This window comes from Ornithorhynchus anatinus, chromosome X3 (assembly GCF_004115215.2).
Source record: "Ornithorhynchus anatinus isolate Pmale09 chromosome X3, mOrnAna1.pri.v4, whole genome shotgun sequence".
NCBI classification, from domain to species: domain Eukaryota; kingdom Metazoa; phylum Chordata; class Mammalia; order Monotremata; family Ornithorhynchidae; genus Ornithorhynchus; species Ornithorhynchus anatinus.
Window position 1 is genome coordinate 18,517,333 of NC_041751.1, and position 72,089 is coordinate 18,589,421.

A 72,089-nucleotide genomic window follows, 5' to 3' on the forward strand; every position below is an offset into this window, starting at 1 on the left:
TTTGCTCTTAATAATAATGATGCCTTTTATTACACTTATAAATGTGCCCCAAGGTTATTACTCAAAGGGGTGCAGCCAATAAATATGAGAAATAATAATGATCTTGTTTCATATGATGGAATATGAATAATTGTTGCATGGGGTCAAAAAGTGTCTAGTTTACTCAGGATTTTCCTGGCAGCTTCATAGTAATCTCTATGAAGAGGAGAAAGATTCAGAAATATTTTAAGTGGGATTGGTGAGAGAAACTTCTTCCTTGTCTCTTCTTCCCCTAGAACAGTGACAGCACCCTCATACTGGTCTAGGGTTGCAGTGGGCTTCAATTTCTAAATTTCAATCTTCTATCTGGCATGTTGTGCCCTTTTATGGGGATTCTTTAGCTCAGGTATTTTAGATATTTGGTCCAGGGTGGAATTTTTGAATTTTTTTGTGAAACGGCATGGCTCTCAATGAATAGAGTCCAGGCCCGGGAGTCAGAGGACTTGGGTTCTAATTCTGGCTCTGTCACTTGCGTGCTATGAAAACTTGGGCAAGTCATTCAACTTCTCTTTGCCTCAGTTTCTTCAACTGGAAAATGGGGATTAAGTAAATTCCTCTTCTCCCCTCTAGACTGTAAACTCATTGTGGGCAGGAAACGGGTCTGTTTACTGTTGTATGTTCCTCTCCCAAGCGCTTAGTACAGTGCGCTGCACACAGTAAGCACTCAATAAATGCTCCTGAATGAATGAATGAGTTCTTCCTCCTACTCAGATTGTGAGCCTTATGTGGGACAGGGACTATGTCCTATCTGATTAACTTCTTAAGTACATAGAATCATGCTTTCATTCAATAGTATTTATTGAGCGCTTACTATGTGCAGAGCACTGTACTAAGCGCTTGGAATGTACAAATCGGTAACAGATAGGGACAGTCCCTGCCCTTTGACGGGCTTACAGTCTAATCGGGGGAGACAGACAGACAAGAATGATGGCAATAAATAGAATCAAGATGCTTGACACATACTGCTTAGCAAGTACCTTAAAAAAAAGTTTGACCACGTCCTCTGGAGTACAGTGTGCTAGGCTCTACCCAGTTACTCAAACAGAGAGATTTGGAAAGCATTGTTAATTTTTGGCTTTTCTTTCTCTCACCTAAACATGGCCTCATCTCCCAGCCCTCTGTCTTAAATGTGTTCAGCATAAACCCTGGCCACACATTTTTGGGAGGGCAGATGTGTTGTTTAGCACATGGTTGGGAGCAAAACTACTGACTAGAGGGAGCAAAGGAGCAACTGTTTAGAAATCTGGAAAGATGGAAGATTTATACAGCTGCCGAAAAGAGGAACTGGGGTAACCACGGAGAGGGGAAAGCCACGCTGGCCCGTCTTCTCTTCTGCAACATTTTTCCCAATGAGTTTAAGGTCTCCTGCCTCTGTACCACTCCCTCTGCACCCCCTGCCCCTATTAAGGAGAGAAAGAGAAGGAGGGTGGTTATCTGGAATATTTTTCCTGGGCCTGAATTCAAATGTCCTTGCCTTAGCTGGCCCTGATTCAAATATAAAATAATGAGTTCAATTTTCCCCCGACTTGGGTGGGGGCGGGTTGAGAGCAGCTAACCTAAGCATGTGCAGGCACGGTAGTGCTTGTTTAAATGGGGAGAATCACAGAAGAAGAGGGAGCAGAGGAGGCTCCCAGCTTTCCTGGCACGAAGGGGAGAAATGTATACAATAATACTATCCTTCCAATAATGAAGTTCAATATCAACCTGCTTAATGAAATCAAGGTTTCTTAAAGAAAGGTTCCTGTCTTCTATCTAGATTTCAGATGTTTTCTTGAAAAACTCCTCAGCATGAGTGCTGTGACCAGTGGTACTGATATGCAGGATATATTTCTATATTTTCAAGGTAGTTTGGGGAGTCATTCCATAGAGGAGGTAGCAGAAGCCATAGGTGCTGATGAACTTCCAAAAGGAGTAAATTCTATGGGCCCAGAAGAGAGCATGGAGGGACACGGATGGTTATAGGATGAGACAGAAGAAGAACTGACCAAAAAAAAAAAAATTGAGGAGTGACTGAATAAGTAGGAGAAAAGCCCAGGAGAGAACTGTGTCAGTAAAGCCCAGGTTAGATGGTGTTTCCAGGAGAAGAGAATGGTCCAGTTGTCTAGAGATCTAAAGATTCCACTCAGCTAGATTTGGCAAAGAGAAGATCCTCGGTGACTTTGAAAAGAGCAGTTTCAGGGGAATGAAGAGGGGAAAGACCAGAATGTAGAAAGCCAAGAAGGGAATTGGAGGTGGCCCATTCCAGGAGTTTGGAAAAGAATGGGAAAAAGGGGATTGGGGCAATAGCTGAGGGGAGCAGTGGAATGCAGGAAAGACTTTTTTAGTATAGGGGAGAAATTTTTTAGTATAGTTGAGATATGAGCAGAGAAACAGTGAGGCCTAATGGATAGAGAATGGTCCGGGGAGTCAGAGGATCTGGGTTCTAATCCTGGCTCCATCACTTGCCTGCTCTGTGATCTTGGGGAAGTCACTTCACTTTACTGGGCTTCAGTTACCTCATCTGTAAATAAAATGGGGATAAGACTTGTGAGTCTCGGGTGCCTGATTACCTTGTATCTACCCCAGCGTTCGGTACAGTGCCTGGCACATAGTTTGTGCTTAACAAACGCCATTTTGAAAATGAGCATATGTAAAGGAAAAGGGGAAGGAGTCATCAGAGAGTGAGCTGTTAGAGGTGATGGTCAGGTAGGGAAGAAGAGGAAGAGTAGGCATAAATGTTTTTAGAAGGTGAGAGTAATATTTTCAACCTCTTTATCACAGGGATGTGTGTGGATTGAATGAATCCTAGAACAAACCTGAGGGAAAACGCTTCCTATGGATATAAAGATTCATTAAGGTGCTCACTACCAGTGATTTTTTTGAAACACAAATATAGATGGTTGGACCCAAGCTGAACTTGGAGAACAGGGCTAAGGAGGAAGATTCCTCAGTGTTGGTCCTGGTTTGAGGACTGGAAGCTCCTCTATTTCCAGCTTTTGCTTATTAATGATGCTTTAGGGACCATCAGCTTTAGGGACCATCAGATTTCAATGCAAACCGGAGGCCACAAACATGGTTTACCCCCTCTCAGATAAAGCTTTCCCCAGAGGTGCTGGGTTTTCAGATCCTGCTCCAGGGGCTTTTGTCACATGGGGTTTATGGCTAAATCAGACTTAACTGGAATCAATTAGACCTTCATCTCAGAGATTGAGGCTGGAGACCTGGACAAGTGGAAGAGGTTTAGTCTGGGAGCCGGAGGACCTGGGTTCAAGTTTCAAGTCACTTAACCTCTCTGTACTTCTGTTTCCTCATCCACATAATGGGGACAATGAAACCTACCTTTCTAACTACCTCATAGGGTTGCTGTGAGGACAACAGTAAGATAAATGAGTGCTTTGGGAATAATAACAATAACATTGGTATTTGTTAAGCACTTATTATGTGCCAGACACCGTTCTAAGCACTGGGGTGGATACAGGCAAATCGGATTGGACACAGTCTTTGTCCCACGTGGCACTCAGTTTCAATCCCCATTTTACAGATGAGGTAACTGAGGCCCAGAGGAGTGAAGTGAATGGCCCAAGGTCAAACAGCAGGCAGGCGGTGGAGCCGGGATTAGAATCCATGCATGACTTTCTGAATGACTCTATTCACTGCACCACTTTGCTTCTCCAGCATAATAAAAGCATTAAGCAAAAATCAAGATGTTATTAATAAGAGTTTAGTGCAGGCAGGGGCAGGCCATTTACTTCATGTTAGCCTAAATGTTTCCTTCCTGTTCTTCACTGTAGCTATTAGCTGAGTACCCACTGTGGGTTTGTCATTACTAGAAATTATTCTCCTGTAATTCCTAAAGGAAAAAAAGCTCTGATTTCATCCTTGTAGTCCAGATTGACACACACACACACACACACACACACACACACACAAACACACAGAGATTGCAGGTCTTTGTGTGCCTATGAATACACTTGAATATGTTTGTGAGGTAGCCAGTTGATCCAAAATTGGTTCATTAGTAAATCTTTAGTTATTTGTCTAATGCTGTCTTTCCACAGTCAATCAATCAGTGGAATTTACTGAGCATTTACTGTGTGTAGGGTACTGTACTAAGTGCTTGGGTGAGTACAATAAAATGGAATAGGGCACAACTCCTGCCCACAGAGATCTTACAGACTAGAGGGGGAGACAGACAATTAAAATAAATTACAAATGGATATGTACTTAAGTGATGTGGGGGTAGGGTAGAAATCAGTGTTAAAGGAACATTTGACATGATTTGGGACTTACTTTACATGTATCAATGAATTTCAGGTGGTGTTACTTATATGAAGATGCCTTCCAGATTTTGGTCAATTGAAAAGAAACCTCACTTTAATGTGTTTAATTTTTTTCTCTCATTTATTTTAAAGACTGAAAAGTAAATTCTTGGGGTCCACATAACCATTCGGATCGAATACCTACTTATTTTGGTCTCCAACCATAGGCAATTCTAAAATGGGGTTATCAGAAATTTTTCTAGGTTAAACTTTTCTTGGAAAGACACTGCGAAGACCAAAGAGTGTTAAAGGAAATCAGGGATTATGTTTACATTTGATGTTTGGCTTGAGTTCACCCAAAATAACGGCTGATTCATTTCCCCTTCATATACATGTGTGAGCTGTCAGTTGATTTTCCTTTGACAGGAGCAAATGTGATCCTATCCATCTTAGCAAATGTAATACCTATCCATTTTAGCAAAGGTGAATGTAAATAGATGGGAAAGTAACACCTAATGGCCAAATTTGAGTGACATCTGGACCTTGGTCGATTGGAGAGGTTAATGCAAATACAGGAGGAATTGCCTTTCGGATTCCTTGGAATATGGTTGTCATTTTTTAATTCTTAGGTTTCTTGCGAACGGTCTGACATAAATATCTCCATGAACAAACTGAAAATCCAGAGTGCCACACAGGTTAATTGTAAACTCTATTGCTTAACCGGGAAACAACATAATATTTGGAAGTAGGAAATCATCAAGGAAATATTGTTTAGGATTTAGCTTCGAGGATTTTGGCTCAGCTTAGTGACAAAGGGTTTCGGCGATTCTGTAAACATGGATTGTTGAGCCAATGTTAACCTGGAATAGCAAACGAATCAGTGTTCTCACATCAGTAAAGAAATAACTACTTTAGAAAAGGAGTCAGTGCTGGGGGTGGGTACACTAAAGAAGGTTTTTTTTTTTATTTTTTTAAAAAAGAAACAATCACATAAGTAGTTTCACCTCCCTACCAAACTGGGAAAAAAACATGAAGGCATTGTAAAACTAGACTGCACAATTGAAGCCCCATTCTCCTCTTGCCTCCTCTCCCCACTTTCCTTCAGAGGTACTGTCATCAGAGGAGCAACACCCTCTGTCTGACATTCACTTTGGTCCCAACAAAGATCTCTGGACTCCAGAGCCAGCCCTGCGGACAGTAAATCAGGAGCTCTGAGAAGCAGCAGGTGAAACACTCACACAGCCTTGATGCAGATCCTGGTGAAACTCCTAGTTAATCTGAGGCTCCAACAAGTGAGTAACCCATAATCTCTGATCTCACTTTTGTCAGTGTCTAGAATTTTGCCACGAGGCTTGCCCTCTCTCAGAGTCTGTAGTGGACTTGTCAATGGCAAGCAAAAGAATGTCTTCCTTCTCCCGCATTTTCTTGTAAATGGAAGGGAGGAGAGGAGGGGGGAAGGAAGCCGACCGGAAGGAGTTTTGGTACAGACACTTTGGGTTTATTGCTCCAGGTACGTAGGGGAAGCAGCGTGGCTCAATGGAAAGAGCCTGGGAGTTCGATTTCCGGCTCTCCCACTTGTCAGCTGTGTGACTGTGGTCAAGTCACTTCACTTCTCTGTGCCTCAGTTACCTCATCTGTAAAATAGAGATTAACTGTGAGCCTCACGTGGGACAACCTGATTACCGTGTATCTCCCCCAGCGCTTAGAACAGTGCTCTGCACATAGTAAGCGCTTAACAAATACCAACATTATTATTAGACTGGGATCTGAAGATGTCTGAGCATCTCCAACTCACTGGGGCTTTCTAACTCATCCCTTACCTCCCTAAACTCCCTACTGCCAAGTGCTGTAGACCTCTAATCATTTGGCATAGGAAACACAGTGAGGGCCATTGTCACCAAGGTCCCCTCCCTCCCGCCTCTTTACAGTGATCTAATTGGTAGCTGGCTAAAGAGCTGTGGGAAAGGGGTCATGGAGCAGGATGGACGAGCCGGCTGGGTAGGATTTGGCAGGGGTTCACAGCAGAAGGATTCAGCAGCTTGTGCCCAGGGCCTGGGGCAAACCAGCAGAGGCTACGAGCAGAGGGAGGCTACTCCCGCGGACGTTTTCCCTGGGACTCTCGGGATCGGTTCTGTAGGCAGCCTTGGTTATAGCCTGACTCGCCTGAGAGCCCACTCGTCCGCTCGGAGCCCTCAGAGTGGCAAACCGCCACAAGGTTCTAATCCCGGCTCCCCCACTTGTCTGCTGGGTGACCTTGGAAAAGTCACTTCTCTTCTCTGGGCCTCAGATACCTCATCTGTAAAAAGGGGATTGCGACTACGAGCCCCATGTGGGACAGGGTCTGTATCCAACCCGATTTGCTTTGTATTCAGCCCAGCGCTTAGAACAGTGGCTGGCACAAAGTAAACGCTTGACAGCGAAAAGAGCCCCGGTTTGGGAGTCAGAGGTCATGGGTTCTAATCCCGGCTCTGCCACTTGTCAGATGTGTGACTGTGGGCAAGTCACTTAACTTCTCTGTGCCTCAGTTACCTCATCTGGAAAATGGCGATTAACTGTGAGCCTCACGTGGGACAACCTGATTACCCTGTATCTACCTCAGCGCTTAGAACAGTGCTCGGCACATAGTAAGCGCTTAACAAATACCAACATTATTCTAATCGCGACTCCGCCGCTTGTCAGCTGTGTGACTTTGGGCAAGTCGCTTAACTTCTCTGTGCCTCAGTGACCTGATCTGGAAAACGGGGATTGAGACCGTGAGCCCCACGTGGGACAACCTGATCACCTTCTATCCCCATCAGCGCTTAGAACAGTGCTCGGCACATAGTAAACGCTTAAATACCATCGTTATTATTATTATTAATAGCATAATTATTATTATTTAAGGGGCGTCGGACCTTGGGGGCGGGGCGTCGGGTTCGTTGCGGAGGTGGGCGGAGGTCGGGGGGCACCCGGAGGAGGAAGGAGAGGAGGCTCTCGCTCCGGGACGTGCAGAGCAAACTCGGTCCGGTTGAAGCGGTTCTCTCCGGGGGCCTGGCGGAGGGCGGCCGTTCGTATCGCTGCAGCTCCGGAGGTGCCGGATAAATCTTCTAGTCCAAGTCCCTGGTTCCGTCACCCCTCTCGTATGCGAGTCTTCCCCTCCCCGCTCCCCCAGCGTATAAAATACAACCGCTCATTCTTAATGAAAAACAGAGGGAAGAGGACAAAAAAAAAAAAAAGGAGGGGCGTTGGGGGGGACGCGTTCGGGTTTTTGCGGGGAGCAATATAAGAGAATTTAGGATGGGCACTTAGAATTTAGGATGTGTGTCATAGCTCTGAGCAGGAGCCTTATTCGGCTGTCCTGGAAAGAGCCGGGGGTAGGGTTAGGGGAGTCGCCCCGGGGGTGGGAGAGCAGCTCCGACGCCTCCCTGTGCCTCTCACGACCTGCCCAGGCGCCTTCGAAGGTCACTTTGGGTCCTTTTTTTAAGAAGCCTTGGTTGAAAGAGCGATTCGAGCGTTTAGCGGGGAAAGGCGCGCAGAGGAACCTCGAGAATGGACTGCGAATCTGCCCGGTCCTTCTGGCCAGGGCCCTCCTCTGCACCCCGACACCTCCAACGTCCCCGGGGAAATTTCATGGGGACTCAAAGTAGCAAGGGCTTTTTTTTTTTTTTAAGAAACAGCTGTGCTTTTTAAAGATCACCTACTTTGAAAGAAATTCAAGCCTATTGAATCTCAGGGTACAAATTATTTTGCGCGCCTTCGAAGTAATTCTACACGTGTGCCAAATGAATAAGAAAACGGTGGCTTTGCAACGGATGATTTAGCATAGGCAAATTTCCCCTCGAGGCGAAATATAAAGAGAGATGGCATGGTCCTTATTCGACGTGAAATTACAAGCCATTTCTTAAATAAACGATAAGCCAACTTTTCAGTAAGATTTCAGGCCAGTGTGGACGAATCTAAAGATAGTTTGTATTCGATGTATTACACTGATTCGAATCAAGTTTATATTAGCTTGCTCTTCGGGAGGTCTCGCCAATCCAACGGTATTATTCCATTTGGGCTCACCTCCCCGCTTTGGGTCTGTTTGGGGAATTTTTAGTTATTCGATAACAGGAAAAAATTAATTATTGACGAAACTCTGGAGTTAAGCTGCTCGAAATCATTAGCTATAGCTGTAAAAGACACGCTTCTTGGCTTACAAAAAGACACTATCCTGTAATAACTCTATTTTTTTCTATTAAAAGATTCCCAGGAACTCGCGTGCATTTGCATACAAGTTTTCGACCTTTTTTAAACCAAAAATGTTCAATATTTAGAATCGTACCACGGTATTTCAATCTTTTAAAATGGAGTCTCTAAGTACCAGCCCGGCTAGGAATTGATTCGTTTGAAAGGAATAACTGCTGCATTTCCAGGACGTTGTTGTCATATGAAAGGCTAAGAAACAGAGGAATTGTGAAAAAACAGACTCAGTTGACTTGTGTATGTGAATATATGCATATATCTTCCTATACGAATCATTTGAATATCTCACCTCATTTAATCTTCTTTCTTTATGGGAATAGTGATGATTTATTGTTACTTTGGGAGAATGACTTCCTTACATTTCCTTACATTGTTTTGTTAGTAGCAAGTGAGCATTAATCAGAAAACAATCAAACATGCTTCACCAGAATGTCGCTTTTAAATCTCTGTCTCTGTCTCTCTCTGTCTCTGTCTCTCTCTGTCTCTCACACACACACACATTCACAAGTCACAAGAAGGAGGGAAAGGAAAGTCACGCTAAGTACACACCCGGTTGAGTTACTGCATTCCTGAAAACGCAAACATTTTTGTTTTAGCAAAAGCACTGACACTCGACTTGTACTGACAGCCGTCTTTGAGGAGTTCTTCGTGTGTGCCGGGAATCTGCCACACTGGAGTGAAGTCTCAAGGTCTCTGCCCCAAAAGTCTGGCTCTGCCTTCCGCGGAAAAAGTTTTACCTGGTTACTAGCTTATCTATTCGAGTGGATGAATTGGTACTGGGAATGGGTAGAGGGCTTAGAACATCTCGTCTGTATTGTAGGAGACTCGTTTAGGTAAGGAGGTCGAGGAAGGGAAAGGAAGATTGGTTTAAAACTTATAAAATCAAGTCGATTCCCATCTCACCTGACAATACTGTTTCTTTCTGAGTCTCACCAGCCTACACACCCGTCGGGAAGAAGGGTGGTACTAAACCTAGGAACGCAGCATGCTTGTCTTCTGAGAAAAATGGGACTGAGACCAGTAACGAGTCCTTCAAAATTAGGGACATTTCCGAGTCCACATTCTACTGGTTTCTTTAACCAGCCTCCTCTTTCTCCTTTATATACACCATACTCGGGCTTGTAGTTTTGCGACTTTTATTCGAAAATAAGCACTCTGCCTGAGTTTCATAAAATCTAGACATGTACGCACATCGACACACAAATAATATAAGATTTAAAAAAAAACACCTGCTTTCCAGTGGCTGTGATCCTAGCACCCCACATGCATAATGCCATTTTTATAAGAAATCTACTCGGCTAGCTCCATCTAGCTCTGTCCCAAAGAACCTCAATGGAGAAGATCACTGAACAACAAATAAAGCCCGTCGCCTGCAACATTTGTTTTTACTCCAAAGGTTTGTTTTTAATAAATAATAGAACTACAAAAACCCAACAACAAACGACATTATAGCTACACAGTTTTTTTTGTTTGTTTTTTGTTTGTTTTTTTTTTTTGGCACAGTGATGCATTGGTTCGGAGCAGAGAAATCCTGAGAAAATCTCTGACCTTTCTCACCTTCAAACACCAGACAGACGCGCCAGCTCACTCACTCTCACAGACGCACACACACGCACGGCACACAGTGGGGCCAATGCACCCCATAGAGTAGTCGTTGAATTCATCTCATGAAATAGGTCCCTGATAAGCAAATCGCTCTTGGTGAATGGGGAGATTAAAAGGGAGAAGGGAAGGGGTGGGAAGAGAGGGAGGGGATCGGGGCAAAGGAAGGGGGCCAGTCGGAAGGTCGTAAAGGGGAGAGAGAAGGAGGTTTTAATCCTTTTTTTTTTTTAAAGTGAAGACCCGAGGGAAAACTGGCTTGGTCAAGTAGTTACATCTATTATTAAGAGACGCTTTGGTCCACTGAAAAGTCCCATTAAAAACAAAACCAACCCCCTTTCTGGCTGCTTAAAACACCTGCTGGACACCACTCGGCTTTAAGGCACGTCGCGTCTTGCGTTAAGGGTCTCTTTCCCCGTAGGTAGAAAGTGCAGAACTCGGAGCCCCGATGTTTCCTGCCCCCGGGCCGGCCGTGGCCGCCGCTCCGTCCGTCCTCGTCCCTCCTCCGTCCCCGTCGGGCCGTCGGTGCCCGCTTAAGCGAGGAGCGTCTCGACGGGGTAGGGCAGGTAGGCGCTGGGGCCGCAGCCGGAGGCCGCCTGCAAGGCCCCGGGCAGCCGCAGGGGGCAGTACAGCGGCGACCCGCCGCCAGCCTGCGGCCCGCCGAAAGCCTTGGCGGCGGCGGCCAGAGAAGCGGAGAGGAAGAGATGCTGCTGCTGCTGCTGCTGCTGCTGCTGCTGCTGCTGCTGCTGCTGCAGCAGATGCGGCCCCGGAGCGTCGTCCCGTCCCGGAGGATGCCCTTGGCCCGGCCGATGCTCCGAGCGGGGGTCGGCGGCGGGGGACGGAGGGCCCCCCCGCCTCCGAGCCTCCGGGAACCGCGGCTCGCCCAGGCTGTAGGCGTACAGCTGCAGGAGGGACCCGCCCCGCGCCGCCGCCGCCGCCGCCGCCGCCGCCACGCTCCCTCCTCCTCCTCCGAAGAGAGCGGCGGGGGGCTGAGGCCGCGGGGCCACGGCGTAGGGGCCGAGCGCCGGGTAGCCGGCGGCCCACAGCAGCCGCGCGGCCGGGGGATGGCCCCGGGGCTCGGCGCTCGGCTCCCCGCGGCGGCGGAAGGGCTTGCTGAGGATGCTGTCGATGGCGAAGGAGCTGGAGAACTTGCCCGCCGCGCCCGGACCCGCGCCCTCCTCCTTGCAGCGCGGCGGGCAGGGCGAGGGGGACGAGGGGGCGGCCGGCGGGGGAGCCGAGGCCGGCGGGGGCGGGAGGAGGAGGGCGGGGCCGGTCCCCGCGGCCGCCGGCTCCTCCTCGGGCGGCCGGGCCGCGGGATCCTCCGCCGCCGCCGCCGCCGCCGCCACGGCCGCCGCCGCCGCCACGGCCGCCTTGTGGCCCAGCCTCTTGCGGCGGCGGCGGAAGACCCCGTCGGCGAAGGTGTACTCGCTGTTGGGGTTGAGCATCCAGTAGTTGTCCTTGCCCCAGGGCCGCGAGGGGTCGCGCAACACCTTGACGAAGCAGTCGTTGAGCGACAGGTTGTGGCGCACCGAGTTGCGCCAGCCCGTGTAGCTGCCGCGGAAGAAGGGGAACTTGGCCATGAGGTACTCGTTGATCTCGGCCAGCGTCAGGCGGCCCCCGGCCGAGTCGCGGATGGCCATGGCGATCAGCGCGATGTAGGAGTAGGGGGGCTTCGGCCGCCGGGTGTACGGCTTGGTCCGCCCGCCCCCGGCCCCGGCCGCGGCGTCTCCCCCGACCGCGGCCCCGGAGCCGCCGCCCGAGCCGTGGGCGGCGCAGTCCCCGTCCGAGCCCGGCTCGTCCTCTCCGGGGCCCGACACCGGAGACAACGGGCCGCCGCCGCCTGCTCTTGCTCCTGCTCCGCCCGCCCCCTCCAGGTGGCCGCCCGTTTCGGCGTCGCCATTGGCGCGGAGGGCGAAGACGTCCAACTTCATCCCCCCGCTGGGCTCAGCCCGGGCGCCCCCCGCGCCCTCCCGGAGCGGAGCCCCGCCGACCCGCTCCTCGCCGCCTCCTTCTGTCCCGGGGCGGTGGCCCGAGCTAGTGGAGGGGCCGGGGCCGTCCGGCTCCCCTCCTGGCCCTCGGGAGCGTCCCGTCCCGTCCCGTGCGATCCCGTCCCGTCCCGTGCGGTCCCGTCCGGTCCCCGCCCCCCGGGCCGTCGGCCTGCGCGGACCCTCGGGTCCCGGCGGAGTCAGGGGAGGCTGGCGAAGAGCTTAGGCGGCGGGACGCGGGACACTCGGAAGGAAGGAGGCAACCAACCCCAAGGACCGGCTCCCGAGGCCGCCCCGGCCGGGGCCAGACCCCACCCCAAGCCTTAATCACCGCGAGACGGTCATGGTGGGGCGCCCGGCCGGTGGGGGGACGGACCCAGCGCGGAGCGCTTGGCCGAGGGCTCGTCGCCCCGTCGGGTTGCCGGCCTTCCTCGCCCCGGCTCTTCCTCGTCGGAGTGGCCGGCGCTCCGGGCGGGGCGGGGAGGGGAGAGGAGGGGAGGGGAAGAGAAGGGAAAGGAAAGGAAGGGAGGGCTCCTGCCGACCGTGGTCCGGGCGGGGCGGGGCGGGCCGGGGAGGGCTCCTGCCGACGGCGCCGCACTCACTGCTCGACGGCTCCGCCGCGGCCCCGCTGCCGGCCCGGGGGCCGCGGCCTCAGCGCTATTCGGACGGTCCTCATCGTCCGGCTCGGCTCTTCTCCTGTCACCCGTCGCCCGCCGGCCTCTGGCTCCGTCTCTCCCCCCCACCTTCGGACCGGCCCAATATAACGCTCTGCCTGCTCGGCGGAGGCGGGGCTACCCCGCTTAATCTGAAAGGAAGGTGGGTGGGGAAACCAAGGTAGCAAAGGTGGGCAGCGGTTTATGGGCCAGATCAGAGCCGTAATTACCCGGCTGACATGGAGATCGGGGTGGAAAGTGGTTTCGGGCAGGTTGGTTGTTTTCCATCTGCCGGGATCCGCCCTCCCGCTGCCTCCAATAAAGGGAGCGAGGCTGCGGACCTCGGGCTCGTGCGTGTGTGTGTGTGTGTGTGTGTGTGTGTGTGTTGCAGCGCGTCCCCTCCCAAGTATAAAGTGCAGGGATAGCTTCCAGGTGGTAGAGCGAGTGGCTCAGGAGCGCTGGGTTTGAGGTTTATTAGCTATTTTGAACAGTAACGATGTTGACGGTATTTGTGAAGCGCTTACGATGTGCCAAGCGCTGTTCCAAGCGCCGGGGCTGGGGTAGGTACAGGTAAAGCAAATTGTCCCACGTGGGACTCACAGTCTTAATCCCCGTTTTACCGATGAGGTAACTGAGGCACAGAGAAGTTAAGCGGCTCGCCCCAGCTCACACAGCGGACAAGCGGCCGAGCCGCGATTGGAACCCACGTCCTCTGACTCCCAAGCCCCTGCGCTTTCCACTAGGCCACGCTGCTTCTCCGATGCCGCGTAGATTATAGATACCGGGCTGCTTTGGAGAAACGAGTACAGCAACTAGCATACCTTCCGAGAAAGCACATGAGAGTCTGCCGGGGATATGCCCAGATGAGGTGCGGGAGAAATCCGCGGCCCGTTCTAAGCGTTCATCGTGCAACATGTTATTGCTTGTGCGGTTTCAAAGTTCTACTAATCGAAAAAAAAAAAAAAGCAACCACCAAAACACCCCACCCTGCGGAAAATCGAGCAGAAACCGGAATACGTAAAGATGGGAAGAAAATGCCCATGTACCAATCAATGCCTATAACTCGTGTCCTCTTTTTGACCCGTTTTTACAGGTCTCGCTCTGTAACCCCCCCTTCGAAGATTCCTTGCACAGTTTTAAAATTCAGCAAGACGGGCTGATCCCAATACTCGTATGATGTTTCCGGTCTGCGAATGGCTTGGTAGAAGGTATGCCCCCTTGTCAAACCTCTTTTACAGGTTGTTTTTTTTCCCCTTCCTCTTCCTCTTTCACCCCAGGATGGCTAGAAACTAGCAGATTGGCATTTCCTCTTTATTCCACGGGGGAAGGGGTGGACGCTTTGCGGTGAGATTCGTCTATTCTTGTGCACCTGCGGATCGCTTCAGCCATGGGACAGAGATGAGCTGGTCCTCACAGGGGTTTTGGAAACCTCACGGTGATGGTAAAAGATGGGTGTCGGGTTAGAGCGAAGGAGGGAGTCCGCTTCACCTCCGCCCTCTAGAAAACATCTTAGCTCCCTTTTCATTTTAATAAACCAGCACCCCGTTTTCCATATTTCCGCTGCCCCCGAGAGCAGGAAAAAGAAAATGCTTCCTTCCCCCTCGTCTCTCAGGCTCTTCTCTGACTTCTCTGCAGTTTTACCCGAAAACGTCAACCAAACTGCATATCGGATCCCGAATGATCAGTTTGGGTGTGAATGTTTTGGACAGAGAGAAGTATTTCTTCTAGAGAGTGAGTCTCTACTAAGTACAGGCCTTTAGTCAGGGCAGGTTTCCTCCTTTTTTCCTGCCTTTGTTGTAAACAGCCGGGGAGAAGCGAGTTGGGGGGAGCGGCATACCTTTGATGTTTATTTTGCTACCTTTCCACCATTTGTGTGGAAAATGTACACAATCGCCTCTTATCTTGATTCAAAGAACTTAAAAGTCATTCATTTGCTGGTAGACTACACGTCAGCCAGAGCGGACATTAATTACTCTATTATTACCGATTCTACTAATAAAGTCCAGAGGTCACGCCTGGAAACAGAGCGGCGAAGCTGCAGTTTCTCCGGGGCTAGCAAAGGCGAAGTTTCCCGAGCCAGCTCCTGGTAGGGGAAAGAGGGGAGAACGGGAGAAGGGGGACAGTGCACGGAAGGGACTTTGCGCATGAATAAGTCACTGGTTTCAAGTGGGGAAAGGTCTGAGACAGAAGCATTTTCTTACCTGGTCAAATCGATCAATCAGTCAGTCCCCTTCAAGGATAAAGGCTGAAGATCAGGGAAAATCGCTCCCCATCAAACCAAAACGGAGCAAATTCAGTATCCTGTGGAGGTACCACCTCACCCCTCCCCACACCTCCACCCCCCAAATCTCTCCCAGGACGAGCTTCCCCAAGACGTTGCCCAGCAGGAAACTTCCATCTGACCCCTGAAGGGCAGAGGAGAGGAACCCCCCCCCCCCCACCTCCCAGCTGGAGGTTGGTGGGTGGAGTTGTTCTCAACCAAAGGGCAGTCGTGGTTCCCCCAATGTCGTCTCCAAAAGAAGAGTTTGCCTAGAGGAAATGGTTAATTCCCACTCACTTCACCCTCTGCTCTCCTCCTTTCTGCCTTCTCACTTCTCAAAGTGCCCTCCTTCCATTCAACCCTGTCCAATCCCCCCGCCACAAGCCACGTGTCCCGTGTCCCCCCCCCCCCCCCCCAAGCTCTAGATTGGGGTTGGGAAGGGTTGTTTGGCAGTCCAAGCTGCAGCTGCGGTGCTAGGCTGCTCTCCAGCTCTGGCATCGGTCCTGCCAGGGCACCGGTCCTGCCAGGGCACAGGTCCTGTCCAGGCCCTGGCGATCCTGCCCCAGCATCCATCTGGCTCTGTCATTCATTTTACCTTGGCATTCATCCTGCCCTGGCACGTGTCCTGCCTCAGCATCCATCCCGTTTTGGCATCCTCCAGTTCCAACACTTGTCCTGCCCAGGCACCAGTTTGACACCCTTGCACCCACCCAACTCCACCTCTGCTGGTGAGGCTGTTAGGGAGGTGCCCTTGGAGGGGCAGAAAAAGCCTTCCCTGGTCCCAGCGAGGATGTGCCCAGCGATGGCACCCACCTCCCCGGAGCACACACTCTCTTCCCTTTCTCTCTATGTCTTCCTTCCGGCCTTGCTGTCTCAGAGTTCCTGGCCTAGACAAGAATGAGGAAACCTGGTATTGGAGGGGGAGAGGAGAAGGGGGGCGATTCACAATGCCCAGCTCACCTTACACTTGTCTGTACAAAGCACTTGACCACCCAAAGTGGGCATTTTTTTACTGCAGAGAAACTCTGGGTGTGGCTGAAAATCTAAGAATTGGCTATATATATATATATATATATATATATATATATATATATATTTACTACTTTTAAAATTTGTTTACTGTTCAGGACATTTATTAGCTCTACCCTGAATGTCAGACTGAAGGAAAGGGCCGTGAAGAGAGAGCATCTCCCCCAGGGTTATGTTTGCATTTCCTATCTAGGAACGGGGACAGGTCAGCTTCACTGCCAAGCACAATCTAGAGCCACTACACCACCAAAAATTCCTATGGCTTTATTCTGTTTGTCAAAGAGCTGCTCAGACACTTTGTTTTCTGTTCCACAATTCTCTCTTCTTTGGGGTAGTGATGAAACTTGGAACTGGACACCATTTTAATTCCTTGGCATTTGATTGATATATGAATTCTTTTGTTTTCAGGAAGCTAGGTGAGTAACTTTACGAAGGACAAGTTCACGTTTCCATGATCTTGTGATCTAGCTGAGCTCCTTAAAGTAGTTTAGTTGGGAAGAAAGGACATGATATATGCATCTCTCTGTACACTAGAAGCAGCTGTTGGAAAAATACCTGAAGGAATTAAGTTATTCCATTTCTGGATAATAGTTCAATATCCCCGCTTCCTAAAAAACTTTAACCGGGGAAAAAATAATTACATTCCTAGAACACCGTGACAACTTTCTGCCCTAATAGTGGTCTCTCCATAATATGGATGAAATTTTGTATCAAATACCCGGAAGCATGGGATCCATCCAGAGGAACTTCAATCTTGATGAATAATTTAAAACATTTATTGTTTAGTGCTTTCAGCCAAGCTGGAGGGACAGAAATAACAACAACAACAGTGATCATCATCATCATAATGTATTTGTTAAGCACTTATTATGTGTCAAGCACTGTACTAAGTGCTGGGGTAGATACAAGATAGTCAGGTCCCATATGGGTCTCCCAGTAGGAGGGAGGACAGTGACTGAATCCCTATTTTGCAGATGAGGGAACTGCACCAAGCAGAAGTTAAGTGACTTGCCCGATATCTCACAGCAGGTAAGTGATGGAGCTGGGATTAGAACCCAGATCCTCTGACTTCCAGGACCATGCTCTTTCCACTAGCCCTGCTATAAAAATGTAATGTTTACCTCAGCTACCTGTGTTTACATTTATGAGAGTTTAGAAGAAACCGATCTGGTTAATGAGCTTCATATATATATATATATATTATATATAAGTATATATATATATATATTTTAAGCTGGTTTTAGCTCATCATTTTGTCATTGAGAAAGGTCTACACTAGCAAATTTATTGGTGACTTGAATAATCTAAGATGCTTTGCTTTTGGCCTGAATTTTCTAAGTAATACACTTGATTATAGGGTGAGGGCCTGGTCCACGGTTTTCCAAGATCCCAATTACAATAAGAAAGGGAAAATGCTAGGATGTGGTGGCTCACTATCCCATTCTCTCCTCACTTCAAAACAAGGTTTTATTTGGGAGGCAATGTGGTCTGGGGCTGGAAGGAGACATGGGTTCTAGTCTCAGCCCTGTTCCTGACCTGCTGTGGGACCCTAGGAAAGTCACTTAACCTCTCCGATCCTCAGTTTCCTCTATTGCAAAATGGGGATGATAATAATACATGCCTCTTCCTTCCTTGCAGGGATGTTGTGAGAATTCAAGAAGTTAAGTGATGTGAAAGTGCTTTGGAAAAATTAGAGATACAAAAATAAAGTCTTTGGGGAAGAAGGAGATTAAAATAATACTTTAATGAGTGAAAAAAAGAAGGCTTTATTATTTCAGCTACAATTTGTGCAAGTATTCTACATTTTCTCTCAATCCTCCATCTCTCCACTAATTTTAGAAAAGAAAGCAAGAATGGGGGCTTTGGGCTCACTAAATTCTTTACAATTTAAGAGTATGTGAAAATACTACAACTGAACAACATTCACTGTCATGGGAGATTGCCGAATCAATCAATCAGTCAATCAATCAATGGCATTTATTAAGTGCTTACTGTGTGCAGAGCTTGGAAAAGTATGATACAACAGAATTGGTAGACGTATTCCCTGCCCACTAGGCGCTTACAGTCATGAGGAGAGACAGACATTAAAATAAATTATGGATACGTACATAAATACTGTGGAGCTGAAGGAGGGGTAAATATCCAGTGTTGAAAGGGTACAGATCCAAGTGCAAGGGCTTTGTCGAAAGGAGAGGGAGTAGGGGAAATGAGTGGCACTTGTTAAGCACTTACTATGTACCAAGCACTGTTTTAAGCCCTAGGGTAGATACAAGTTTATCAGGTTGGGCACAACCCCTCTTCCACTTTGGGTCCACGGTTTAAGTAGGTGGGAATAAGTAGGATTTAATCACTATTTTACAATTAAGGTAACTGAGGCACAGAGAAGTGAAGTGACTTGCCCCAGGTCACACTGCAGGCAAATAGCTGAGCAGGGATTAGAACCAGCTCCCCTGACTCCCAGGCCCGTGCTGTATCCACTAGTTCACCCTGTGTGTCTTTCTAAGACAAGCCACTCTCCATGTATGAGGTATGGACCAAGAGATTTGGACCAAGAGACCGACACGCAACCTTTCTGCTGTGCACAAGTAAGTACTATGTTGACTTCTGGCTGTAGCCTTTATGTGCATTGCTCTGTACACAGTAAGCGCTCAATAAATACGATTGAATGAATTGCCTGACACTTTTCTAGTCTGCTTCCTAGGCTCAAAGACCGAAAAACGTTTCTGTTCTAGAAGAATAATCCTGTTCTTGATGGAGGAGGTGACACTAACTAACCGGCTACTGGGTGGGGCAGTATGAAAGAAGTCAGGGAGAGACACATAAATGTGTAATGGTGCGCATAAATGAGTGCACCATCATGGCCTAGTGGAAAAAGCATGGGTTGGGAGTTAGAGGACCTGGGTTTTAACCCTGGGTCTGCTGCTCATCTGCTCTGTGACCTCGGCCAAGTCACTTAACTTCTCTGTGCCTCCATCTATAAAATGGAGATTAAGTACTTGTTCTTTCTACTACTTAGGCTGTGAGTCCCATGAGGGGCAAGGTCTGTGTATGATGTGCTTACCTTGTATTGACCTTAGTGTTTAGGACAGTGCTTGACACATACTAAGCAATTAACAAATGCCACTAGTATTAATGGAGCGGACCTCCCAGCCTCCTGTCTCTTCTCACTCCAGTCCATACTTTACTCTGCTGCCCGCATCTGTCTTCAACAAAAACATTCAGGCCATGTTTCCCCACACCTCGGAAAACTCCAGTGGTTGCCCATCCACCTCCACATCAAACAAAAGCACCTCACCGTTGGCTTTAAAGCACTCAATCACTTTGCCCCCTCCTACTTCACCTCTCTACTCTTCTACCATAACCCAGCCGGCACACTTCGGTCCTCTAATCTAACCTTCTCACTGTGCCTCAGTCTCATCTAGCTCACTGCCGACCTCTCACCCCCATCCTGCCTCTGGCCTGGAATGCCCTCCCTCCTCAAATCTCCCAGACAATTGCTCTCTCCCCCTTCAAAGTCTTATTGAAGGCACATCTTTTCCAAGAGGCCTTCCCTGACTAAGCCCCCACTCTCCTCTTCTCCCATTACCTTCTGCGTCACCCTGACTCGCTCCCTCCTCCCAGTCCCACAGCATTTATGTACATATCTGTAATTCATTTATTTATATTAATGTCTGCTCCCCCCTTCTAGACTATAAGCTGGTTGTGGGGAGGAAACGTGTCTGTTTATTGCTGTATTGTACTCTCCTAAGCCCTTAGTACAGTACTCTGCACACAGTAAGCACTCAGTAAATATGATTGAATGATTGAAGGAAATGGCATGGCAAAGGCTGTCTGGATACCGCAACTTCAGGAAACATGCTGAGATCAGTACACCATTTCTATGAGCCACATTTAAAAACAACTTGGTAAACGGAGAAGGAGGATTTGTTTGGTTTTTAAGTAACCGAGGTCCTCTTCCTGACTCCAAAATTTTTAGGTTAAAGAATTAGTTAAGTGGTGTCAGGGCCGACAGATCAAGAACTGTATGTGGGTCGTCCTCTTTAGAGTATTCCTAACAGCCAATATACTCAGAGCTTCAGGAGGGCTTTTGAGAGATTAGTTCCATGGCAAAATGAGGCCAGAGGATTTGTGCAGTGACCTTTCTATTTATATCCATTGCAAAATAATTCTAATATTGTCCACTCATTTCTCTTAGTTTATCCTGAGTCCTTCTCTTACTGTCAGATAAAAACCTTCTCTGAAGGACCTTAGGTGACCTGGATTGTAAGGTGATCTTCTGTTTTTGGGGTCCCTTCACTTGTCAAGAGGGGAGAGTCATTAGGTAAATGAAGAAAGTGAACAAACATCTAATATTCATCATCCAGGCAACATGGGTGTCAAAACTGAGTTTTAAAGTTCTATAAGTCAAAGTCCTTATATGCTTTTTGCCATGCCTCTTCAATTCATGGTCTTCAAATTTGTTTATATCTCAAATATATGTCTCAAGTGTGTCTTCAGCTTACCTACTCACCGTGGCTCATTTTTTTTCTCTGCTGCTCCTTACTTCTTCTCCAGCTCTGGGAGCTCCCTCCCCCTTCACAGCTGGCAGACCAAGCTTGTCCCATTTTCAGAGCTTTTCTGAGTTCATATCTCCTCCGGAAGGCCTTCTATGATATCGTACCTCCCTCTCCTGATATCCCCCAACTGCCATTCCAACCTCTCCATGACATCTTGTTATGGGCAGAGAACGTGTCTGCTAATTCTGTTGTATTATACTCTCTCAATACAGAGAGTATACAGAGAGAGAGTGCTACAGAGGTTGTGGTGATCTAAGCACTTCAAGCCACCACAACCTCTGTAGCACTTATGTACAAGTCTTTAGAGTCTATCTGTAATCTAATTAAATCTGTATCTGTAATCTAATTAAATATCTGTGTCCCCGACGCACTTGTAGACTGTGTAGATCTCTCAAGCCCACAAAAGCTCATTATTTTGTTTATTTATTTATTTTAATGGTATTTTCTAATTGCTTACTATGTGCCAGGCATTGTTCTAAGTGCTGGGGTAGATACAAGGTTGGACACAATCCGTGTCCCGCATGGGGTTTACAGTCTTAATCTCCATTTTACAGATGAGGCAACTGAGGTACAAATAAGTTAAGTGACTTTCCCGAGGCCACACAACACCACAGCTGAGATTAGAACCCAGGTCCTTTTGACTCCCAGGCCCGTGCTCTATCCACTAGGCCCTGCTGCTTCTCAAGTGTATCCTCTGAGTCTAGGCTAATCTAGGAAGGTAAGCCAACCTATCCCAGAGTGGCCAAAAAGTCAGCCAATTTATTGACCAAAGGGGTCAATCTATTCACAGGACTCAAGTCCCAGTCAAGTTGTTCCCGCACCCAGAAAGGCATTCCTGTTGTCATTCCAGACATTCGTGAGTCCCATGAGGGACAGACTGTGTCCAACCTGATTTACTTGTGTCCACCCTAGCACTTAGTACAGTGCCTGCCATGTAGTAAGTGCTTAACAAATACCACAATGATATTATTATTATTAAGACTGCTTCCACTAAGTCACTGAGTTACCTGTTTCGTACCTCTCACCTTTTGATCCTCTCCGTCCACTTGACAGTTTCATTCACCCTCACAAACCCTGTGAAATTGTAAAATATCAAATCGCTCCTCTTTTCACCCGAGAAAACTGTCACAGAAAACTCATCCATTGAGTCAACTGGTCAGGCACAAATCCTTAAGCCAATCAGGGTAGTTAGCTTTAAACACATTAGTGACTCCAGTGTCTTCTTGAGCAACAAGGAAACAGTAAAATGTAGCTCATTTGGCCATTTTAACAAATTGTCAAAAACCATGTTCCTAAAAATGTTGATGATTGGAATTTGTCAACAATTAGCATTTATATATTTGGTTTCATAGTGTTTCTCGTCTTGCAGTTCACCTCTGAAGATGCAAAGTAAAAAGATGAAAAAAATCAAGTTCCTCAAGCTCCTGTTCTCCTACTATAACCCAGCCCGCACACTTCGCTCCTCTAATGCTAACTTTCTTATGTATACCTTCTCGTCTGTCTCACTGCCAACCTCTCGCTCTCGTCCTGCCTCTGGCCTGGAATGCCCTTCCTCTGGCCTGAAATGCCCTTCCTCCTCACATCTGACAGACAATTAATCTCCCTGCCTTCAAAGTCTTACTGAAGGCACATCTCCTCCAAGAGGCCTTCCCTGACTAGGCTCTCCTTCCCTCTTCTCCTCCTCCCTTCTGCGTCACCCCAGCTTGTTCCCTTTATTCGTCCTCCCTACCACTCCACAGCATTTATGTAATCTGTAATTTATTTATATTAATGTCTATCTCCCTCTAGACTATAAACTCATTGTGGTCAGGGAATGGGTCTGTTTATTGTTATATTGTACTCTCCCAAGTACTTATTACAGAGCTCTGCACACATTAAGCACTCAATAAATACAATTGACTGATGCAGAATGAGGGAAATGTACAAAAGTTAACACCTCTTGAAAGACAGCCAAAAATTAAGTACACAGTGGCTTATACATATTACATAAATGCTGAGGATGGGATTAAAATACTCAAGCCTGTACCATGGCTGTTGGGTTGCCTTGACTTGGGTGAATTATTCAGAGAAGACTTCCTGGAAGATGTGGGACTTCAGAATACCAAAATGAAGTTGGTTAGGACTACAGCTTTGTAGGTCAGGTCTACACATTTGTAGACTAAGAGAGTTACATGAGAGGGAGAGAAATGCCTCTGAAGAAAGGGAAGTAAAATCATTCATTACAAATCAGGTCCGGGCTGTGCCTGTATCACAGAGACTTATGATGGCATTCAGTACGTTTAGAGGATGGGGCAAATTAGAATCTACTTTCCATGGGTAGGTTTGGGTTATGATTGGGAAATGAATTTAGGGATGTAATGAGGTCATTTAAAATCCAGACCTTTCTCTCTGAAAGGCAACTCAAAGGTAGGGACCCTCTGGTTCAGATCAGCCAGCTGAGGCAGAGGCAGTACAAAACAGAGGACTAGGGGTATATTTGGAGTCAGAAGTCACTAGCATAAGGGAGGAAGGATATTATAGTTACTGGGGGTCCCTTTGTGGGGAGGGGGCAACCTCACATTGTGGGGATGGTTTTTGTAGAACTTGCACCCTTGAAATAAATAAAATGGGGAAGGCACTTGAGAGTCTAATTTTAATTCAGGAACATAGTTTAAATTTGGGCTTTGGAGTTGGACTCCTCCAGTTGGGATTGATTACTTCCATGACAGCGTGTACATCTTCACCTCCTGTTGAAACATGTTGTGCATGGTATCCCACCTCTGAAAATGTCTGTAAACCTCACTTTCCCTTCTGCCTGTCCCCATTTTTGCTCATCCGTTCCCTGCACCCTCTCCCTGCTCTCCCCTTCCCTGTCTGTGTAGTTCCCCAGTTCACCTTTTGCCTATAGTTTTCCAGCCTTACCTCAGCACCTAAAACCCATCCCCTCTCCCCTATCCCTGTCCCCACCAGTCAGGTCTGTTCAACACCCATAAGTGCACCTGCTAAGAGCTTTCAAAATTATCTTTAAACTTTTTCCCCCAATTCCTATCACAGTCAGCCTCTTCTTATTTCAAAACCATGGGTATGGGAATGAACCAGGTCAGGATGGGGGTGAATGGTGGAAGGCAAATACAGTCGGTAGAGGGAGGTTACAGTCCCAAGAAAATTGTTTCAGAGGCACAAAGTTTAAAAAAGAGAAAATTTAAGAAAATGTCATGGAAAGGGTCAATGAGGGGTATAAGGTGTGGGGAACCCAGTTGACAGGGGCTGGAGAAGCATGGAGAAGCAGCATGGCTTAGTAGATAGAGCACCGGCCTGGAAGTCAGAAGGTCACAAAGGTTCTAATCTTGGCTCCGCCTCTCATCTGCTATATGACCCTATGCAAGTCACTTCACTTCTCTGGGCCTCTGCAAAATGGGGATTGAGATGTGAGTCCCATGTGGAACAGGGACTGTGTCCAACCTGTGCCTAGTAGCGTGTGGCACATAGCGCTTAGCAAATACCACCATATGATTATTATTATTTCCAGAGTTTAGGGAATGGGACAGAAAGTCAAGGGGAAAGAGGTATAGGGAACCAGAGAGGCAGGAGTAGGGGAATGGGGAATTTATGCCAGATCAAAGGGGTTCATATAGTTGTAAGGGAACTCAGAGTCCTTCTAATTTAACGACAGTCGCTGATTTAGTTAATGGACAATTCCATAGATTAATTGAAATATTTTTGCATTCCCACTCACTGACTGTCAATTGGGGGGTTGTTTCTCTTATTTCCTTGGGACACACTCTACTAAGCGCCTTAAGATTGTTTAATCTGATCCACCATGACTGCAGAAGAGCAAGGTCCGTATAGCAAGGCACATACTTACTTTGTTCCAGGTCAAGTGGCTTTCCTTGGCATTCAGCTCCCATGGGACTTTCTGTATCTTCTTTCTAAGGGGGCTCCAGATACAGGTTGTTGTACATGAGTAGTAGGCTCTCCAAGGCGTTCAGTGCAGTCTAAACTAGGATGGATGATACTTTGGCTAGAGAGCCACTCACAGATTGACCCTAGCAGATAAGGTGAAGGTGTGAGGGAGGGAGGGAGTGCTTAAATTTTGTGGAAGTGCTGTTGTTTCTGCCTAGAGTAGTTTCTATTTGCCTCTGAGCATGCTGGGGATACAGTGAGCAGCCTTGGCCTTCTGTGATCCAGGGCACAAGGCTACAACTGGGTCTGCAGCAGACACAGAGGGTTGAACCGATTGTATTTCTGCAGTGAATTCGATTATATATCTATATCTGTCATATATTACATATGTCAATATATTAGATTATTTTGACAGTTGGCTGTATTTTGTACACATCTGTTCTTGACACTGTGCTTAGTGCTTTGCACATAGTAAGTGCTCAATGAATATCATTTGAATGAATAAACGAATGCCTGAATGTTGTTACTTTTTGAGCAGTCCTCTAGAGTATAAGCTTTCTATGGGCAGGGAACTTGTCTACCGACTCCGTCTTCCTGTTCTCTCTCAAGTGCTTAATCAGTGCTCTGCGTACAGTAAATGCTCAGTAAATACTACTGATTGATTGCCGCTCCGTAATTATTCATCCACTTTAGGTTGTTTTTTTTTAAATTTACCAGTGATTGTTCTTAACTAATTGTCTATTTGTCTGCATGTCTTCCCTGATTCACTTCTGTGCCTTTTTAAGCACTTGGTAATTTTTGGGCTTGAGTCCAGTTGGGAGATTGGCAAGTGAGAGGAGGTTTGTCAAAGTGCAGTCTTGGTGCCACACAATAGCTGCTTCGAGTCTTCCCGCTCTAGTCTCTGGTAGCAACACTCATGAAAAAGCTTATAACCTATTCTTCAACCTCCAGTCCAAACTTTCTGAAAATCAGCATTCATCAAGAAGGGCTGAGAGAAGAGAAGCAGTGTGGCTTAGTGGATAGTGCCCAGGCCTGTGAGTCAGAAGGATGTGGGTTCTTATCCCAGTTCTGCCACTTGTCTGCTGTGTGACCTTGGGCAAATCATTTCACTTCTCTGCACCTCAGTTACCTCATCTGTAAAATGGGGATGAAGACTGTGAGTCCCATGTGGGACAGGGACTGTGTCCAACCTGGTAAGCCTGAATCTAACATAATGTTTAGTACAGTGTCTGGCATATAGTAAGCGCTTAACATATACCTTAAAGAAATGTGACTAAGTTCTAATTCTGTCATGTTGAACATTATTGTTTGCCACTCTGGCAGCAACCCTGGAAATCAGGTGGTTGGGAAACAGCTGAAAACTGGGCTAGAGTCTTTAAACGGAAACATAAACTAGCAGAGAAATCAGATTTCACATTGATAAATGAACTCACAGAGCTTCCTTTGGTAGGGTTAAAATCTGGTTGTGGACCTAGATTTAGCACAGAAGATGAAGGTTTGGAAAACACTGCTTCTATTTAATTCCATTTTACAAATAGTAACTCTGAGAGGCTGCATTTTTCTTGAGGACAGATGTCAACTCAAGTCCAAGTCCTGATTTTCTTGGCCATTTAAGTGATTACTACATTTGTATGCCGGTTAAAATGAACTGCAGCTCAGTAAGCACCAAGCTTAGTAGGAGTTAAGGCCAGATCAGAGCAAATGGAGTGGCCATGGGAACCAAGTTTTCTATGTTTAAATAGCACTATCATTCAATTGCTGAAAGATATTATGCTTTTTTTTTCTGAACAGAAAGGAGGGTGGTGTGGTCTAAGAAGGCATCTACTGAGTTCTCATTTCCAGAACAGGGCAGGGGATCTTGTCTGACTGAAGATGGCAGAATCAGGTGCTCCAAAATGGGAATGGAAATCCATCTCCAGGCTGAGTTGGCCAGGCTATTAGCTAATACTTAGATCCTTCAGCACCTATTACAGGACTTTGCACAAAGTAGGTGCTCTTAATCATGACAACAATGACTGTCCTAAGCCATATCCTTTGTCATCTATTTAATGCATGGAGGAGAAAAGCTGTGACTCTTAGAGGGTTAGGGCAATCCCAAGTAATACACCATTAGGACAATGGATTGGCTGCAGAATATTGTAGCTCAGCTTAGCCCAAAGGCAAGAGGTGGGGAAGATAATCTAATTTGATGTTTGCATCTTCTGTTTCTGCCTTTTATTCCCAAGCATGGCTGTATCTCCAGGGTTTCTTCAGTGCTCAATCGGGTCGTCTTCATATTTGAGCACAGTTAGTTTTTGGGTGGCAGGGGGTTGTTGGGAATGGGGGTAGAAGGAGGAAAGATTTATTCTTATCCAGAACTCCCAGGGATGTTCTCTTCCTCAGAATTGCACACTGCAGACTTTTCTTACCACCTCTTGCTAAGCTGTGACTGGACATAAAAGTTGGGAAAGTGAAATAATAATGATGCTTTCAGGACCTTTATTTTCAAAGCACATCCACATGTTATAGCATTTTATCCTCTGTGCCTTAATGAGGTAGGATGGAATTGTTTCTATTTTATAGATGGGGAAACTGAGTCAGCTAATCAGCCAATGATATTTATTGAGCATTTACCATGTGCAGAGCACTGTACTAAGTGCTTGAGAGTACTAAGCAATTAGGTGACTTTTTCAAGGTCACCCAGAGAGATAATGGGGCCAGAACTGCAATTTGGGTTTCTGCTGATTCTTAGTTTACTGGATTTCTGCTTAGGATTGTTCCCTCTCTGCTCTAGTGTGGATTTAATCTTCACTGGTCAGTCTCCAAAAGCTCAACTCTTGACACTCATGAGCACAGTGTGCAGATGCCCTAACAATCAATCTATGATATTTATTGAGCACTAACTATGTGCAAAGTATTCACTGCGGGCAGGTAATGTGTCTGTCATATTGTTATATTGTATTCTCCCAAGGGCTTAGTACAGTGCTCTGCTCACAGTAAGCACTCAATAAATAAGATTGAATGAAAATGAAAAATGATAGAGGCAGCATGGACTGGAGTGGGGTGAGTAGATTAGAGATTAATTGGGGAAGGCCTCCTGTAGGAGATATGATTTCAGAAGCACATTAAAGATGGGGAGCAGGGAGGTCTGTTGGAAAGGGAGGGAGTTCCAGGGAAAGAGAAGGGCATGAATGAGAGGTTGGCAACAGGAAAGATGACAGTGAAACACAATGAGTAGGCTAGCTAATGATGAATGAAGAGTGTGAGCTGGGGTATAGCGGAAGGAGAGAGTGGATAGGTATGAGAAAGAGGGTTGATTGAATGCCTTAAAGCCAATGTTCAGGTGTCTTGGTTGATGCAGAGGACTGGGGAACCACTTAAAGCTTTTGAGGAATAGGATATGTGTGCAGAGTGACAGTTTAGAAAAGTGATCTAGGCAACAGGACACAGTGTGAATTGGAAAGGTCTTGTCTTGTTTAATGCCATGGAGTCGTCTCTGACCCATAGTGACACCATGGACACATCTCATTATGCTATTGATGCCTTTCTACTTGTTTCGTTGTCTGTCTCCCCCTTCTAGACTGTGAGCCTGTTGTTAGGTAGGGATTGTCTCTATCTGTTGCCGAAATGTACTTTCCAAGCGCTCTGTACAGAGCCCTGCACAAAGTAAGTGCTCAATAAATACAATCGAACGAATGAATGAATAAATCTCTCCCAGAGCACCCCGACTCCATCTGCAATCATTCTGGTAGTGCATCCATAGAGTTTTCTTTGTAAAAATATAGAAGTGGTTTACCATTGCCTCCTTCCACACAGTAAACTCGAGCCTCCGCCCTTGACTCTCTCCCATGCCGCTGCTGCCCAGCAAAGGGAACTTTTGACTTGTAGCAGATTGCCTTGCTCTCGCTAGTCACTGCCCAAGCTAGGAATGGAATGGGTATGTCTCTGCTTGACGCTCCCTCCTGCAGTCAAGACTGATTGAGTACTGGAAACTCTCCAGGTGAGACCCTGAGAGGGGAGATCCAGGTAGACATAGGATAATGCTAAAGTATGGGCTCTTGAGATGAGGAGGGTGGTGGTATTGGTCACCTACGATCGTAAAGTTAGGTGGAAGAGAGGATTTGGGAGGGAAAATGAGATAGTTTGTGGCATATAGAGCTTGAGGTGTCAGGGAACATCCAATGTAGAGATGTCTTGGAGCCTGGAGGAAATATGAGGTTATAGGGAAGGAGAGAGGTCATAGTTTGTGAGGTAGATTGGGAATCACCTATGTAGAGATCATAGTTGAAGTCAAAGGAGCAGATGTGCTCTCCCAGAGAATGAGTGTAGGCTAAGAAGAGAAAGGGACCAAGAACAGAACCTATAATAAAGGGATGACACCGGGTGGAAAGCCTAAGAAGAGCCAGAGAAAGAGACTGAGAAGGAGTAGTCAGAGAGGTAAGAGGACAACTGGGAGAGAAAGAACTGTGTCATAAAATAATTAGATAATGCTATAATAATGATAATAATGATAATGATAGTCATGATATTTGTTAAGCACTTACTATGTGCCAGGCAGTAGACACAGGTAAATCGGATTGGACACAGTTCCTGACCCATGTGGGACTCACGGTCTTAATCCTCATTTTACAGATGAGGCAACTGAAGCACAGAGAAGTGAAGTGGCATGGCCATGATCACACAGCAGATAAATGGCAGAGCCAGGATTAGAACCCAGGACTTTCTGACTCCCAGGTCCATGCACTATCTGGATTTACTACCAGGGATTTATTTTTTAGGCTAGGGGAGTCATGAATAAGTTTGACATCAGAGGGGTAGGAGCTATTAGAGAGTGAACAGTTGAAAATGGAGACAGAGGGAGAAGAAGAGTGGGCACAATTATTTTTAGAAGATGAGATGGAATTGGGTGGGGGTCAGAGGCCCAGGTAGAAGGAGTAGGTTTTAAAAACAGGTGGGATGTCTCCTCTTGAGAGATGGCCATGGAGGATGAGAGAGTGAATGTGGAGGTGGGAAGAAGCTGAGAATGTGAGAAGACTATGGTTTCAATTTTGTCTAGTTAGCAAGGTTACCAGTGCCAAGAGAGGGAGAAGGTAGGAGCATGGGATGTTTAAGGAGGGAATTATAGATCTGTAATAATTGGTGGGGACAATGCCCTCTCTTCTGCACAGCACGCTGCTTCTCCCTTAACAACAACTATAGCCAGAGTTACAGCAAGTAAGGATACTGTGCTTGACGTAATAATAATAATAATGTTGGTATTTGTTAAGTGCTTACTATGTGCCGAGCACTGTTCTAAGCACTGGGAAAGACACAGGGGAATCAGGTTGTCCCTCGTGGGGCTCACAGTCTTAATCCCCATTTTACAGATGAGAGAACTGAGGCACCGAGAAGTTAAGTGACTTGCCCAAAGTCACACAGCTGGCAAGTGGCAGCTTAAACACATAGTAAGTGTTTAAACACATGGTGTTTAAACACATGTGTTTTAAACACATAGTAAGTGTTTAAAATATATAATAATAATAATAATAATGATAAGCCAACATCAGCCTGATCCCTGGATTTCTGACCACTGTTCGCCATGGTTCCAGCACAGGACTAGTGGAATGATACAGTGGAGGAAATCCAGAACTAGGCTTTAGTGGTAATAGACTGATGAGAGGACATGAGGCTGAGGAAGTTTTTTTTCCCTCCCCTATATTAATTTCTAACCTACATTTGTTTCTATCAGTTATATTTGGTTCGATTTCCCTTTCTGGTCTCTTCTCCCCTCCTCCACAGTCCTCACGGCATTGTCTTCTTCCTCCCTCTTTCTCTCCCCACCCTCAGCCCAGTCCTAGATTTAGGGAATAATTGTATGTTGTCATAATAATAATAATTATATAATGGTTTTTGTTAAGCACTTACTATGTGCCAAACAATGTTCTAAGTGCTGGGGTAGATACAAGTTAATCAAGTTGGGCACAGTCCCTGTCCCACATGGTGCTCATAGTCTTAATCCCCATTTTCCAGGTGAGTTAACTGAGGCACAGAAAAGTTAAGTGACTTGCCCAAGGTCACACAACAGACATCTGGCAGAGCAGGGATTAGAACCCAGCTTTTTCTGACTCCCAGGACCATGCTCTATCCACTAAGCCACGCTGCTTCTCTGCCATGGAAAACTGGTTGGCAGTCCAGCAGAAAGCAGCACGAGCTGGTATCAGGAGCTGATGCAAAATCGCCCCTTTGTTCCCCAGTCCCTGACTTTCCTCATCTTGCAGGACAGCATATTCAAATGCGAGGAGCAGCATGGCCTAGTGGAAGGGGCATGGGTTTAGGAGTCAGAGGACCTGGGTTCTCATCCCAGCCCTGCCATTTGAATGCTGTGTGACCACGGGCACTTTTCTGTACCTCAGTTTCCTCATCAGTAAAACAGGGATTCAGTACCTGTTTTCCTTCTCTCTTAGGTCATGAATCCCATCTGGAATGGAGACTGTGTCTAATCTCTACATATTGTATCTACCCCGGTGAGTGTTTGGCACATAGAAAGAGCTTAAGAAATACCATTATTATTACGTGTAAAAAGCAATGCATTTAGCTTCCTTAAATGGTAGGATTGTCTATCTGTAGGTAATTGAAATGTGTGACTTTATTTTGCAAAAACAGATTCTTCAAAATAGGTCATAAATACTGTGAAATATCAGAAAAGGTGCATGCTGAACATGAATCAAAATGTTGTTGCCGAGGGTGAATTTGAGCATCTAAAGATTGTGATCATACTGTACTTTTGCTTAGATTGATACATGCAGTTGTGCAGAATCATTAAATAACTATTAACCACACCTGCACAGAGCCTCTGGGCACTGCTGGGTTTTGCAGAATCTCTCAGACTGTCAGGTGCCTTACCTCATGCTTTCGAGAAGGAGAGGGAGGCCTTTAGGGTGTGAGAGCAAGACCAGGAAGCAGTGTGTCTCTTTATGTGGGAAAGCCTATCTAATGTGGATTTTCTTGGCAGCTTGAGAAGAGGCTCTGATGGAGATGACTGACTTGGGATAACTTGGATCATACCTTTGGGGAATTCTTCAGTTCCCAGGGAAGCAGTGGAGCTTAGGGAAAAGATCATTGGCTATAGTCCCAGCTGGGCTGAAGGATTAGGGTTTGTGGTAGCTGTTACATTTGCTACAGTCTCGTGGGACCCCGGACAAAACCACTTCTGCCACCGAGAAGAGTTTTCGCGGGGGGGGGGGGGGGGGTGGGACAAAGAGGAAGTGGGCAAATTACCAGACTCCCTCACTCTCTTGTCACAGATTCTTTTTAAGTGATATTTGTTAAATGCTTACTGAGTGTCAGGAGCTGTACTAAGCACTGGGGTAGATGCAAGTTAATTAGGATGGACACATTCTTACTCCCCATTTTACAGATGAGGAAACTGAGGCACAAAGCAGTGAAGTGACTTGGCCAAGGTCACACAACAGACGAGTGGTGAAGCCAGGATTAGAAGCCAGGTCCTTGCTGACCTCCCAACCTCCTGCCTCTCCTCACTCCAGTCCATACTTCACTCTGCTGCCCAGATCATCTTTCTACTGAAATGTTCAGAACACGTCCACCCCCCTTCTCAAAAATCTCCAGTGGTTGCCCATCCTCCTTCATATCAAACAAAAACTCCTCACCACTGGCTTTAAGGCACTCTATCTCCTTGCCCCTCCTACCTCACCTCGCTTCTCTCTGTCTACAACCCAGTCCGCATACTTCACTCCTCTGGTGCTAACCTCACTATGCCTCAATCTCTCTGTCTCACTGCTGACCCCTGGCCTGGCATGCCCTCCCTCCTCAAATCCACCAGACAATTACTCTCCCCACCTTCAAAGGCACATCTCCTCCAAGAGGCCTTCCCAGACCAAGTTCCACTTTTCCTCATCTCCCACTCCCTTTTGCGTCTACTTGACTTGCTCCCTTTGCCCTTCCACCTCTCCCAGCCCCACAGCACTTATGTATATATCTGTAATTTTATTTATTTTATTGATGTCTGTTGATTTGTATTGATGTCTCAGACTGTGAGCTGTGGGAAGGGATTGTCACCGTTTATTGTTGTATTGTACTTTCCCAAGCATTTAGTACAGTGCTCTGCACACAGTAAGTGCTCAATAAATTCACTTGAATGAATGAATGAAGGTCCTTCTGGCTTCACAGACCTTGCTCTATCCAGTACGCCACACTGCTTCTCTTGGGTATTATCTGGGAAAAAGGAGAACAAGGGAATGCTGGAACAAAGAGGGGCACACACACATAATAGGGATAGGCCATTTGTGTCATTCATTCATTCAATGATATTTATTGAGTGCTTTCTATGTGCAGAGCACTGTCCTAAGTGCTTGGAAAGTACAGTATAGCAATAAAGAGAGAAAATCCCTGCTCACAGCAGGCTTACAGTCTAGCGGGCCAATAATCGCCTACCTTCTTGTTGTGTCTGCTGCTGCTAATGCAGCAGCAAGGAAGAGTGATGGTGGTGATGGCGGTGGTGGAGAGAACCGGACTCAATTAGAATGTGCCAGAGGCACCGCCCAAGCTGTCATGGTACCCAGCTTTCCACTAGAGTCTGCTTCCTAGTCAGGCTTGGTTTTTAAGCTAGAGACTCCCCCTGGGGCATCCCTCAATCCCTTGAGTACTTGATTGGAATGTTTAACATTGGCAGCTTTGCCCTAATCTTCCACTGTGGGCACCTTTCCTTTTAGCTGTCTCCCAACCTTCTTTCTCAAATACTTGAATTTGCCTTCATTATGGATTCCCTGAGATGGGTGTGATAACAGGCTTTATTACAAATTTCTTTTATCAAATTGTAGATTGCCTTAACTAATCCACTGCTGCTGCCTCTATTACTCCAGATCTGGTTTTTTTTTATGCTTTTACTGAGTTGCTCTTTTTTGTATTTTAAATATCTTAAATTTAGCCTTGGGATCTAGTTTGCCGGAAATATTTTCAAATAAAGCTTTGTCTTAATGTTGTATAGAATTCCTGTATCTCTCTATCTCCCTTCTGTATTTTTCCATGTTCATATTTTCTTTACTTCAAGGCTTGGTCTACTCTACCACGTGACCATCCATGTCAAGCATCTGCCTTCTGAAACTTGCCGATTGGAGGGGTAAGAAGAGTGATTCATCTGCAAGTGGGAGGAATACCAAATAACCCAGTGCCTTGTGAGCTTTGGGTGGGACAAGGGCTGTGTTTGGTCTGATCGCCTTGTACTTCAGTGCATAGTTAATCTCATAACTATCTACTGCCAACCTGAGTTATCCTTATCACTCAAGAACACCAATAATAATAACAATAATGACAATGCCAACAACAATAATAGTAATAATAATAATTGTGGTATTTGTTAATTGTTAACTATGTGCCAAGCGCTGTACTTAGTGCTGGGGTAGATCCAGGATAATCAGGTCCCCCATTGGGCTCACAGTCTAAGTAGGAGGGACAACAGGTATTGAATTCCCATTTTGCACATGAGGGACCTGTGGCAGAGAAGTTAAGCGACTTGCCCGAGTTCCTACAGCAGGTAAGTGATGGAGCCGGGATTAAAACCCAGTTCCTCTGACTCCCAGGTCCATGCTCTTTCCACTAGGCCACCTTGCTTCTCCTAGGCCATGCTGCTTCTACATCATTTCAGGTGAGAAAAAAAAATGAAGTGGATTTAAATTGACATCAGTGTGACTTTCTTAGTAACTGCTGTCAGAACCACTTCCAATTAAACTACTTCCAATTATCCTGCAGCTCACAAGGTAAAGACTACAGACTTTGGCAGTGTTGAAACTGCCGCAACAATCTTACTTGGTGTATCAGGGAAGTGGGTTTACTGCGGCAGCTGGGTTATACAGTTGCTGCTGCTACATCATCAGATTCCAAGCATTCAACTCTATCCTGTGTCTCTGTCCCAAGTCCCTTCCTGTACCCCTTCCACCTGGTTCTGGGCGGAGGTGAGAGTCAGAGGAAGAGAGCAAAGGGGCCTGACTCTCCCTTGTATGGCAATCAACAGCGACAGCATGAAACATGAAAATGGTGGTGCATGACCTCGAAGCAGGGGTATAATGGGAGTATTAGGGGTTTGTGGTTAGTGGCAGGGATGTACTTGCTGTTGCTTGTCCTCACTTGGGCTAGAGATTCCTAGAGCTTTTTCCTAGGTATCAGAATGGCCAAATGAAATGGTGTAAACCAAGACTCTTACATGGACTGTTAATGGTCGGTTTCTTGGAGTAGCCGAAGGAGAAGTGAGGAGGAGGTGGAGGCAACAGCAATTCTGAGATATACTGTCTTGGATCTTCCTCAGCTTCTTGGGACTTCTTTGACTTCTGGGCAGAGAACATGTCTACCGACTCTTTTGTATTCTCCCAAGCGCTTAGTCTAGTGCTGTGCACCCAGTAAGCGCTCAATAAACATGAATGATTGGTTGACTGCCCTTGGTCTAACCCCAGAGGGCAGTTTTTAAACATGTGAGAATAGCAGTCACCCTATGCTATGTCATCTTTAAATTTTCAGCTGTAGGTGGATCACGTGGGCAACATTTTATGGAAGTATAAACATGGAGCCTAGTTTAAAAGTGGGCAGCATCATAAAGTGGTATGATGCTCTCTCTGTTTAGAGGATCATTTTAGGATTAAGCATTTCAGGAATTAATGGATAAGGATAGATAATTTGCCCCCCATTCACAAGTAGGGGATTATTTCTTTCTTTTTGGGAGATTATGAGTGAAATGGGAATACTCACATACCAAATCCCACTATCATTTTTCAGTTTCAACCCTCAAGGGAAGAAAGATAGTAGTGCACAGTGGATAGATCTCTCTATAGGGATCAGCAAGCTGGTTTAACTCTGCCCCAGGCTCTGAGTTTGAATGTTGAGCAAGTCTTTTAACCTTTCAATGCCCCCCTTTAGTCATCTGTAACATGGGGGCATTCCACATGAAGGATTTTTTTATTAGTTATTACTCACAGCTAGATACAGATTATAACATAAAGTTCTAAAATTCTTGGTGGTATAGAAATACAGTATGGAAATAGCAAAGGTCCTCCAGCAAAATAACTCAAATCTACAAATTTAAAGTTGATTTTGTTTTTGTAAACTGACCCAGAGTTGTGGTTCCAAGAACATAGCACCATGATTTTTTCTTTTCTCTTTCCTTGTTTGACTGTCACTCACGAGCGTTTCTTCATTCTTTAGTAGATGACTCATGCAAACAGACATTAAAACCAGTTGTTTTGCAAGACCTTTCCATGAAATGGAAAGAGCACTACTGCTCACCCCAGTAAAAGGTGTACACTTCAAGTGGCCTTGCTTCATCAGTATTAATGAGGTTACATGCTCACCTCTAACTCCAGACTCAGGAGTCAACCAGATGGAACTAGTCGGTGCCTGGAATTCAGTTGCCCTAGAATGAGTATAAGGTATTTAAAGTAAGCTATATGCAAAAAATCCCTTTGAGTTTTTTTTTAAAATAATATTTGTTAAGCGCTTACTATGTGCCAGGCACTTTTCCAAGCACTGGGGTAGATACAAGTTACTCAGGTTGGACATAGTCCTTGTTGCATATGAGGCTCACAGTCTTAATACTCATTTTACAGATGAGGTAACTGAGACACAGAGAAGTGAAGTATTTGCCCAAGGTCACACAGCAGACAAGTGGTGGACTGGGATTAGAACCCATGTCCTTCTGGTTTCCCAGCCCGTATGCTTTCCACTAGATCAAGCTGATTCTTTGAGTTGAAAGTCTCATAGTGTTATAGAGCTGAAAGGGCACTTGAGCAGTCAACTAAGTCTATGCCTCTAACTCCAGGCAAGGCTACACCTAGTTAGAAGCAGCACAGAGGGAAGAGTGCAGGACTGAGAGCTAAAATACCTAGATTCTAGTCTCAAGTGCCTAGTACAGTGCTCTGCACACAGTAAGCATTCAATAAATACGATTGAATGAATAATCTTGGCCCTGTCACTTGTTTATTATGTGATCTTCGGCAAGTCATTCAATTTCTCTGTGCCTCAGTTTTCTCATTTGTAAAATCTGTAAAATTTTCTCATTTGTGTGCTCTGCACATAGTAAGCGCTTAATAAATATGATTGCATGATAAAATGGGGGTTAAATACCTGTTCTCCTGCTCTCTTAGATTGTGAGTCCTGTTTGGTACAGGGATGGTGTCCAATCTGATTATCCTGTATCTTCTACAGTGCTTGACACATAGTAAGCCCTTAACAAATGCAATTACTATAATTAGCAATCCATACTATTTTTGAAGGGCTTTAAGGAAAAAACATCCCTATCCTGTTCTGAGAAGTGCTATTAATAGTAGTAGTTGTACTGATGAAGTTTCCACTTGGGGCTGTGCACTGTACTGGGAGCTTTCGAAATAATGACTAACCAAGTGTTTCCTTTCCTGTTCACAAAGAGCTTACACTGTAAGAGAGAAGACAAACACAAACTCATTTACAACACTACCGAAATACGTAAATCAAGCAGATTTATATATCAACAGAGCTAAGGAAAGCGCAAATAAATTCATGAGTGTTTGATAACACGGCCTAGTGTTTCAAAGTCCTCCTTGTAAGTTCTGGCAAGACAGTGAATGCTTGACACATGCTTGTTGGCTAACCAACTGGCATTTTGAAAATGGGCATCTCGTTCCTTGATTACCTAACCAAAGGATGGGTTCTAAATATTTGATGTCCTGATTATTAGAATGTGTGTGTGAGAGAGAAAGCATATTTAATTAAAAAGTAGTATTTGAAATGAGCCATCTTGAGGTTTGAAAGAGTGGCAGTGCTCTGCTTTTTTAGGAGCATTTTCAATATTTACTTTGCAAAAGTCTATTACGTTGTTTCAACATGCCTGGATGGATGGAAGAATTATCCTGCTTTAATACCTGGGGTCTGTGTGCATTCCTAGTAACATCATTATATTCAAAAGGATCAGTGGCTCAGTTTTCATCTTGCTTTTACATAGGCATAGTTAAAATTGAAGAAGCATATGTACTTTTTTCTTAGGGTCATAAATGAATCTCAAGTATTTGTCGATTTTCAAAATTGGGGCCTCTAGCACAAAAGAAACAGCATAGTCTAGTGGAAAGAACACAAGATTGGGAGCCATAAGACCTGGGTTCTAATCCAAATTCCACCATTTATCAGCTGTGTGAACTTGGGCAAGTTACTTCTCTGTGCCTCAGCTACTTCATCTGTAAAATGGGGAAAAAGACTGTTAGCCCTTTGTGGGACAGGGCAGTGTCCAACCTTCTTAACTTGTGTCCAACTTCTCAATCCCAGTGCTGAATACAGTGACTGGCACAGAGTAAGTGCTTAATAAATTCCATAAAAAATAGAAATTAAAATATATAGAACCAAATGGCAAAAGGTAAAAAAGCAGAGATAAAAAGCATCAATATTGAGGTGTTGCTGCCTCTAGGAAGAACCATTTTAGTACTGGGGCCTTGCACTGTGCCCTGAAAATCAGTAAACTGGGGTCTTTAAAGACTGGAACGCCCCATGGAGAAAGAACTGTTCCAAAATTGACCCAGAGCATGGTAGATCATGTTGGAGAATGATAAAGAGTAGCCCACAGGCAAAGGCAAAAGCTGGTCTGTTTCAGCACAACCAGTGCCCCAACCAATTAGACCAATAGCTCAACCACTGGAACTTCCGACCCTTTCTTCTACTAATTATCATAATAATTATGGTGTTTGTTAAGTGCTTACTAATGTGTCAAGTACTGTCCTAATCAGCTGGGTAGATACAAGATAATCAGTTCAGAAACAGCCACTGTTCCACATGAGGCTCGCAGTCTAAATATGAAGACAAGAACTTCATAGACAACCTTCATGACATGGACTATTGAACAATCTGGCCAACCAAGTAATTTTTATTTCTCCACTCTATGAAAATGTGTCATAAATAGGATATGAGAAACTGTAGCCCAAATGATAGACCTTATATTTCCTGCTCACTTACATGTAGAGCATGTTGTTTCTTCACTGCTGTGACAATTTTTCACAAAATATAGAGACACATGCAGTTGTGGAGATTAATATTAAATGTCTTTAAAAACCCTGATAGCTTATTTTGGCCTAGAAGAGCCAGTCTAGGTCACATAGCAGAGGATAAATATTTAGTTAGAGAAAGTATGCAAATGCCAATATACAAAAGTCAATAATTTATCTCACTACTGTTGACTTCTGAGCAGTGACTCTTTGAACCAGGAGTAGTTGGTGGAGAATGAAAATTGCAGCTATTCTGAGGAAGAAAGGGCAATGAACAACAACTCTACCTCTGCTCCAAAGGTCCAAAATGGTGTAAAAGGTATTCACTGCATTCATGCTTGAGGATGGGGCACTAAGTGCTGGACTCAATGCAGTAGAGCGTCCAGGGACTATAGCAGTAGACAATGAGTTTTGAGCAGGCACCGAGTCTCTTATCCAACTGTACTATCCCAAGACCTTAGTACAGTACTCTGCACCCTGTAGGCACTCAATAAATACTGTTGGTTCGTTGGTTGATTGATTGAGAGACATTTTTAACTCCTGAATTGTCACTTTTGCAAAATTCATTTTCTTTCCCTCATATTCTCAATCTACATAAACAGAGGGCAATATACATGTCTTCCCTACCTACACACCTTCCTCCCTTTTTAGGGTGTTGTAGAATTAATGACCTAATGTCTGTAAAGGATTTATGCTGTCCTGATGAAAGGCAAGATTTGAGAACAAAGTGGGATTATGTAAAGGCCCACTTATTTTTGTGGGTGAAGCACTGACCACATTTGGCAGAAGCACAAGCAAGGAAACACTGTCCACAGACAACTCCACATACACTCGTCAATTAAAACAGAGCTTTATGGTGCTCCAGCTGGATTGTATTTTGGAAAGGAGTAACTTTACCTCTTTCAAAGATTTGCAGTTTCCTTCCCCTGAAGATGTCCGTGTCATGTAATCTGGTCCCCAAACATCCCCAACTCCTCACCCCATCAAGTACAATGTCAGAAGAAAGCAATGACTAAAATGGGATCTGACCTGAATGATCAGAGAGATTGTATTTCAGAAACCTTTGAAGAAATTTAAATTTACATGGTCCTAGCTCATTGCTCGTCTTAAACTCTGAATGCTTATTATAAATTGATAAGAATCAGACAAGTGATTCTTTGGGATTTTGATAGTTTTAAACTTTCATGTAATCCTAAAAATGAAATTGGGGGTTTAGCCAGATTGATTGCTCCAGAGAGTTGTTCCCCTTTCACCAGAACTCATTATCTTCCCAGCCAAACCTGTCTTCCCCCATGTCTTTCCCATCACCATAGATGATACCACTATTCCCCTTATTTCACGAACCCATAACATTGGCATTGTCCTAGACTTATCTCTCTCATTCAATCCACGTGTTCAATATATCACCGAATCCTGTCAGTTCTATCTTCACAACATCACTAAAATCCCCCCTTTTCTCTCCATTCAAATTGCTGCAATGTGGATCCAAGCACTTATTCAATCGTATTTATTGAGCACTTACTATGTGTACAGCACTGTACTAAGTGCTTGGAAAGTACAATACAACAAATAAAGAGAGATGATCCCTGCCCCCAACAGGCTCACTTATCCTATCCCACCTTGACTATTGCATCTGCCTCCTCACTGATCTCCCTGCCTCCTGTCTCTCCTCACTCCAGTCCAGACCTCACTCTGTTGTCTGAATCATTTTTCTGAAAAAAGTTCAGTCCAAGAACCGAGAACTTCCAGTGGTTGTTCATTCACCTCTGCATCAAACAGAAACTCCTTTCCCTCGACTTTAAAGCTCCCAATCAACTTGTCTGCTCTTACCTTGGGAAGCAGTATAGTGCAGGGGAAAGAGCATGGGCCTGGGAGTCAGAGTCCATGGATTCTAATCCCATCTCAGCCACTTGTTTGCTGTGTGATCATGGGCAAGTCACTTAATTTCTCTATGCCTCAGTTCTCTCATCTGTAAAATGGGGATTCAATATCTGTTCTCCCTCTTACTTGATGAGCCTCATGTAGGAGCTGACTATCCCGTATCTACCCCAGTGCTTAGTATAGTGCTTGTCATATTGTAAACACTTGACAAATACCATAATTAATTAACTAATTAATTACCTTCCTCATTGATCTACAGCCCAGCCCACACATTTTGCTCCTCTAAGACCAGCTTGCTCACCGTGCCCCAATCTTGTCTGTTTCACTGCCAACCCCTTCCCATCTTCCCCCTGGCACCCTCTCCCTATACACCAGACCAATATTCTCCCCACCTTGAAAGTGTTATTAAGGTCACATCTCCTCTAAGAGGTCTTCTGTGATTAAGCCCTCTTTTCCCTGGCTCCCTTTCCCTTCTGTGTCTTCTATGCACTTGGGTCTATGACCTTTAAGAATTTGATATTCACCCCACCCTCAAACCCACAGCATTTATGTATGTATCTATAAATGATATGTTATAAATTATTTACATTAATGTCTGTCTCCCCCTTTAGACTGTAAAGTCACTGTGGGCAGATGATTGATTCAACCTAGGAAGGGACTGAGTATGTCTGAGTGCCCTCCATAGCACCATAATCTACATACTTACTATCATTTTTTGTGTCCTTTTTTTAAAAAACAAAAAGTGCTCATTAAAGAGAAGTAGCTTATACAGATGATTCTTTTCATTGTTCTGTGATTCATATTCGTAGAGAAGCAGTGTGGCTCAATGAAAAGAGCACAGGCTTGGGAGTCAGAGGTCATGGGTTCGAATCCTGGCTCTGCCACTTGTTAGCTATGTGACTGTGGGCAAGTCACTTAACTTCGCTGTGCCTCAGTTACCTCATCTGGAAAATGGGGATTAACTGTGAACCTCACGTGGGACAACCTGATTACCCTGTATCTACCCAGCGCTTAGCACATAGTAAGCGCATAACAAATACCAACATTATTATTATTATTATATTTTTCTATCCCTCAGTTTTCCTACCAGTAAGATCCATCAGTGGTATTTGGAGCAGTAAGCGCTTGAGAGAGTACACCAGAGTAAGATACTAGCTATTTACTTTTTAGGATTCATTGAAATGATTGGAAAAGGGTGTGAAAGACCCAATATATGACAGGCATTTAGAAATTATGATATTACTTCCGGCTATTTTGTTTTGCCCTTGAGCTGAGTAGGAGACCCTGATATTAATTAATATTAATCAGAATGTGACCATGTAAGACTTGATTAAAATGGAGTTGTGCTGTATTTTTACAACTGAAGATACACTTCACTCACTTCACTCACCTCCGCCAAACTGATTCTCTTTCCCTCTTCAAAACCTTACTTAAAAATCACCTCCTCCAAGAGGCGTTCCCAGACTGAGCTCCTCTTCCCCCTCTACTCCCTCTGCCATCCCCCCTTTACCTCTCCGCAGCTAAAGCCTCATTTTCCCCTTTTCCCTCTGCTCCTCCACCTCTCCCTTCCCATCCCCACAGCACTGTACTCGTCCGCTCAACTGTATATATTTTCGTTACCCTATTTATTTTGTTAATGAATTGTACATCGCCTCGATTCTATTTAGTTGCCATTGTTTTTACGAGATGTTCTTCCCCTTGACGCTGTTTAGTGCCATTGTTCTTGTCTGTCCGTCTCCCCCGATTAGACTGTAAGCCCATCAAACGGCAGGGACTGTCTCTATCTGTTGCCGACTTGTTCATCCCAAGCGCTTAGTACAGTGCTCTGCACATAGTAAGCGCTCAATAAATACTATTGAATGAACACGAGGTAACGGGAAGAATTGTGTCTTAATTGCTATTTACTTAGTTGTTTATTTTTTTATTTTGAGGTATTGTTAGATTAGTCAGATGTAGAGGGTTTCTTTAGTTAGTGAGGCACTCCTGTTTAGCAAATATATTTAAGGGATCTTATTTCTTTGTGGTAATAAGAGTATTGAGTGTAATAGTTGTGGTATGTTGAGGACACCCTTGTAATCATCAGGAAAAGTCACATGCATACTTTTGGAGGTTGTTATATTTAACTAGTTCCAACAAAATCAAACTAGTAAATGCTGGGGAAAACAGTTCCCTTCAGTTAGTTTCTGGGAGAATGTCTCAGGACAGTTCTTTTGTCTTGAAGTTTTTCTGAGGTTAAGTAGTATGGAGTTTTTTATGGGATTTGTTAAGCCCTTATAGACACTATACTAAGTTCTGGGGCAATCGGTTTGGACACAATCTATTTCTCACATGGGGATCACAGTCCATCCCCCTTTGACAGATGAGGTAACTCAGGCAAACAAATGATAAGCGACTTGCCCAAGGTCACACAGAAGACAAAAGTAGTTTTTCACTATTTATTTTCTTCAGCTGGGCATTTGTTATGGTAACATTGAAGCCAAGAACTTTTTGATAGGTGGGAAGTTTAGAAGGTTTATATTAGATGGGCCACTTTCATATCCCAGGTAAAGGCAGGGACCAGTAACTTTTTTGGTCAGAAGATCCAAACAGTATTAAACTTTTAAACAGCCGTGTGGAGAAAGCCAATCATGCAATTTTAAACACACATTGTTATAATTTACTTAATTATGTTTCTAATGGTCTTAAATGACTTATCTCCAATCTCACCTCCATGCCACTACTAGGTAGTGGCAGGTGGAACAGTTTACTCTTCCCCCACCCACCTTCACCCCTCCCGCCAACCCTCAGGGGTCCCAGGGCTTGGTTTTCTGGAACTTTTCCATGACATAATGACATCATTACATCACATCATACATGGCACAATGTGATTGAGGCATTGAGCTGCACCGCTGATTCATAGCAACAACAGCTGCTGCCAACAGGGGAAGGGAAAGGAAGGGAAAGGGAGAGGAGAGAAAAGGAAGAGGAAGTAGAGAAGAAAGATGAGGGGAAGAAAGGGGAGGAGAAGCATGATTGGTTAGGACTGGCTAAAAATAATCTCTTTCTCCTTTCTTTCCTTCCTTCTTCTTGCCCTAGGGATGCAGGGGGGTAGAGCCCATGAGGCTGGGCATGGGCACCTGTGCCACGGTTTCTCCCTTATGGCTAGGACCTACTAACGGAGGGTGAACCTGCTCCCTTTTGCCCTCCCCACTCCTGATAAAGGGGCCACAGTGAGGACTCTGAGGACAGGTGAGTCTTGCTCCCCCTTCTCTAAAAGTAGGTCACTGTTCCTTCTGACCCTTGGCCAGTAACAAGTTTTAGTTTGCTCTGGTGTAGGGATGTGGGGAAACCGGCTTTCCGAAGCTGTTTGGTGGGTACTTAATGGCTGCTCCTGCCCCTGACTTTGTTTCTGCTCTTGTTCTTCCTCCTTCTCCTGACCACAAAGCCTCACCTCCCCCCTTTGCTTCAGCTCTAGGAGGGCCTCCAGGACAGAAGGAAATCTCTCTCTGCAAAGAGACAAGAGCTCACTGGAAAGAACCAGGTGAGGCTTCCCTAGTCTGAATAGGCCAGAGTGGGTGGTCAGAGTGGTGTGATTCTGGCACTACCCAGAGCTTCTGCTCCACCCTGGAATCTCCCAGAGACTTTTGAAGTGGACTGGTGAATCCATGGCTTTCTGGGGATTGGTCCCACCTGCCTCACTCAGTGGAGTAACCTAGGTAGCCTGACTGTTGCTGACTCCCCCAGTCCTCCCTCCCAAGCTCCCAGCTGCGATTGGCCACATAGGCTCTTTGGCTGGTTGTGGTGACAGTGTCATCTGCCGTACATTGTGGGATGTTTATCAGAGACCCCTTCTAAGCCAAAGACCTTGTGTGGCTATTTCAAATGTCCAACCCCCACCTCCCTGACTCATGGGTCACATTTGGTTCCAAAATCAGCCAGAGATGGCTCCCAAGCCATAGAGTGCAGACCTTAGTCTAGACTAGTTCGCTTTGTCCTAGAATAGGGCAGGAGGCTCTCTTTTAGGGTGATGACCAGGTTTGGTTTTAAATAAGATTTTATGGGATACATAATAGGATTACAATGAAGAACAAAACAAGCTGGAGGAGTGAGCCATGTACCTAATTATGTAGATAGGCAGCAATATAAACCAAGAGCAGTCATTTCAGCAACTGCAAAGCACTTTAGTTATGAGTAGTTAATTGGGGGAAGCATCAGTTCAAAGCCCCAGAGAGTAGATCTGGTTGAGCCATCGACTGTGATGGGGTCAAGGGAGAAAGGAGTTCTCAGAAGCGAAAACTGCAGAGCAGAGTAACTCTGAGGGTTTAACAACTGAACAGTCTGCTTCACAGGCAGGACTCATGGAAGCTTAAAAGACTTCCCTTCCCCTTCAATGTTTTATGGTTATTTACAAGGCAGCTAAGGAGGAAGAGATCAGAGTCAAGTTTTTCAGTTCATTTATTCAATCGTATTTATTAAGCACTTCCACCACTTACTTGGACTAATGACAATTTAGCGATGTCAGCTGCTTCATCTGCATAAAACGTGAATAGATTGGGACAAAAGATGTTAGTGACTGAAAAACACTGATAAAATATGGTATTAAATAATGAGATTTTTAGTAATAAATGAATGGAAATTGCTCATTTGCAGGCCCAGTGACCTATTTGCCTTCCATTTAACTGATTGTAGTGGGCAAAGTATTTTGGACTCAGAAATTTGCCAGTTGCAAAACGGTGTGCAGAGAAGGAGGCCAAGGTAGGATCATGGGTGAATAACCCAATAAGCTTTACATTTTGATCATGCACAGCCTCAAGGATCATAGATTTCCCTTTATCTGGTGGCCTGGTAATCCTTATGGCATACTTCCTAAAACTGTGCTTTTGGAAACAATAATATTTATTAATTTCTTACTCTGTGCTAATCACTGCGGAAGGCAGAGGATAATCAGACGGAGACTCTATCCCACATGGGGCTTTCAGTCTAAGGGGGAGGCAGAACAGGTATTTAATCTTCATTTTACAGATGAGGAAACTGAGGCACAGAGAAAGTAAGTGACTTGACTGAGGTCACGAAGCAGCCAAGTGGTGGAGCTGGGATTAAAACCCTAGTTTCCTGACTCCCAGGCCTGTGCTCTTTCCACTATATGAGAAGCAGCATGGCTTAGCGGATAGACCCCGGGCCTGGGAGTCAGAAGGTCTTAGGTTCTAATCCCGATTCCACCACTTGTCTGCCGTGAAACCTTGGACAAGTCACTTCACTTCTCTGAGCCTCAGTTCCCTCATCTGTAAAATGAGGATTGGGACTGTGAACCCCATATGGGACAGGGACTGTGTCCAACCCAATTTGCTTGTAATAATGTTGGTATTTGTTAAGCGCTTACTATGTGCCGAGCACTGTTCTAAGCACTGGGGTAGACACGGGAATCAGGTTGTCCCACGTGGGGCTCACAGTCTTAATCCCCATTTTACAGATGAGGTAACTGAGGCACAGAGAAGTTAAGTGACTTGCCCACAGTCACACAGCTGACAAGTGGCAGAGCTGGGATTCGAACTCATGACCTCTGACTCCAAAGCCCGTGCTCTTTCCACTGAGCCATGCTGCTTCGTGCTTCGTGCTTGTACCCACCCCAGTGTTTAGTACAGTGACTGGCACGTAGTAAGCACTTAACAAATACCATCATTATTATAATTATTACTAGGCCATATTGCCTGGCCAGGGCCTCAGTCATGATTTCATGTCTGGTATTTCTGAGTTCTGTCAGTTGCCACTCTAGTCACATGTTACGGATTTATCATATTCCAATGGATATTGGATCATAGTATAAACACTAAAATGCAGCAGAAGGCTGAGTGCTGAGTGACCACCTGCAAGAACTATTTGGATTTTTGAGTTGTCCCTGTAATAATTCTAAAATAAAAAGTCCAAGCAATTTGTCATAATTTTCCCTTTCTTGCAGTAGTAGCAATAGTATTTATTAAGCACCTAACTGTATGCACAGAGCTGTGCTAAGTAGTGGGTAAGAGTACACCTGTGGGAATTAGACACAGTTCCTGTGTCCCAAGAGGGGTTCAAAATCTTAAAAATAAAGATGGGGAGAGAGGCCTGGCAGACATATAAGGAGAGATGAAACAAAGCACTAAGGCAATATGAAGAAAAAACAAAGCTCAGTAGAGTACTGTGGTGGGAATAGCAAAATTTATAAGCACTTAGAAGAGTGATTAGCACATAGTTAAACACTGAACAAATACCATAAAAAAATTCAGGCTCCTCATGGCTCAGAGTCCACAATCACAACAGTGGTCAAAGAGAGTGCCATGGTTTAATGGAGGTGGTGTCAACCAGCAGCTGCTTTTTTCATTCCTCCGGGGTTGTGCAAGGCAGATCGGGTTGGAGGTTTCTCGGTAATTCGTAGCAGAGCTGGTTTGGAATATTGGGGATGCAGCATGGTGGGCCAGTGGAGGACGATACTGAGGGCTCTGAGAGCTATACGTGCAGAGGTCCTGGGTGTGATCAGCAGCAGCTACCTGGGCGGCCCACGGTGCCCAGGACATCCTGAGATCAGAGCCCCGAGAGCCACAAAGAAGAGCAGATTTTAGGTCGCTATTTACCTCACACCAGAAGAATATCTTTTAAACACAAAAATAAAATTAAAAACACTCAAGCCTAAACTTGAAAAGGAATCTTCTTGTTGGTTTTATGTTTACTATCCTGAAGCATTGTAGAAATTGTCCTTACACAATAGATGTATATTTAGTGAGATCTGTGTCCTCAGCCATCAAATAAAATGTTATATTCGGAATAAGTGATTCACTGTGGGGTTTCCTCTGAAGTCTTTCTGAGAGTTTACTAAATCTGTCAGTGTAATGATGCCCTGGCAACTAGTTAAAACCCTGTGGCAGATCCAAACTATTTTAAGGATATACAATACAACGCTAGGCAGCAGGCAAGTGTGAACGGGGCCCTAGAGGGGAACATGTATTTGGAAGAAGATGCATTTATAAGAAGATGCATTTGAAACTCAGAATCATCATTGGATCATTTTGTTGCTTTTGTTGGTTTGTTTTAAAAGATTAATAAGACCTTGGAGGGCTCCTGTCTTTGGCCAAAGGGGGAATGAAATGTCATTGGAGTGCAAAAATCCCCTGTGTTTTCTGAGCTTCTTCTAATCATAAATGCTTAATCTTAGAAAATAGTAGAAAAGTGACCAATTCCACATTGTTTTGTGAAAGTTACTGCTCTTAAATTTTGGTTGCATATTTACTCTAGCTATTAATCATTCAGTGGTATTTGAGTACTTACTGTGTGTAGAGCACTGTACTAAGCACTTGAGAAAGTACAATGCAAGAGAGTTGGTGGACACGTTCCCTGCCCACAATGAGCTTACAATCTAGACACGAGCTACAGAAGGTTTGAATGAAAAAGTTTAGGCTACTTTTTCTGTATTTTCCAGGATTGAGGGAGACAACTATTTGGTCTGGGAAATGTAGGATGAAAAGCATGTATTTGGGGAAAATGCGATTAGTAAATGGGAATAAAAACAATGAAGAAAACGGAGGTTAAAAGCTGCTGAATATGCTGTTTATATATAAAACAAGACCTTTAGGGTGAAAAGTAGAATAAAACCCAAACAGGTTTATGAGAATTGAAGAGAGGAAATTCCAGAATGGCAAAACACTGAGAGACAGGGAAATGTGAAAAAGTTCAAACCCTTGGTTCTGTTTGGATAGAATACTAATTACACACTTCTTAGGCTATAAATCCAAAGACCTCAAGTGTGTACTGTAGATGCTAATTTTCATAGCACTCCTGTGAGGTAGGGGTATTATCTCTTTTTTGCAGATGAGGAAATCCAAGTGCTGAGGCCAAATTACTTGCCTGAGGTCACAGAGCAAATCAATGGTGGGTTCAAAATAGACTCTGTTACTTTAGCTTATTTTAGACATTCTACAGCAATGGATTTGGAAAATAACAATTACAACAAGCTGGACTGAGAAATTAAGAAGCTACTTCACAAACAAATAACCTGTTAGTAGGGTCTCAGGCTGGAACAGTGGGATTTTAAACCCTCACTAAGGGTCTGAAAGAGAATTACAGGAAAGGGAATAGAAACACATCTTTTCCCCTTCCTCCTAAAGCTACAGGAACATTCTGAAGCTACAGGAACAGCTGCTTTGGGGCAGAAGCTTTAAGAGAATGGTTCCTCTGACAGTAATGGGGAAGAACCACCCTCAGGGAGGACTTTGTGGAGTTCTCACAAAGGTGAGTTTAGACATGAAATTCACTTTTGACTTCCTATACTTCCTGGGCTGTATGCTTTGTATCAATTTTGGTCTGGGATCACACCCTAAGAAGAGCTTCATTTCTTTATGTATTTCTCCATGTTAAAGCTATACATGGGTTAAAGAAGAAACACAGATGAGCTAATTTGTGGTTAATTTTAGTCCTCGCATTGTTTCCAGCCACTTAAGCAAAGTCTTCAGGTAGTCTTCTGGTAATCAGGCAATCAAATTTGGCCACTTGCCACTTTAAACCTCATGGCTTTCAATATCAGCTGGCAAACCTCTGCTGTTATATTTCTCTGTTGCTATTCTTTTCAATATGTAATGTTGTTCAAAGCTCACATTTGATCATTATCCTGTTTGGAGACTCTAGCTTGATCATTATTCCTGGACCCTTCTTTAAAGATCTATCAACTCAATCCTGCTAAAATTTCTAATAATAATAATAATAATGTTGGTATTTGTTAAGCGCTTACTATGTGCAGAGCACTGTTCTAAGCGCTGGGGTAGATACAGGGTAATCAGATTGTCCCACATGAGGCTCACAGTCTTAATCTCCATTTTACAGATGAGGTAACTGAGGCACAGAGAAGTGAAGTGACTTGCCCACAGTCCCACAGTTGACAAGTGGCAGAGCTGGGATTCGAACCCATGACCTCTGACTCCCAACCCCGGGCTCTTTCCACTGGGCCACGCTGCTTCCGCTGCTTCTAATCACACATATTCCAATTTTATGGTTCTGATACACACTGCAATTAAGAAGGAACAGCTTCTTTTGGACAGAAGCTTTGAGAGGATTGGGAAATAAAGGGGGCAAAAGTGAAAACAGTCCCAGATTCCACAAACAACAAATATGACACTACAACATAAAACGGTCCTTGTGCATACAATGTGTGGGAGGCACCGTGAGTCCAACATTGGCCTTTTCAAGTATATTTAATAATAATGTTAGTATTTGTTAAGCGCTTACTATGTGCAGAGCACTGTTCTAAGCGCTGGGGGAGATACAGGGTAATCAGGTGGTCCCACTTGAGGCTCATAGTTAATCCCCATTTTACAGATGAGGTAACTGAGGCACAGAGAATTTAAGTGACTTGCCCACAGTCACACAGCTGACAAGTGGCAGAGCCGGGATTCGAACTCATGACCTCTGTCTCCCAAGCCTGTGCTCTTTCCACTGAGCCACGCTGCTTAAGTTCACCATCAGTGACATCTTCTCCAAGTGTGAAAAGAAAACTATATTGTTTCTTTGTGATGGCATTTGTTAAGCACTTACTATGTGTCAGAATTGCACAAAGTGCTGGGATAGAAGGAAGATAAATCAGGTTGGACACAGCTCCTGTCCCCCATGGGGCTCATGATCTAAGGGGAAGGGAGAACAGATATTGGATCCCCATTTTACTGATGAGGAAACTGAGGCATAGAGAAGTTAGGTGACTTGTTCCAAATCACATAGTAGTCAAGTGGCGGAGCCCTAATTAAAATCCAAGTACTATGACAACCAGGCTCAGACTCTTTCTGTTGGGCCTTGCTGCTTTCTTTCTTTTTTTTTTGAAAAGATATTTAAGTGGGTGGATGTGGGTTCTAATGCTGCCTCCGCCACTTGTCTGCTGTGTGATCTTGGGTAAACCACTTAACATCTCTGTGCCTCAGTTACCTCATCTGTAAAATGGGGCTTCAGACTGTGACACCCACATGGGACAACCTGATTACCTTGTATGTACATCAGCACTAAGAACAGTGCTTGGCACATAGTAAGTGCTTAACAAATAATATAATTATTATTTAGTGTTTACTAAGTGCCAGGCACTCGACTAAACACTGTGGTAGATCTAAGATAATCAGGTTGGAAAGAGTTCATGCCCCAAATGAGGCTCACAGTATTAACCCTCCCCTTTACAGATGAGGTAACTGAGGCACAGAGAAGTGAAGTGACTTACACAAGGTCACACAATAGACAAATGGTAGAGGTAGAATTAGAACCTAGGTTCTCTGACTCCCAGGGTCATGCTCTTTTTACTAGACCATGCTTTTTCTCTATATAAAATGTTGTAAAATGATGTAACTATGTTGCAATCTTCTCTGGGACTACATGATATGTAATTTAATCCCTTATCTGTCATTAGAAATATGTAAAATCTTAAATAATGTTATACCCAGGCGTAAGACTCTGGTGCTTGCTAAATATGATGGAATACTTTCTGATTCAGAAAGTATTTCTTAAACATTGGCAAATCTGGTCATTAGCTAAATCCCTGTGACTTAGCTCTTCTTGTATGAGGAATTCCTGCTGAAATCCCTGGGGGCTCTAGAGATAGTCAAAGTGCTTTGTTAAGTGACATGCTGCATGTTTAAACCTTTCTGCAAACCCAGAAAGAACCTGAGCTTCATTGAAAGATAGGCCTAGTAAGTATAAGTTTACTGCTTCTGCCTCTCAAACACATCACCCCTCTCCAGACCATCAGGAATACTGTTTATGAACATAAAAGGAGTACAGAGAAAAGTAATGGGAAGGAAACATTTACTTGTCTGTTAATTAAGCTACAATCCATTTTAAGATATTCCAATCCCATAAAATTGATAATATGAAAATTAGGTAAGCAATACATTTTCTAAACTCTTTTTCCTTTGCATTTTAGAGCAACATATATATATATATATATATATTCTAAGGAAAATGTAAACCAAATCTGTATTTTGTTTTAATTTCATTCAAGAGAGTGCAATCAGCTATTAAATTTTCTAGCTTGGTGGTGGCTCTGAGGGTCAATTTTGTTTGCAAGTGTAGCTTTTATAAGACCAGATATTACATAAATTGCTGCTGGAAGCAGGTTCAACAGGACTCTTCATACTGGGAATGTTTAAAGTCTTTGGGAAGGGAGAGAGTTGGCCTCCATCCTGGCTACCAACTACAATGGTAGCAAATTTGTTCCTTCCAAAATGCTTCATTTGAAGGAATATTTTAGCATCATTATCAACAGTTTTTATTGAGCACTTTCAGTGGGCAAACAAAAAACCTGATTCTTGGGGAACAGTCAGTCAATCATGTTTACTGAGTGCTTACCATATGCTGAGCACTGTACTAACTGCTTGGGAGAGTACAATACGATAATATAACAGATACATTCCCTGCTCATAATGAGCTTGCAGTCAAGAGGCTGGAGACAGACATTAACATAAATAAATAAATTACAGTTATGTAGTTCTGTGGGGCTGGGGCGGTGAGGGGGTGGCAAAGAGATAAAGTCAGGGCCTCGCAGAAGGGAGTCGGAGAAGAGGAAATGAGGGCTTACTGTCTCCCCCTTTAGATTGTAACAGTAGTTGTGGGCAGGCCATGTGTCAGTTCACTGTTGTGTTCTCTAAAGGCCTAGTACAGTGCTCTGCATACAGTAAGCCTCAGTAAATATACTGAGTGACTGACTGACTAGAAGTCCTCTTCAAGGAGATGTGCCTTTAGTAAGACTTTGAAAAGGGAGAAAGTAATTATCAGTTGGCTATGAAGAAGGAGGACAATCCAGGCCAGAGGCCGGAAGTGGGCAGTAAGATAGATGAGTTTGAGGTACAGTGAGCATTAGAGGGGCAAAGTATGCAGTCTGGGTTGTAGTAGAGAGTAGCAAGGTGAGGGTTGAGGGGGCAAGGTGATTGAGTGCTTTAAACCCAATGGTGAAGAGGTTCTGTTTGATGTGGGGATGGATGGGCAACCACTGGAGGTTCTTGAGGAGTGGGGAAATATGGATTGAATATTTTTTGCAGGAAAATGATCTGGATAGCAATGAAGTATGGACTGAAATGGGGAGAGACAGGAGGTAGGTAGGTAAGCAAGAAGACTGATTCAATAATCAAGGCGGGATAGACTAAATGCTCGGTTAAGTGCTTGGAACAAATAGAACAGTCTAAGGTACAATCCCTGCTCTCAGTGGTTTACAATATAAATAGCGAAGATCAGAACTCAATTATTTATTTTCATGACTCTAGTTGTAAATATTTTTACATTTGTCTTCCCTGTTAGAGTTTCAGCTCCTTGAGGGCAGGGAACATGTTTCTTTTCTATTCTGTGCTTCCTAATTATCTAGCACTTAATCCACTCACATAAATTTGGCTACTACTTCTATAGTCCCTGGAGCCCTCTGGGAGGACTTGGTTACTGCTGTCCCCACAGTTTCCATAACTTTGCCATTACCTCTCTTTCTGTCATGTTAATTGAGAAAACTGGTTGTTTAACAGCTGATGGAAGGGCAAATGAGGTCACTGACCATAAAACACAACTGTCACTTCATTGGAAGTGACCAAAGAAGAAGAAAAGGACCAAGAAGACGAAAAGGAAAATATCCAGGAAGGTAGTGTGAGGCAAAAAGGAAGGCGGTTGATCTGGAGTCAGGGCTGATGTTGCTTTGGTATCTTCTTTTTCTGTCTGCCTGTCTCTGGCTTCTATCCATCTCTGCCTTCCCACAACTTCCACCTCTACATATATTACCACCTCAGGGTCTCCTCCATCTCCCTACTCCTTTATGATCCTTTAGGACTTTTTTTATTCCTGCTCAGTCTGAGCAAGCTTGGACAAATACCACCTGGGAGCCAGAAGGCAGGTGGAGGGAGGGGAGAGAAAGAGAGGGAGAATTCAGGGTATGGGATCCCAATCTTAAAAAGATGGTGCCCAGAGAAATTTAAGAAACACTTGCATGGGCAATACCCAGTGGATGCTCTCCCTGGTTAATCCCTCATTTCCTTCCTCTCTGCACCACTTATGTTCTTGGCTGTGAACCTTTTAAGCACTTGGATACTCACCTGAGTCCCACAACACTAATATACATATCCTTGTCTCTACTATTTTATCGATCAGTAAGGTATTCTAAGGTCTGTCTCTCCCTATAGACTGTATGCTCCTTGTGGGCAGTGGAAGTCCTCTGGAAGTCTCTGGGAGCCCCCAGGAATATCAGTTCCAAATTCAGGGTCTATGGGAGCCCCCGGGAATATCCATTCCAAATTCAGGGTCTATGACTTTCTCTGAAGGAAACCCAATGTTTTTTGAAAAGGTATTTGCTAAGGGCTTACTATGTGCCAGGTAGTATACTAAGCACTGGGTTAGATGAAATCCAATCATGTTGGACATACTCTATGTCCTATGTGGGGCTCACTCACAATCTTAATCCTCATTTTGAATATATGGGTCAGGGACTGTGTCCAACCCGATTTGCTTTAATCCACCCAGTGCTTAGTACAGCGCCTGGCACATAGTAAACACTTAACAAATACCATAATTATTATAATTACAGATGAGATAACTGAGGCACAGAGAAGTGAAGTGACTTGCCCAAGGTCACACAGCAGAAAAGTGACAGAGCTGGGATTAGAACCCAGGTCCTCTGACTCCCAGACCCTTACTCTTTTCATTAAGGCTCACTGCTTCTCACCTTTCCCTCTGAGTTGCTACTGGTGAGTGACAGTGTCTGATTTTCTCCCTTCATTCCATATATGCAGTGTATTAAATGTAGCTGCATCCAGTCAGTGGCAGGCATGACAACTTCTCCTTTCCTTCCTTCGAATAATGATGGCAAAATGTAGCTTGAAGGGAGTTCTGTTTAACCACCCACATTGTTTTAACTTCAAAACAAATCTATTTCTGTTGCAAAAACTTCAATCAATCAATCAATAGTATTTATTGAGAGCTTAATGTCATACCTCCCTGTGGAACATTTTAGTGTGAGTCTATTTACAACGGTAGTTTTGCAAAGGCCCTCATTTTCTAAAAAATGCATACTGCATATTTACATAATCAGGCTAGACAATGACTAAGGAGCAAATTACATAAAGATTATTACATGTACTTAGAGTGTGTTCTATTCCTATGACTCAGAAAGCAGCTTGTTTGTGCTGCATTTATGGGCAGAGGTGTCTTAAAAAAACATTATGGGGAGCGAGAATTGTGAAAGAATGCCAGTCATTGACAGCTTCTGCCAAGATATGATGCTTTTACAGTTAGAGACAATGCTGAAAGTACTATTTAACTTGGAAGGTGTATTATGAAATGCCAAGTAGCTTTCCACAGCTGAACTGCTTCAACAAAGTACTTATTTCATTATGAGAACTAATTTAAGGCTTAGAGATAAACCACTACTTTAGAAATATTCCTCCTCTTCACTAAGCACCAGCAGTTCCAGGTATTTGTTTGCCAGAATCCAGTTTTTAGGAAGGGAGTTCTTGGGCTTGTGAATAGCAACTTAGACTGGCCATGGAATCCCTTAGCAACAGTGATCGCATAGAATGAGGACATTAAGGATCATTTTTGGAATTGTTCAATTCCCTTATTTTTCCAGTTGTTTTGTTTATGTAGTTCTTGGGCAAATTCCAAGTAGGACTATCCTGAGCTAGCACAACACAATAGAGAGTGTTCCTTCCCCCTTCCAGTGATGTAGCTTCACTGTCACGGAATGAGGATGTCATTTAAGGATTATTTAGGTCCCTTTCCTGATCTCGTTTAGGCTGAAAGATTATCAGCACCACCAGGGCCTGCAACATGTTCTAGTGGAGAGGGAACTTTCTGAGAGAGAAAATGAGACCATCAACTCCCTGTGTCTAGTTCAACATTGGATGGTGGCTCTGTATGCCCTTTTCCAAGGAAGAGTATTTGCTTCTATTACTATTGAGTGAATTAATGAATCTTCATGATTACTTGCTTTGCCCCTTCCACCATTCTTTATAACTCCCCGGCTGATGAACACTGAATTCTGGTCCTCAGACCAATATTACCACTCATTCCTGACCCCGGAGAGTATTATATTGGACAATTGCTCAATCCAACTAGGACGCCAACCCAGAGAGTTTTAAATCTCTAGACTGTAAGCTGCTTCTGGACAGGGAAAGTGTCTACCAACTCTCTTATATTGCACTCTCCCAAGCACTTGTACAGTGCTCTGCATAGCATTTGTGCTCAGTGAATATGATGATTGGCCAACCTGCCAAGAGAATGAAAGACTGAACTCTGCAGACCACTGATGATTCTCTGTTAGAGAAACTGAATGTACTTGAATCTTAGACTTTCCCAACTGGATATTGTTGCTTTAAGAACTCTCTGAGAAGCAGCCTTTTCTAGTAATCTGCCTCTGAAAATGACCTCAGTCTTCATAACTGCTTGTTTAAGACTTTTTTTTTTTAAGAGCGGTAACACCTGGAGGCTCGTTTATCATTGTCTCTGCCTACTGGCTATCCCACCTACACACTGAAGAATGACTGCAAAAATAATATTTATGCAATAAACCATTTAAAATATGTGAAAGGAGCCCTTCTGTGCTGAAGGGAGAGATTACTGAACTATTTGCAATGATTTTAAGTGACTGTCTGATAGGTAAGATTTGTTTCTCTGAAAACATGGAGCTTTCTAACATCAGTATTGTTTGGAAGAAATACGTTTCTCTGGAATCTAAACTGACAAGGGGTGCATTAACTGATGTAAAGTAAAATTTGAGGTTCCATAAATTTTCATCTCTGGTTTTATCTGAGTGCTTTATTCTGCCTCTGGAGTGGTGTCCTCTTGCCGCATAAATTCACAAAGCCATTCCAAGCAGTGATTGGTAAGGTGCTGTTACGTCTGTAGTAATAGAACTAGGATGGTACCTAGGAGAAGGTAAGAAAGGGAGTCCCTGAAAGTCAAATGATAGAAACATCTGAATAGCCAGAATCGGGACTGAGGAATTATTCTAGACTGTAGGCACGTTGTGGGCAGGGATTGTCTCTCTTTGTCGCTGAATTGTACTTCCCAAGTGCTTCGTAGTGTTTTGCACACAATAAGTGCTCAATAAGTATGATTGAATGAATGAATCTAGGGAACTTCCCAAGAACAGCGACTTTTTTTTTTAACACTATTTGTTAAGCACTTACTATGTGCCAGGCAGTGTACTAAGCACTGGGGTAAATACAATCTAATCAGGTTGGTCACACTCTGTGTCCCACGTGAGGCTTACTATCTTCATTCCCATTTTACAGATGAGGTAACTGAGGCACAGAGAAGCTAAGTGACTTGCCCCAGGTCACGCAGCAGATAAATGGTACAGTGACTTTCTATAGGTTTCATTTTGCAGACTCCACATTGAGCAAATACCTCATGGGTTTTCTTTCCTCCTAGATGCCTAATCCCAAACCTCTCTTTGCCTCCTCATGATTTACATGAACTGAATTTTACAGAAGATCAGATTTGATGAATGACCTAGAGAGTGGGCTTGGGAAATGTCAGCCTAGGTGAAAAGCAATCTGAAACCTGTATTATTCGACCATTAAATCACTGCCCTTATCTTGCTTAACACTCTTTTGGGCTGTGGTTTGAGTTCAGCTCCTGCAGGCTGAAAGAGCAGCCAAAGGAGGGTCTGGGGAGGGGAAAGGTAATGGTTCCAGAAAGATTATAGGCCCATGCCGTGTCAGGTTGAATAAAAACAATTTGGAAATGCTTTCTGGGAAATGATTAGAGAGTTAATGTTCTGGATTTCCTTTTTAAATAGTGCATAGGAATTGCATAGAATAAGAATCACATCACGCCATTTTGTACAGCATTTGGCAAAAAGTTCTACCCAAACCTTAAATATACATGTACATATTTTTATTCTACTGTTGTAAGTGCTCCTAGAGTTTAGTCTTTGTCCATACCATTAATCAAGGGGTGATTAGAAGTAGTAGTGAGAAATGTTAATTCACTTGAATTTTAAAACTTCAAGAGTAATGAATGTCACCAGATAGACCCACAGTACATCATTAGAAATAATAATAGAAGTAATAATATTCATTGAGAGCTCGCTTATGTATCAAACACTGTACTAAGCACTGGGACAGATACATTATAAGCAGATTGGACACTGGTCTATGGCCCAAATGGGGTTCACGGACTGAGAGGAAAACAGGCATTTAATCCACATTTTACAGACGAGGGAACTGAGACTCAAAGTTAAGTGACTTGTCCAACATTACACAGCAGACAAGAGGTAAAGCTGGGATTGGAATCCAGGTCTCCTGACTCTTTTCTCTTTTCAGGCCATTCTGCTTCTGAAAATGAGTTTCAAATTGTACCAGAAAAGAGTATCACAGCTATTCTAAAGTAACTTTTTCAGGTAAGGGCCCTGGGGATAATAATAATAATAATAACTGTGGTATTTGTCAAACGCTTCTTATGTGCCAGGCCCTGTACTAAGCGCTGCAGGGAATACGAGCAAATTGGGTTCGCAGTCTTAATGCTCACTTTACAGATGAGGTAACTGAGGCCCAGAGAAGTGAAGTGACTTGCCCAAGGTCACAGAGCGAACAAGTGGCAGAACTGAGATTAGAACCCATGACCTTCTGACTCCCAGGCCCACGATCTATCCATTCAAGTGCTTAAAACACTGCTTGACACATAGTAAGCACTTAATAAATACCATCATCATCACTAGACCACACTGCTTCTCATGTTGACCTCACTCCCACTAGCTAATATGCCTTCTCCTCTAGTCCTATTTAGTGAGTGAGATCTTCCAAAGACTGTTGTTTCAGCAGAATAGCCTCTGAGAGATGACAACTGCTTTAATCAATTCCTAGAAGACAAGATGTTCCACTGAGAATTTGCACAAAGAAAGCATGCAGTTTCAAGTCAGTATGATATATCCAAGTTAAGAGGCTCACATATGGTAACAACTGTTAAAGCTTTTTATTTTCCATGATGTATGGTTTTAAATGGAAAATTATACAGCTTCCCCCTAATACTTTTGTGATTGACAACTTGTTTTAGGTTGTATTAGGGTGGAAAGGAACTATGAAACACCATTGACCAGAAAGAAGATGTTACACATGTCTTCCTTTAATAGCTTGGAGATACTTCTGATACTTTCATTGATGAATTCTTTAGACATATTTTAGTTATGCCAACTGAACTTCCCTGGAAGGAAGGGGAAGGAGAGAGAGAAACACTTCAACAGTAGAAATAAATCAGAACCATGCTTTGAAAAGCTACTCATTCACTAATTTATCTAGTACAGGTATGAGATTTGATTTAGGAAAATAACTTATAAATGCAGTTTGCATTTTCAGTCTTCTCGATACTTTCTCCCACCACTACTTTCATTGGCAATCAGCCAATCAATCAATGGAATTTATTGAGTGCTTACTGTGTGCAGAGCACTGTACTAAAAGCCTGGGAGAGTACAATACAACAGAGTTGGTAGACACCTTCCCTGCCCTCAAGGAGCTTACAGTCTAGAGATTTGAGAGACATTGAAATAAATTGTGGATTTATAAGTGTGGTAGGGCTGAGGGTGGGGTGAATGCCAGTGCTAAAAGTGTGAAGATGCAATTGCGTAAGTGACATAGAAGGGAGAGGAGTAAGGGAAGTAGGGAACAGTTCCATCTTTTTTATTCCCTTACTAAAGAAGTGTTTGTTCATTTTGAAATTATGCTTTTTAATATCCAATGAGTTCCCTGCACACATTCATCTTTGGCACTGGCGGCATTCTGCGATTAACAAAGTAATGACTAACTTTATTTTGTAGATTTCAATAATGATCCTTCTCAGTCTTTTGCCCTTTCAGGCTGAAGGCTTCTAATTTTTGCAGTTTAGCGATATTCAATCCTCAGATCAATTTGGTTGCTCTTCTCTGCTCCTCTTCTATTGCTTTTATGCCCTTTCAAAGATGCTGAATATGGAATTCCAGTTATAGGTATGCCTTAATTAAGTATGATGGCAAAGCTAGCACTACAGTATATTCCAAAGGCTGAAAGGCTTTGTCATAATGTCCTCAACTCTAGAAGGCAAAGTAATCTTCAGTAACCATCTAAACATGTTCATTAGCTCTGTATTTGGTGTCTTTCTTGGGCTTCCCAATTGCAATTTGATTCCCATGGCATTGTTTATGTGATTGCTGCCAATCTGTGTTTCTGCTGATGTTATCTACTGCACTATCCTGATGGGGTAGTTTGTGTTAATGCAACCAGGCTGGTGGCTATAATTACAGATTCTGGGCACCTGGGGCACCAAGAAGGAGTGTTAGCAATGCAAGAGTGAGCTCCTGTTTTCATGGAACAGTCCTTTTTTAACAATCTACTTTTACCCTGCTTGGGATCTGAGTGGTTTCTCTTCTGCCACAGCTGGGGCTTTTTGGCTGAAAGGAATCAAGGGATCTGAGCTGCTTTTGTCAACTAGGGAAAGGCTGCAGTGAATACTCTAAACTCCCAAAAGTCCCAACAGGAGAGGCAACACTGTTTTTGGGAATCCTCCATCAAAGATATAAGAGTCTCGGTTCAGCCATGAAGACTTTGGGTCTGAAAATCTGTAGAGAGGACTTAATCGTCCAACCAATCGAGGGTAATTATTAAGCATTTACTGCAGTGGAGCACTGTGCTAAGGAGAGTACAGTAGAGTTGGTAGATATCCCTGCTCTCAAGGAGTTTACATTCTAGTGGTGGAGACAGACATTAAAATAAAGAGATAGACATTAAAATAAATTACAAATGGAGGAAGAAGCAGAGAATAAGGATAGATACATAAATGCTATGGGAGGGTGAGCATCAAAGTGCCTAGTGGGTACAAACCCAAGCGCATAGACAATGGAGAAGGGAGAGGAAGGATAGGTAGGAAGATGAAAGGTTAATCGGAGAAGGTTTCCTAGAAGAGGTATAGTTTTAGTAGGGATTTGAAGATGGGGCAAGTGGTGGTCTGTCATATATAAAGGAGAAGAGAATTCCAGGTGAGAGGGAGGATATGGGCAAGGGGTTGATAGTAAAAGAGATGAGTTTAAGGTACAGTAAGTAGGTTGGTGGCATTTGAATTTAAGTGTTTACTGTGTTCCAAGCACTATATTAAATGCTGGGGTAGATACAGATTGATCAGGCTGGAAACAGTCTCTGTCCCTCACTGGGCTCACAGTCAAAATAGAGGGGAAAACAGGTACTTAATCTCCATTTTACAGAGGAAGAAATTTAGGCACAGAGAAGTTAAGTGACTTGTCCAAGGTCACACAGCAGACATGTGACAGAGCTGGGATTAGAACCTTGGTCCTCTGAGTCCCAGTCCCATGTGCTTTCCACACTACTTCTCAGAAATATACAGCCCTAGGTTTGGGCCTTTAGAATTTCTGTGGGCCTTTTGAAAAGGGCTTGGGAGTGGGAACCTGGAGCCCTAGGCTCTAGTTTCAGCTCTGCCACTGCCTACTTTGTGACTTTGGACCACTCACTGAACCTCTCTGGGCTTCACTTACGTCAACTGTAAAATGGGGAATACCATACCTCCTATCCCTTCCTTTTAGTTTGTGAGCCCCTTGTGGGACAGGGACTGTGTCTGTTCTGATTATCTTATATCAGTCAATCGATGGCATTTATTGAGAGCTTACTGTGTGCAGAGCACTATACTAACTCCTTGGGAGAGTACTATGCAACAGAGTTGGTAGACATGTTCCCAGCCCACAATGAGCTTACGGTCTAAAGGGATCTACTCCACCACTTAGCACAGTACTTCGGCACATAGTGATCACTTAAGTGCCATAATCTTTTCAGGGGAAACATGCATGATTGAGGAAACTTGGGCAAAACAAATTTTGTTTAGTTATTACTATTAATATTTTCATGCCCCCTCTCCTGTGCTGTCTTCCTCTCCTCCTCAAATGTCCTGGGAGTCAGAAGGACCTGGGTTCTAATTATCCCTGTTCCATCACTGGTCTGCTGTATGGCCTTAGTCAAGTCACTTGATTTATCTGTACCTCAGTTACCTCATTTGTAGAATGGGAATTGACTGTGCGGCCCATAGGGGACAGGGACTGTGTCCATCCTCATTAGCTTGTACCTACCCCAGCGCTTAGTAGAGTGCCTGGCACATAGTAAGCACTTAAATACCGTAAAAAAATCTGTCAACCGATGAATGGTATTCATTTTGAGTACTTACTGTATGCAGAGCACTTTTTTAAGCACTTGGGAAAGTGCAGTGCGTTAGAGTTGGCAGATGTGATCCCTGCTCATAAGCTTACAGTCAAGAAGAGGGGACAGGCATTAAAATAAATTACAGATAGGGGAAAAGGCGGGGAATAAGGATTTGTACATAAGTGGAGTTTATTTAGCTGGGGGTGGGGCAAATATCAACGTCTCTTAGGGACACCGAACCCAAGTGCATATGTGACACAGAGGGAAGGCAAATTTCCTGTTGTGTCCCTTCCAGTTTGGAGACGTTTCCTGGTATCCAGTTGTCTTTCAGTGTCTCAAGAGCCCTTCAATTTGGACCATTTAGTTATTAGTTTGTGTTTGTCAAAGCTGTCTTCAGCTCAGGGAACGGAGATTCAAAGCTATCTGGGCAGTTGGTTGTAAGAGTGGCTGCCCGTGTAAATTCTTTAAGAAGCCAGAATTACCAGTTCATGCACAGGATTTTCCACATGGCATGAGTGACTACCTTTGTACACTAAATAAATAGAAAGGGTGAGAAATAATAATGAAAAAAAAGTTCCTCTTTTTTTGGTGAATGGCCCAACAATTCAAAAGAAATATTTTCCTTCTAAACCTGAAAAAGAAATGGCAAAAAAATGAATAGAATTTGCTTCATTTATTAACAACACTTATTAGTTGGTAATCTCACATCCAGGGATGCTGCTCCTTTAGACTTTTGGGGATTGGCATGAATTGGGACACTGAGTCTGTCATACCCACAGGAAAGGTAAATCAGAAAAGGGAGGATAGGAGTTACAGTAGAAATAATTCCCACTCAGACAGAGATTAGGGTTAAATTGAACTGTGGCAAGGAAATAACACAATGCACACTATAATTAAGCAATTACAATGATCTCAATGATGGGGGTTTGTTATTGTTTTGACCTAGTTGACCCAGGTTGGCTGCAGGCCTAGTGTAGGTTGCAATGAAGCTGAAATCAACATAAACAACTATTCCTTTGCCTGCTCTTCCATTTGGGTAAAATGCTACCGGCCCAGAGAACGTGGAATTCTCTTCAATTCATCGAGCTCATGGAAGGTTTGTGATTTATGATGGTGGGGCTCAGATACAAATGACAAGAAAGTGGGTCTCTTTAAGAGTTCTCTTCTGCCTACTTATCTTTTGCCCCTATAATAATAATGATGATGATGGCATTTGTCTCACACTGTTCTAAGCACTGGGGTAGGTCCAAGCTAATCAGGCTGGACACAGACCCTGTCCCACATGATGTTCACAGGCTTAATCCCCATTTTATAGATGAGGTAAGTGAGGCCCAGAGAAATTAAGTTTCTTGCCCTAAGTTGCACAGCAGACAAGTGGTAGAGCTGCGATTAGAACCCAGGTTTTTCTGACTCCCAGGCCCATGCTCAGTGGCTCAGTGAAAAGAGCTTGGCCTTGGGAGTCAGAGGTCATGGGTTCGAATTCCAGCTCTGCCACTTGGCAGCTGTGTGACTGTGGGCAAGTCACTTCACTTCTCTGGGCCTCAGTTACCTCATCTGTAAAATGGGGATTAACTGTGAGCCTCAAGTGGGACAACCCAATTACCCTGCATCTACCCCAGCGCTTAGAACAGTGCTCTGCACATAGTAAGCACTTAACAAATACCAACATTATTATTATTATGCTCTGTGTACTAGGCCATGTTGTCCTATCCCACTCCAACCCAAGCGGCAAGCTTTGGTCCTGTAACTCCGACCTACTCATCGTATGGCTGGCTCTGTCTCCTTTCCTGCCATTGACTTCCCTCCTTCATAGAACTCCCCCTTCATATCTAACAAACTACTATTCTACCCATTTTCAAATCCCTATTAAAATCCTATCTCCTCCAGGAGATCTTCCTGGATTAATCTATCTCCCCACCTTACGTCACACCCATTGCTGCCCCTTTAACACTTCTACACTACCTATGCTCTTGAGTCCTTACCCCCTCCACTGTCCTGCCCCCTCATGGCATTTCCGTATAATCTTTAAACTCTCTTTCTTCTCCCTACTTGTAGTTAATTTTAGTGCCTGTTTCCCCCCACGAGATGGTAAGCAACTTTCAGGCATGGATGTGTTTACTACCACTATTGTACTTTCCCAAGCATTTAATATAGAGGTCTGCAGAGAGTAATGCTCGTTGTGGGTAGGGAATGGGTCTGTTTATTGCTCGATTTTACTCTCCCAAGCACTTAGTACAGTGCTCTGCACACAGTAAGAGCTCAGTAAATGTGAGTGAATGAAGTAAGAGCTCAATAAATATTACTGGATGATTGACTGAGCAATTGATTGACTAGAATGAGGCCTGCCAGGGACATTACAATTTGCAGGAGTAAATGCGTTATGGGGAGGTGGTCAAACTTGCCTCAAACTTGCTGCTGTGTGACCTTGGGCAAGTCACTTAACTTCCCTGTGCCTCAGTTACCTTATCTGTAAAATGGGGATGGAGACTATGAGTCCCACGTGGGAAATAGACTGTGTGCAACCTGATTATCTTGTATCTACCCCAGCTCTTAAGAACAGTGTCTGACACATAATAAGCACTTAATAAATAACAAAAAAAGGAATGATTGATTAACAATGGAGATGATCAAAGTTTTAGAGTATCAGCTGTCCTGCAGCCATAAAGAAAAAGATGGGGAGTCTTTCCCTACCTCAGTGAATAACTTAATGAACTTAATGAACTTCTTTAGTAATACTGTAAGCTCTTTGAGGGCAGGGATTATGTCACTAACTCTATTGTATTGTACTCTCCAAGTACTTAGAATAATGTTCTGCACATGGTACACACTCAATTGATCTAGGGAAGTCCCATCACTCCCTTGGGGTATTAATCTTCCATCAATCATATTTATTGAACACTTACTGTGTGCCAGAAACTGTACTAAATGCTTGGGAGAGTACAGTATAACAGAGTTAGTAGACATGTTCCCTGCCCACAAGGAGCTTATGGTTTAGAGGAGCAGACAGACATTTAAATTATGGGTAGGTACATAAGTGCTGAGGGTGAGGTGAATAAAAGGGCACAGATCCAAGTGTGAGGGCCATTCAGAACAATGCTGTCCAACATCTTAAATGTTAGAGACCACGATAATCTAAAACAACATGCAACAGGGGTCAATTCTTCTATTGAAAGCAGTTGAAGTAATACAAATTAATTTCTGAAGTTCCATTTCCACACATTTTTCTCCCAACACCAATCATTTCACCAATAATTTGAAAAGCACCTCATTATCAGTGTTTGCCCACAAGATGCACTGGGATTGGGTGAGGGAGGGTTCTCTCAATCTGACTGCTAAATTCAGCAAGGGCTGGTTAGCAGGGCCTGATTTCGTCTGTAGCATTTCTGGGAAAACCCCTATCTACTGGTGACTGTGTGGGATGCTTTGGGCTACATTCAGGCCAGAGAGGGTGAGTTGGAAAAAACAGGAAGTTTTTTAGCTCCCAGCTTGGCTCTCATAATAATGATGATGATGATGATGATAATGATGATATTAATAATTATAATAGTGTTTCTTAAGCACTACCTGTGCACAGGTGCAGGATAAGCAGAAGGGGCCGTTGGGACACAATCTCTGACCCAGATGGTGCTCAGAGGCTAAGTAGCAGGTAGAACAGGTCTTTTATCCCCCTTTTACAGTCCAGTAGTCTTGCGCTCTTCCCACTGGGCTATGCTGCCTCTGAAGTTTCCTAACTGGATAGTCATGCATCTGGACCAGGCACTGACTTACTGGTGCTGCATTTGGTTCAGTAATAAACTACCAAAATAAAGCCAATGGGATTGTGCTTTCATTCTTTGGAAATAGGCAAAAGAGATTAGGCAGATGATGTCAGAAGGGATCCAGGCTCATTTTTCCTGCTTCACTGCCACGAGATTGAGGCTTGGCCTTCCCTCACAGTTCTGTTAAATAAAAAACCAAAACAAACAAACAAAAAAGAAGGGCTTTCATGTTGGAGCCTGAATGGGGCAGGGAAAGGGGCAATCTACAGGGTGGTGAGTGGGAAAATTTGGCAAGACCAGAATTACCTCATTTTTGATGTAGAGTTAAATAACTCATAGTAGTAGGAGTAATGATAACTGTAGTATTTGTAAGCTTCTACTATGTGACAAGTCCTGTACTATGTACTGGGGTAAATACATGATAATCAAGTCAGAAACAAACCCCTCTCTAGACTGTATGCTCTTTGTGGGCAGAGAATGTGTCTGTTGTACTGTTGTGTTGTACTCTACCAAACACTCGGTACAGTGTTCTGCACACAGTAACTGCTCAATAAATACGATTGATTAGTCATAGAACTCACAGTCTAGGGGAGGGGGAGAATGGACATTTATCCTAAAAACAATAATAAAAAATAATGATTATGGTATTCAAGTGCTTACTATGTGCCAAGCACTGTTCTAAACAGTGGGGTAGCTACAAGGTAATCAGATTGGACAGAGACCCTCTCTCAAATGGGGCTCACAGCCTTAATCCCCATTTTACAAATGAGGTAACTGAGGCACAGAGAAGTGAAGTGTGTGGCCCAAGGTCACACAGCAGATAAGTGGTGGCGTCAGGATTAGAACTCAGGTCCTTCTGACTCCTAGGCCTGTGCTGTATCCACTAGGCCATGCTGCTTCTCACACTGCTCCATTTACACTGATGAGGAAACTGAGGCTCCGAGAAGTTCAGTGACTTGTCCAGGGTCTCATAGCAGGCAGCTTGTGGAGCCAGGATTAAAACCCAGGTTAGGTAAATGGTAAAAGTATTCATATTAAGGTTACAAGGGATCTTAAATCTGCTGTGGGCTGGATCCACTTGCACCTGTTGGCCAACAGTAGAATATTTCTATTACAGCAAAACTGCGACCCCACTGGTACATCCACCTGGAAGTATTCAGTTTGGGACAGAATGGAACCCATTGTTCTGGATGTCATTTTTTTTCATTCATTCAATAGTATTTATTGAGCGCTTACTATGTGCAGAGCACTGTACTAAGCGCTTGGGATGAACAAGTCGGCAACAGATAGAGACAGTCCCTGCCGTTTGACGGGCTTACAGTCTAATCGGGGGAGACGGACAGACATGAACAATGGCACTAAACAGCGTCAAGGGGAAGAACATCTCGTAAAAACAATGGCAACTAAATAGAATCAAGGCGATGTACAATTCATTAACAAAATAAATAGGGTAATGAAAATATATACAGTTGAGCGGACGAGTACAGTGCTGTGGGGATGGGAAGGGAGAGGTGGAGGAGCAGAGGGAAAAGGGGAAAATGAGGCTTTAGCTGCGGAGAGGTAAAGGGGGGATGGCAGAGGGAGTAGAGGGGGAAGAGGAGCTCAGTCTGGGAACGCCTCTTGGAGGAGGTGATTTTTAAGTAAGGTTTTGAAGAGGGAAAGAGAATCAGTTTGGCGGAGGTGAGGAGGGAGGGCGTTCCAGGACCGCGGGAGGACGTGACCCAGGGGTCGACGGCGGGATAGGCGAGACCGAGGGACGGCGAGGAGGTGGGCGGCAGAGGAGCGGAGCGTGCGGGGTGGGCGGTAGAAAGAGAGAAGGGAGGAGAGGTAGGAAGGGGCAAGGTGATGGAGAGCCTCGAAGCCTAGAGTGAGGAGTTTTTGTTTGGAGCGGAGGTCGATAGGCAACCACTGGAGTTGTTTAAGAAGGGGAGTGACATGCCCAGATCGTTTCTGCAGGAAGATGAGCCGGGCAGCGGAGTGAAGAATAGACCGGAGCGGGGCGAGAGAGGAGGAAGGGAGGTCAGAGAGAAGGCTGACACAGTAGTCTAGCCGGGATATAACGAGAGCCCGTAGCAGTAAGGTAGCCGTTTGGGTGGAGAGGAAAGGGCGGATCTTGGCGATATTGTAGAGGTGAAACCGGCAGGTCCTGGTAACGGATAGGATGTGTGGGGTGAACGAGAGGGACGAGTCAAGGATGACACCGAGATTGCGGGCCTGTGGGACGGGAAGGATCGTCGTGCCATCCACGGTGATGGAGAAGTCTGGGAGCGGACCGGGCTTGGGAGGGAAGATGAGGAGCTCAGTCTTGCTCATGTTGAGTTTTAGGTGGCGGGCCGACATCCAGGTGGAGACGTCCCGGAGGCAGAGGAGATGCGAGCCTGAAGGGAGGGGGAGAGGACAGGGGCAGAGATGTAGATCTGCGTGTCATCTGCGTAGAGATGGTAGTCAAAGCCGTGAGAGCGGATGAGTTCACCGAGGGAGTGAGTGTAAATGGAGAACAGAAGAGGGCCAAGAACTGACCCTTGAGGAACTCCAACAGTTAAAGGATGGGAGGGGGAGGAGGCTCCAGCGTAGGAGACCGAGAATGATCGGCCAGAGAGGTAAGAGGAGAACCAGGAGAGGACAGAGTCCGTGAAGCCAAGGTGAGATAAGGTATGGAGGAGGAGGGGATGGTCGACAGTGTCAAAGGCAGCAGAGAGGTCAAGGAGGATCAGAATGGAGTAGGAGCCATTGGATTTGGCAAGAAGGAGGTCACGGGTGACCTTAGAGAGAGCAGTCTCGGTAGAGTGGAGGGGACGGAAGCCAGATTGGAGGGGGTCTAGGAGAGAATGGGAGTTAAGGAATTCTAGGCATCGATTGTAGACGACTCGTTCTAAGATTTTGGAAAGGAAGGGTAGTAGGGAGATAGGACGATAACTGGAGGGGGAAGTGGGGTCAAGAGCGGGTTTTTTTAGGATGGGGGAGACGTGGGCATGTTTGAAGGCAGAGGGGAAGGAGCCCTTGGAGATTGAGTGGTTAAAAATAGAAGTTAAGGAAGGGAGGAGGGCAGGGGTGATGGTTTTAAGAAGGTGAGAGGGAATGGGGTCCGAGGCGCAGGTGGAGGGGGTGGCACTTGCGAGGAGGGAGGAGATCTCCTCTGAGGATACTGCAGGGAAGGATGGGAAAGTAGGGGAGGGGGTTGTTGGGGGGGGAGGGGAGAGGCGGAGGGGTGACTTTGGGGAGCTCAGACCTGATCGTGTTGATTTTTGTGATGAAGTAGGTGGCCAGATCATTAGGGGTGAGAGATGGGGGAGGGGGAGGAACAGGGGGCCTAAGGAGAGAGTTAAAGGTCCGGAACAATCGGCGGGGGTGACGGGCATGGGTGTCGATGAGGGAGGAGAAGAAGCTTTGCCTGGCGGAGGAGAGGGCAGAGTTAAGGCAGGAAAGGATAAATTTGAAGTGTGTGAGGTCGGCTCGGTGCTTGGACTTTCGCCAGCAGCGCTCAGCAGCTCAAGCATAGGAGCGTAGGAGGCGGACGGAGGAGGTGATCCAGGGCTGTGGGTTAGTGGAGCGAGAGCGGCGGAGGGAAAGGGGGGTGAGAGAGTCGAGATGAGTAGAGAGGGTGGAGTTGAGAGCGGAGACCCGATCGTCGAGAGTGGGAAGAGAGGACAGGGCGGCAAGGTGAGGAGAGATGCTATTGGAAAGACGGATGGGATCGAGAGAGCGGAGGTCTCTGTGGGGCAGTAGCGAAGATTTGCAGGGGGAGGGAGTGTGAGAGATGAGGCAGGTGAGAAGGTTATGGTCAGAGAGAGGGATTTCAGAGTTGGTGAGTGAGGAGATAGTGCAGCGGTAGGAGATGACGAGATCGAGGGTGTGACCGAGTCGGTGAGTGGGCGCAGTATGGTGGAGGAGGAGGTCGGCAGAGTCGAGGAGGGATAGCAGGCGGGCGGCAGAGGAGTCGTCGGGTACATCCGTATGGATGTTGAAGTCTCCGAGGATCAGAGTGGGCAGAGAGAAGGAGAGGAGGAAGGTGAGAAAGGGGTCAAGGTGGTTGAAGAAGTCGGAGGTGGGACCGGGAGGGCGGTAGATGACGGCGACAAGTAACTGGAGTGGGTGGTAGAGGCGAATGATATGGGCTTCGAAGGAGGGGAAGGAGAGGGAGGGGGGAGGAGGGATAGTGCGGAAGCGGCATCGGGGCGAGAGGAGGAAGCCGACGCTTCCTCCCTTACCGGTGAGTCTGGGGGAGTGGGAGAAGGAGAGGCCTCCGCTGGAGAGAGCGGCGGCGGAGACCGTGTCTTCGGGAGAGAGCCACGTTTCCGAAAGGGCGAGGAGGAGGAGAGAGCGGGAGAGGAAAAGGTCATGGATGAAAGGTAGCTTGCCTGTAATAGAGCGGGGGTTCCAGAGGCCACACTTGAAAGTAGCTGTGGGTGCAAGGGGAGGAGGGGGGGAAGGGCGGGGGGAGGGGAGGGTTTGGATGGGAAGGAGGTGGCGGGGCCCTGGACGAGGAGAGGGGGATGAGGGGTGGCGGTGGGACAAGAGGACTGGGATGGGGCATGGGTGGGGAAGAGAGAAGGGGGGAGGGGGTGAAGAGGGGGTTTGGTGGGGGGAAGAGTAGGGGGAGGGGGAAGAGGGGTAGCGCTGGTAAAGTGGGGTTCTAGGGCGGGAGAGAGGAGGGGGGGAGGAGACAGAGGAGAGAGCGGGAAAGAGCTGAGCGAGAGAGGGGAAGGGGAAGGGGAAGGGGAGGATAGGAAGGGGCGGGAGGGGGGAGGGGGGAGGAGGGACATGGCAAGGCCAGAGAGGTGGGTGGCAGCACTGACAACAATAAACAGTAATAAACGAAATCGGTAATATAGCAACATGATACAATATGATACAATACAGTGGTGCTAATATAGCAACATGATACAGTATGATACAATATAGTCGTGTTAATAAAAGGGGTGATGACCAGGGTCGGGGGTAGACTCGATTAAGGGGCGACCTGATCAAATTCAAAATCTGACGACAATAAACAATAAAAAGCGAGATCGCAAATATAGCAACATGCTACAGTAAGGCACACTACAATAGTGTTAATAAGCCATAAGTCATTTTTTTGGGGACATGCATTTTTTTAAATTATACAAAATGATAATCATGAGACTAGACATCATCTAACCTCACCTGGCTGGTTTGAGGGTTTAATGAGATCATGATGATAAGTATTTGGAGGTTCTTGGAGGAAACATTCTATTGACTGCTTTGTCGATGAAAGAACTCCTTTCTTGATAAGCAAGTTCTTGGCCAGGAACAAGATGGTGATTTGTGGTGGCGGATTGAGTTTGGTTGAATGCCTCAAACAATTGTTGAGATTTTCATAATATATCCAATTTGGGAAAATGTTTTCGCAAAGCCTTTCCTTCTTTAAAGCCCTTTGAGAAGCAAAATTAAACTATGTTTAAAATAATCTCTGTTCATGATTCTTTTTTAAGAGCTACCTGCTATCCAAAAAAAAAAAAACAACTTCTGACATATTCTTTTCATATCTCCTCACTCTGAATTTAGTTTTGCCAAATGTGTACGCAACCAAGAGCTTGATAGGTTTTTCAGCTGTACACTTCACCCAGTTAAAGTGAGTTCTGTGCTTGGCAAGATATGTTCTACCATCTCTCTGGATTATATTGCCATCCTTCCTTTAGTAGACAACAATCCATGTAAAAGAGACATTGTTGAAATATGCGTAATTATCACTGTGTTCCATGAATCTAGAAGATGAAGAAAAAGACATTGCTTGCTGAATGTCTCAAGATTTCATCTTTTTGAAACCTTTGGGGTGATTCAATGAGCTTCAGTTTCCCTAGAGTCTGAGCATGTCAAAATTCTTTTTTTTTTGTAATTTGCCAAAAAAGGCTGCAGAAGAAAGTTATTGGTTTATTGAGGTCTCTTTAAGGAGACCTGAGTTCTAGTCCAGGTTTCTCCATTTGCCTGTTGTGGGCAAATCACTAAACTTTTTGCACCTCACTTTTCTCATCTGAAAAGCAGTAATAAGGCACCTGTACTCCCTTCCTTTTAAGTTGTAGGCAGGGTCTGTGACTGATCTGAGTATCTGTATCTGCCCCAGTGCTGAACACACAATGAATACTTAATAAATGCCATCATTATTACTATTTTTTAGTGTTTAGCTGCATTCCATTAGCCACATCGCATCATCATATCCTCTTTGAGACCAACTCTCCATTTTCTTTTAAAGCAGCATTAGAATGAAAATGAAAATTATGCAAAATAATTCATTCAGTCAATTATATTTATTGAGGGCTTACTGTGGGCAAAGCACTGTACTGAACACTTGGGAGAGTACGGTACAACAAAAACATACAGACACATTACCTGCCCACAATGAACTCACAGTCTGAATAATCCATTAAGAGTAGAGTTCGTTTCAAACTGTTTGCAAATGACTTTAGTACCTCCAAGTTACAGAATATAATATCCAATATGAGAGCAATGTCTGTCCACCCATAAATTTCTGCCATTGTCTGACAGCTACAGCTTATCTCTGGCTTATCTTTAACTGAGTAGTTTCACTTGTATCACTTGCAGATCCATCACTGGGTCCCATGATGAAGTACCTGAAATGTTGCAAAGAGACACAATCATATTCCTGATTCAGATGAGTAGATTTTCATGATAATAAGACCAACTAAATGCTGCATCATAATGTTAAGGGGATACTTGATGGAGAAATAATAGAAGTCTTAATAATATTGTACTGGTAGTAAAAGAGGAAAGCTTGCTAAAAACATACTCATAGATTTTTAATAACTTAGGTAGGATACGGGACATTCAAAGCTGCTGTCACTAGCTATTCATGAAATGACCCAGAAATGTAAGAACATCAGCATGGTTCATATATTTCAGAACTCCAGTTATTGACAATTATCAGA

The 72,089-nt window shown here is 44.7% G+C and overlaps 1 protein-coding gene across 1 annotated transcript; it reads right to left on the minus strand.

Annotated features, from left to right (window-relative positions):
- Positions 1-9,620: 9,620 nt before the first annotated feature.
- Positions 9,621-12,054, minus strand: FOXQ1 (forkhead box Q1). Its single transcript, XM_039910598.1, has 2 exons — positions 11,054-12,054; positions 9,621-11,023 (listed from the first exon to the last, which is right to left on the minus strand). The coding sequence occupies exons 1-2, from the start codon at positions 12,029-12,031 to the stop codon at positions 10,634-10,636; spliced, it is 1,368 nt and encodes a 455-aa protein (XP_039766532.1). The 5' UTR covers positions 12,032-12,054; the 3' UTR covers positions 9,621-10,633.
- Positions 12,055-72,089: the final 60,035 nt, after the last annotated feature.

Bases quoted from the DNA above. Each gene is read 5' to 3' on its own strand.
- FOXQ1 (XM_039910598.1), bottom strand. From the start codon at position 12,031: ATGAAGTTGGACGTCTTCGCCCTCCGCGCCAATGGCGACGCCGAAACG. The intron at 11,024-11,053 runs GTGGCGGCGGCG...GCGGCGGCGGCG, and splicing joins TCGGAGGAGGAGGAGGGAGC to CGGGGCGGGTCCCTCCTGCA.